Source organism: Castanea sativa, chromosome 6 (genome assembly GCF_040712315.1).
Source record: "Castanea sativa cultivar Marrone di Chiusa Pesio chromosome 6, ASM4071231v1".
Classification (NCBI taxonomy): domain Eukaryota; kingdom Viridiplantae; phylum Streptophyta; class Magnoliopsida; order Fagales; family Fagaceae; genus Castanea; species Castanea sativa.
Window position 1 is genome coordinate 12,424,118 of NC_134018.1, and position 71,918 is coordinate 12,496,035.

At 36.0% G+C, this 71,918-nt stretch overlaps 5 protein-coding genes across 6 annotated transcripts; 2 read left to right on the top strand and 3 right to left on the bottom strand.

Moving 5' to 3' along the window:
* Positions 1–9,228: 9,228 nt before the first annotated feature.
* On the bottom strand, positions 9,229–9,777 carry LOC142639468 (uncharacterized). Its single transcript, XM_075813639.1, has one exon. It carries the CDS (start codon positions 9,775–9,777, stop codon positions 9,229–9,231), a length of 549 nt encoding a protein of 182 aa, XP_075669754.1.
* Positions 9,778–17,143: 7,366 nt separating this feature from the next.
* LOC142639469 (uncharacterized) lies at positions 17,144–20,028 on the top strand. Its single transcript, XM_075813640.1, has 4 exons — positions 17,144–17,418; positions 18,659–19,086; positions 19,315–19,744; positions 19,833–20,028. Exons 1-4 carry the CDS (start codon positions 17,144–17,146, stop codon positions 20,026–20,028), a joined length of 1,329 nt encoding a protein of 442 aa, XP_075669755.1.
* Positions 20,029–25,185: 5,157 nt separating this feature from the next.
* LOC142641641 (tRNA nucleotidyltransferase cca2-like) lies at positions 25,186–49,787 on the top strand. Its single transcript, XM_075816117.1, has 14 exons — positions 25,186–25,583; positions 26,366–26,483; positions 27,645–27,700; positions 27,862–27,911; positions 28,015–28,113; positions 28,920–29,029; positions 29,162–29,289; positions 39,029–39,095; positions 39,273–39,356; positions 40,366–40,428; positions 40,560–40,704; positions 48,051–48,218; positions 48,828–48,925; positions 49,093–49,787. The coding sequence occupies exons 1-14, from the start codon at positions 25,285–25,287 to the stop codon at positions 49,195–49,197; spliced, it is 1,590 nt and encodes a 529-aa protein (XP_075672232.1). The 5' UTR covers positions 25,186–25,284; the 3' UTR covers positions 49,198–49,787.
* Positions 49,788–57,970: 8,183 nt separating this feature from the next.
* On the bottom strand, positions 57,971–59,231 carry LOC142641367 (MYB-like transcription factor ETC1). Of its 2 annotated transcripts, none has more exons than XM_075815789.1 (3): positions 58,937–59,231; positions 58,320–58,401; positions 57,971–58,225 (listed from the first exon to the last, which is right to left on the bottom strand). In XM_075815789.1, the coding sequence occupies exons 1-3, from the start codon at positions 59,004–59,006 to the stop codon at positions 58,138–58,140; spliced, it is 240 nt and encodes a 79-aa protein (XP_075671904.1). In that variant the 5' UTR covers positions 59,007–59,231; the 3' UTR covers positions 57,971–58,137. The 2 variants fall into 2 exon arrangements, with proteins under 2 accessions (XP_075671904.1, XP_075671903.1); XM_075815788.1 differs by having other exon boundaries at positions 58,320–58,404; positions 58,937–59,211.
* Positions 59,232–64,454: 5,223 nt separating this feature from the next.
* Positions 64,455–67,105, bottom strand: LOC142639164 (protein translation factor SUI1 homolog 1). Its single transcript, XM_075813282.1, has 5 exons — positions 66,916–67,105; positions 66,019–66,105; positions 65,236–65,441; positions 65,087–65,140; positions 64,455–64,716 (listed from the first exon to the last, which is right to left on the bottom strand). Exons 2-5 carry the CDS (start codon positions 66,053–66,055, stop codon positions 64,672–64,674), a joined length of 342 nt encoding a protein of 113 aa, XP_075669397.1. The 5' UTR covers positions 66,056–66,105; positions 66,916–67,105; the 3' UTR covers positions 64,455–64,671.
* Between the last annotated feature and the right edge of the window lie 4,813 nt (positions 67,106–71,918).

A 71,918-nucleotide genomic window follows, 5' to 3' on the forward strand; every position in this document is an offset into this window, starting at 1 on the left:
ATTTCAAAAATGATCATATCTTATCCAATTGTGATGATAATAGTTTTAAATGTGAAGGTTTCTGAAAGAAGTTGGAGTATTTTTTTTTTTTCAAATAAAGTTTTAAACGTGATCCTAACTTTTGAATTTGGCATGAGAAAAAAAAAGTTGCAGGGATGAAGATTAGTGATAATTGTTAAATAGATGAGAAACTGAATTAAAACTCAGATAGATGAGAAGTTTCAAACGGTTTAAATTTTTGAAGTAGATATCCCCCAAATTTTAGTCGTGATAAACTTAAAGAGATTTGAATTTTTGTAGTGAGAGAGTAGAAGTTTATCTAAACTCAAAGATTTTAAAAATTGGTAATATGACTTATTTTCCCCTTAATAATTACAATTTGTTAACTTTTTAACTCTTACGTTTGTTTGTAAGGGTAATTTAGTTTGTAAGCAGTATAAATTAGTGGTATAGATTTGTTTGAGATTAAAATTTAAAAAGATAAATAAAAAAAGGGTAAACTACGTATTTGGTCCCTATCCTATACACCATATATCAATTTGATCTCTAACCTTTTAATTGTGTCAATTTGGTCCCTAACCTTTCTTTTCCATGTCAATTTAATCCTTACAATTATCTTTTGGATGAAAATTAATGACATGTCTAATTGCCAAAATAAAAAATTAGCTTATGTTGATGTGATAATAAACTAAAATTTTATTTTAGCTATTTGCTATGTAAACAATTTTCATCTAATATATAATGGCAAAGACTAAATTGACACGACATTAAAAGGTTAAGGACCAAATTGACACAATTGAAAAGTTAAGGACCAAATTGAAATATGGTGTAAAGGCTAAGGACTAAATATGTAGTTTACCCCATAAAAAAAACGTGCTTGATTATTATTTTTTTGATAGAACCATTCTTTTTATACATAGGAATTGGATAGAACCATTCTTGATAAAAGAATTTGCATCAGAGTATTTGAAGTCAAATAGGAAACAAACTTATCAAATAGAAAACAGATGGATTTGAATTCTAACATGTAGTGAGATGAATGTGATTATAGGGACTTGAATGGTTTGAATAATGTCAAATTAAAGTATATGTTATTTCAAAATTTGTATGAGAATATTTTTGTATGCTAAAAAGTGAAAACGATACTGAAAAAACCTCTTATTAGTAGTATAGAAATAGATAAGATTTCAAAATTTCCAATTACATTTAAAACCCTAGAGAACCCTAACCTACTCGAGTAAAGTTACATTAAAAATTTTAGAGAATTTTGACTTATTTATTTTTTAATTACTTGGACTCTTATTCTAGGATTTTTTTTTTAATTGAGAAAATTTATACTCGGAGTTGACCCTGCAAAGAAATCTGAAACAAATTTAAAATAACATTAATAAAAATTTTTTTTTAAGAAAAAAAATAAAACTTGATTATTACTATTTTTAATAGAATCATTACCTTATATATAAAAAAATAATAATAAAAGTGGATTAGATTTAGGAGTTTGTGTTTGTGTTGGAGTCGTTTACTTTTGACCCCTATCTATGAAAGATGGATACTTAAGCCCAAAAAAAAAATAAAAGAGAGAGCTTCTAGTTTCTAGTTTGTATCCTTGATGTGGCGTTTGGTACGGGGGAATCCACATTCTTTCTTGGCATTTCTGTAGGAATGTGATTCTAGAATCACATTCCCAAGAACGTAGCCTATTCCAACGTTTGGTTTCGTTGGGAATATCTTAAGATTCCTAGGAATGCGAGATGATAACGCCGCTTGGTTTATTCCCAGGAATCTTAAATGAATTATTTATTTTTCCTATTCTATCCTTAGATTTGAATGTGAACTACCCAGTTCTTAAAAAAAAAAAAAAAATCTTCCTCTAAATAAATAATGAAAAACCAAATATAAACTATTAATTATGAAAAATTCATTAAAATTATAGTCTAATATTTCAAAATGACAAGTACAATACAAAAATAACTATTTAAATTCTCAAATGCTTTTATTCTTAATAATAATTTTAAAAGAGTTTAATCCATAATAATTTGTTTTATATTTTATGTTAATTGCTTAAATGATAATGAAAAAGGGTTAAAATTGTCAATTTATAAAAAATACAATTTCCTTTAAGCTTGGGAATATGGATTCCCACTTGTTTTAAAGGGAATCCACATTCCTACTGAGAGGGGAATCCAGATTTCCCTGGCATCTGATTTCTTAGCGTGATTTGCAACCAAACATAGGAATCTTTAAACATTCCTAGGAATCCTAAAATATTACCCCATACCAAACGCCACATGATAGCTTTAGGTTTTGAGAGGACTCTATCTATCTTGTACGCATGCAGAGGCAGGAAGGACGAATGGAGGACTTACTCCGAAGAATGGAGGACTTACTCCGTGAGCCAAGAAAGATTGATTTGTCTCAGTACCTATTCTTCAGGGAGTCCTTGAAGTTTGGACACAGTTTCTTCAAAGGCTTGAGACCCTCAGGGCGAGGTGTGAATGAGATTATTATGAAGGTGGGGTTGTCTCTGGTGGAAAGCTCTAAGATGGAGGAGTTGGATGAGAGATGGAAGATGCAGTGGATGGAAGAGGCTGAGCTTTTCTTGGAGCGGAACAATTTGATGAGAGAGCAGACAAAGCTTATCCTGGATGCCATTAATAATAATAATAATAATATTGCAGATTTTGATCAAAATAATGGAGAACAAGAACAAGAGTTAGACTTGTCTTCTAAATATCCATACTTGAAACAGGGCTTGCAGTTAGGATTCAACAATAGCTTGGACTCTTCAAGACCAGCTGTTTGCGAGACTATGGTGAAGAGGGATTTGGCTTTGATGGAAAGCTCAAAGATTGAGCAGTTGAATAACAAATGGAAGAAGATTTGTGAATGTGTGCTCTTTAGTCAGCGGCTTGAATTGCTCGTTGAGCAGACCAGACTTTTGACCAACCTTGTGGACAATATGGTTGGTTCATGATCGCTCACCGATGAGTTGCGGGTTTAAGAGTCATATGTCATGTTTTTTTTTTCTCTTTCATTAGTGATTAAATATTAGTTGAGCCAGTGATAGGATTTTTGATTGGCATAGTTGGTTAGTTGTGTTTTTACTTTTCGTTGATTTCGGTATTTTTTTATTATATATTTTATATTCAGAGCGTGACTATCAAAACTTTAATCTGTCTTTATTATTATGGATGAATAGTGTTTCAATTGAACTTCCAAATGTTTTTGTAGTTTTGTATGCTTATATATAAAAGGATCCAATTAAATATTCCATTGCACGGATACCAAATGTGTGGCTCTATCAAGAATTACTCCTTGTATCACAATTACCAGAAGAGAGTATAAGGTAGACACAAAGCAAACTTACACCCACTTCAATCCTGAACTTAACAAAAGGTTTCAGGTGTTTTTGTAGTACCTTTTTCCTTATCAGCTTCTTTGTATTAGCTTGAGTTTGACTCCCATCGGATATTCAAGCCACACCAAACTCTAAAATCTTTCTACCTATCACACCATACAGTAAAACATTTTGCAATTCTTAGGCATATCTAAATCTTGGTTCTTAAGATAGAGCATTCCTCAAGCAATCCCAACGATAATATGAAAGTGCATTTTCCAGAACAATAATGCCGTTCTAGATTGATCTGCCTTTGATTACCAGAATGCTAATGTTAATATGCACAAATACAACTAGAGTTATGTGTGAGTGAATCAAATGAGTCATTTTCACTACTAACATACATCATCAAAACACATGATGTATTGAAGAAATCCCATATAAGCAGAGGCACTGCACTAGTAGTAAATGGTGAAGGAGCAATACCAAAATAAGTCCAGGCTTTTGTTTTTAACGTATCACTAGAAATCAACAACCAAGATTGGTAGTTAACACAATATTACAAGGTTTCTGTGCTGAAGTTTGGCCACAAGAAAACTTCTTTTTCTTTTGTTCTTTTGTTCTTTTTTCCTTTCTTCTTTTAATTCTTTCAACGCCTTGTCCTAAAATGGCATACCATCTTGTCCACTAGATTATCGACCCTAAGATTTACAGAATAATAAAATTAACAATGATCCCTAAACATGTCTCTTTCATAGTCATGCATGCAATCAAATGCTATTGGCAACTATGAATAAACAATAGAGGGAATTCTGAAGTCCAAGAATCAAATGCTAAAAACCAGCCCAAATTAGATAGCACTTGGTAGAATAATGATGGTGTAACTGCCTACACAACTTAGATAGCACTTGGCAGAGTAATAATGATATGCACTTATGTCCTCCCATACACGTAGTGTCATCATATAAAGAGCATTTATGGTGGATGGAACAACTGGAGAAACAAACTCGTGACATTCAAGTAAAAAAATTTGATAGACAAAAATTGAAGATAGAAGATCCGGCGTAAAGAGCATGAGGGCCAGCAAAAAAAAAAACAAAGAGATTGACCGGGGTGGGAGAGAGGGGGACCAACAGAGCAGGAGACAAAAAAAAAAAAATGAAGGGGGTACAATATGTCGAAAGATTGGACAGATTGAGGTAGGGGGAAGAGGATGTTGAAAAACGAGAAAGATTAGGGGGGTTGTTGGAAAATATGGCTAAATAAACAAGTTTTGATTCAACAATACAAATCCTAAAAATTTAGCAATGACAAAAATAAATAGATAAAGTTAGAAAAATCTCACAAACTATAGAATCACACAAAATGCGTTGTCTTTAAAGGTTAATTCGTGCCACCCGGAGTAGAACTCGGTGTGAATGACTCTCTTGGCCGAACAACCCCCCAAGATTAGACTATAGTAATTTCTTCAAGTTGATCACACACTCAATCAAGAAGAACTAGGACCAACCTTACTTGCCTTTCCTTTTCTTAAAAAAATAATGAAGCTGAAATTTTTGTGCAGCAAAGAAAAAAAAAAGAGAGCAAAACAGAGGGATACGGCTGGAGAAGAAGAGAGAAATTATCAGTGTTGAATAGTATGATTTTTTAGGGTTTTAAGCTAATGATGTGGCTGTTGGGCTGTGCACCAACGCCTACTATGCATGCCAACGGGTTGCACATTAAATGCCCCAACGGGCTGCAAATTAAATGCCCCAACGGGCAGAATCAAATTGGGCTAAGGCAAAAGGGAAGAAAAGGAATGAGGCCCAAGAGAGATAGAGACAAGTCTAAGTTCAACCCAAGCCGAACTCTAACCCTTAGCCCATTTCTTTCAATCTACCACTTAAGGTGCAATGGTTTATAAACCTATATGAGAGCTCATCTCTAACCAATGTGGAACACAAGCATAGTTTAAGAGTTTGAAACACACTTACTCCAACAATCCCCCACATGTTACAAACACTAAACTAGGAAAGGCTATAAACTCAAGAAGACATGCATCAATATGGTACCATTAGGTTTTAACCATACTTAGGATAAATAAGTAGGAACAACTAGAAAATGGTAGAGTTAGACTCTTTAACCAAGCTATTAGATAACCAAACTTACCACCCACGTACCTTTCTTTACTAAGGTTGTTCCATAAGCGGGTTGGCGCCTTATACAAGCCATACGCCATTGGGTTTCATGAGAGCTCTAGAGACCTACCCAAGTCTCATAGGAAGCGGCACAACTTCCACTCCCACATATGTGGCATCTATCAAGAGTGTGTGCAGTACACTCCATCCCAACAGGTAGGGACTATGGATCCATTAAGAGCTAGAGCTCAACCTCCAACAATCTGCAACTTAGCACTGTCTCACACCATAGGGATGGACTCATCACTAATCTCCTCAATGAGATAGCGGAACACATAAAACTGACAGTCCCCATATGGACCAAAAATGACCTCTACCCATTTAACCCCTTACGTGGAATCACCCATCATAGAGGTTAGGCATTGGTCATAGTGTCACAATTTGGGTATCAGTCCTATCCCCATCGATGTCTCACTCATCAGCCTTCTTGCTAGTGGCTTGGTCAAAGGATCAGCCAAATTCCTTTCTGACCTCACAAAGTCCAAGGACATTACACCATTATCAATGAGCTACCTCACAATATTGTGCCTCCATCGGATATGTCGACTTTTCCCATTATAGATTTTGTTCTTAGCACGTGCTATGGCAGCCTGACAATCACAATGCATGCAAATAGAGGCAATAGAGTTAGTATACAATGGTATATCAATTAACAAACTCCTAAGCCACTCGGCTTCGGACCCAGCCTTTTCTAAGGCTACTAACTCTGATTCCATGGTGGATCTCGCTATACAAGTCTGCTTGGATGATTTCCAAAAGACAGCCCCTCCAGCTAATGTGAACACATCCACTAGTGGACTTTACCTCATCTGTATCAGAAATCCAATTAGCATCACAGTATCCTTCTAATATAGAAGGATAACCACAATATGACAAACCATAATCAAAAGTGCCCTTTAAATATCTTAACAGTCTAGATATTGCATTCCAATGTTCAATACTAGGATTATGAGTATATCTACTCAATCTACCAACAGCATATGCAATATCAGGGCGAGTATAGTTTATCAAAAACATCAAACTACCAATGATTTGTGCATATTTATCTTGTGAAACACTATCACCACGATTTTTAAACAAGTGAACCTTTGAGTCAAAAGGAGTAGACATAGGTGACATATCAAAGTGTTTAAACTTTTTAAGAATTTTCTCTACATAATGAGATTGTGATAGTGTAATGCAATCATTATCCCTAAGAATCTTGATGCCCAAAATTATATTTGCCTCACCCAAATATTTCATATCAAAATTAGAGGCAAGTAAATGTTTAGCATCATGCACAACATCAAGGCTAGTTCCAAATATAAGTAAGTCATCAACATATAAACATATAATAACACCTTCATTATTAATAAACTTGCTATATATGCATTTATTGGCACCATTGATCACATACCCATGTGTAAGCATAACATTATCAAATTTTTCATGTCATTGTTTAGGTGCTTATTTTAAACCATATAAAGATTTAACCAACTTACAAACTTTATGTTCTTGTCCAAGAACTACAAAACCCTCGGGTTGCTCCATATAAATTTCTTCTTCTAAATCACCATTTAGAAAAGCAGTTTTAACATCCATTTGATATACTACAAGTTTGTAAAAAGAAGCAATGGCAAATAAAATTCTAATAGATGCAATTCTAGTAACCGGAGAATAAGTATCAAAATAATCCACATTATGTTTTTGCTTATAGCCCTTGGCCACTAAGCGAGCTTTAAACTTATCAATTGTACCATCCGGTTTTAATTTCCTTTTAAACACTCATTTGCAACCAATAGGTTTAACCTTGGGTGAAAGCTCAACTAATTCTCAAATATGATTAGACATAATAAATTCTAATTCATTATTAATTGCTTCCAACCAAAAAGGTGCATTTACGGATTTAATTGCATCATAGTAATTTACAGGTTCATCTTCAACAACATAGGCAAGGAAATCGTTACCGTAATCCTTTTCCTTCCTAGCTCGCTTGCTCCTTCTTATTTCTTGCACATCATCAACAAAGTCATTAGAAATTTCAATAGAATCATGCAATACTTTTTCCTTATTTTTCAAAGGAAACACATGCTCAGAATATGGCATTTTCAGATTCAATAATAGTGTATGATTCTAATATATCACTTTTGATGACAAGAAATCTATAGCATGAACTATTGCAAGCATAACTAATAAACACACAATCACATGTTCTAGAACCAAGCTTTCTCCTTTTAGGCTCGGGTAGCATGACCTTGGCCAAGCACCCCCACACTTTGAGGTATTTCAAGTTAGGCTTACACCCTTCCCAAAGTTCATAAGGAGTTTTACCGGTTTTCTTATGAGGTACCTTATTTTGAATATGACAAGCCAAAAGAATGGCCTCCCCCCACATGTTGGAAGATAGCCCAAAACTAACAATCATAGCATTCATCATCTCTTTAAGAGTTCTATTTTTCCTTTCGGCTATTCCATTAGATTCCGATGAATAAGGTGGAGTTACTTCATGTATTATGCCATTTTGTTCGCAAAATTCCTTAAAAGGATTAGACTCATATTCACCACCTCTATCAGTTTTAAGTCTTTTAATTCTTTTATTCTTTTGGTTCTCAACTTCACTTTTATACTTTATAAACATCTCCAAAGCTTCATCTTTGTTCTTAGTAAATAAAGTTTAGTGAACCTAGAGTGGTCATCAACAAAGATCACATAAAATCTTTTACCACCTCTAGTCATTGTGTGTTTTAAATCACCCAAGTCACTATGTACCAATCCAAGAAGCTCGGTTTCTCTTGTTATGGATTTACAAGGTTTCTTGGTGATTTTAGTTTCGGCACAAATTTCACATTTGTCCATATTAGCTTCATTTAGTAAATTAATAATTTCACATTCTTTCATTTTCTTTATATAGCCAAAATTAACATGTCCAAGTCTACCATGCCAAATATCAATGGAATCAACTAAGTAAGCACAAGAAGATGAACCACTTTCATTAATAACTTGATCAACATTAAGTACAAAAAGATCTTCATCATCATAGCTCTTACCAACAAAGAATTCATTCTTTCTTAAGGTAACTATGCCACCATCAAATAAGACTTTAATACCAGCCTTACCAAGTAAATGTACTGAAATGAGATTGTGTCGAAAGTGAGGTACATGAAGGAAATTATTGAGTGAAAGAGTTTTACCGGAAGTTAGCTTCAAGAGTACCTTCCCTTTGCCATTCACCGGCACAGACCTATTGTCCCCAACATAGACACATTCGGTTCCTTCTGCCATAGGAGTGTAAGAACTAAACTCCTCTTTGAATGCACCAATGTGTCTTGTACAAGCCAAGTCAACTACCTATACCTTCACTTTTGTCACCAAGTGTGCCTCACACACCACGACCGCAATGATCTCTTCGGTTTGCACCACATTTGTCTTATTTGATGTAGAGCCTTTGTTGTTGTTCTTATTGTTGTTGAAGTTCCCCCTCGCCCTACATGTTACCGTATAATGACCTACCTTGCCACAAATAAAACAATTACCCTTTTTCTTTTGAATTTGAGGATTTGGGCCATTTTTATTATGAAATTTTCATTTTCCTTTGAAATCATGTTTCTTATTATGTTGTGGAGGTCTAGAGGGTCCTCCATCTACAATATTAGCCTTGGAAGTAAATTCCTTAGCTCTAGAAACCTTTTTTGACATCCTATTTGTTTCTTCAATTTGAATATCAACAATAGTTTATTGAAGATTCAAATAGGTTCTATGGTGGCTATACCGGTGTTTATACTCTTTCCAACAATCCGGCAACTTAAACACAAGGCCATGAGCCACAAACCTCTCGGGTAAGACATCATCCTCTTTAGCTAAGTCGGATACTAATTTTTGAAAATCTTCAATTTGACTAGAAACACTTTTTTCCTCAACCATTTGAAATAACATAAATTTAGCCGTAGCAAACTTTTTAGCACCCTCATCCTCAAACCCATAACGACCATTAAGTTCATCCCATAAATCTTTAGCACAAGTAAAATGACAATAATTATCAAACAACTTGTTAGATAAGCCACACTTAATAGTATGAACACATAATTTATTTGTTTTTTCCCACTTTGCTATATTTTTAAGATCATCTTCGGGTTTAGGCTCATAAAGAACCCGATCAATTTCGATAAATTCCAAGATGGGCAAAACCCTTTCTTTCCAACGCTTAAAATTATTTCCATCAAAAGCCTCAAGTTTTGTAATTTCCAAAATGACCTTAAGAGAATCAACAACTTGTTTCTTCATTTTTAAAACACACTAATCAACCTTTAAAATTGTTGAAAAATATGGCTAAATAAACAAGTTTTGATTCAACAATAGAAACCCTAAAAATTTAGCAATGACAAAAATAAATAGATAGAGTTAGAAAAATCTCACAAACTATAAAATCACGCAAAATGTGTTGTCTTTAAAGATTGATTCGTGCCACCCGGAGTAGAACTCGGTGTGAATGGCTCTCTTGGCCGAACAACCCCCCAAGATTAGACTATAGCAATTTCTTCAAGTTGGTCACATACTCAATCAAGAAGAACTAGGAACAACCTTACTTGCCTTTCCTTTTCTTAAAAAAATAATGAAATTGAAATTTCTGTGCTGAAATTTGTGTGCAGCAAAGAAAAAAAAAGGAGCAAAACAGAGGGATATGGCTAGAGAAGAAAAGAGAAATTATCAGTGTTGAATAGTATGATTTTTTAGGGTTTTAAGCTAATTATGTGAGGGCTGTTGGGCTGTGCACCAACGACTACTGTACATGCCAATGGGCTGCATATTAAATGCCCTAACAAGCTGCAAATTAAATGCCCCAACGGGCAGAATCAGATTAGGCTAAGGCAAAAGGGAAGAAAAGGAATGAGGCCCAAGAGAGATAGAGACAAGTCTAAGTTCAACCCAAGCCGAACTCTAACCCTTAGCCCATTTCTTTCAATCTACCACTTAAGGTGCAATGGTTTATAAACCTATATGAGAGCTCATCTCTAACCAATGTGGGACACAAGCATAGTTTAAGAGTTTGAAACACACTTACTCCAACAGAGGTGGGGGGGACAAAAAAAGAGGGCATCAAGGTAGATTCGGGGGTGAATATTGATGCCAGTAATAAGAGAAATCAGAGAAGGAAGTGATAATTGGCATTGAGAGATCGGGGGGTGGGGAAAAGGTTGCCGATGATGAGACCTGGGGGGCTGGGGGTGCAAGAGTGGTTTAAGAAGACAAGGCTCAAGAGCTTTGTCTTCTTCACACAAGTTCCATGCCAGAAATAGCTTATGAAACTCTCTTAGTAAAGTACAAAAAGGAGTAAAGGACAGTCTGGGAACACTATTAAGAGCAGATGAGTACCTTTTCTCTATAATATTGGATTGTCAAAATGATCACCACATTGAAGCTACACATCAAATTTCATTGAGACCCACTCTATGCATACTCAAATAACATGTGACCACTGCATTGCCTTTGCATGTAACCTTAGAGGCAAACTTCATTCACATTAGCTCTTATTTATTTAGGCCAAAGACATAAATTCTATATTACGCATAAGATAGATTGACAGTCCATTGATAAGGTTCTAGTGTTTTTGTATTACATTCTCCAAACCACCTTCTTTGTATTAGCTAGAGTTTGACTTGCTTTGGATATTCTAGAATCTAGCCACACCAAGACCTGAAATCTTTCAACCCATCTCACCATATGATAAATCATTTCCCATTCCTATGGATATTCAGGATCTTGAGCCTTGGTGGAGGTAAAGCATTCCTCTAGCAATCCCAATTATAAGATACAAGTTCTTTCTCTAAACCAGCAATACCGTTCTAGTTTGATCTACCTTTGATAACAGAATTCTAATTTTAAGATGCACAAATACAAACTTAGTTATGCTTGACCGCTTGAGTCTATCAAGAGAGTCATTTACGCTAATGACATACAATATACAAAAATATGATGTATTAATTAGGGCCCAGACTCCTGGTCCCTAGACTAGACCACCAGGTATGGTTGGACCCAAATAGCTCCAGTCTCAACTGATAATTAAGATGGCTTTCCATTTTAGGGCCCAGTCCAGTTAACAATCTGTCGGTGTAGAAAGCCGATGCCATCTCTCTCTGCCTAAACAAATCAAAAAGCAAATTATAAATACTCCTTTGTTTAAATCAAAAACCAAAAGAACTCCCTCCCTCTCTCTCTGCCTGAATTCTCTCTCTCTCTCTCTCTCACAAACAGAAACATCAAGAATTATCTCTCTCTCCCTCTCTCTCTCCCTAAACAAACATAAACATCAAGATTTACCTCCCTCTCTCTCTCTCCCTAAACAAACAAACATCAAGAACTATACCTCTAGTCTTGTCTCTCCCTCTTCTTATGGAGCCTAACAACCATTGGAGTTCAACGATCTGTTGGAAAAATAGCATGGAGTGAATAAGAAATTGATATTTTCTATGTTCACTTGAAAATATTATTATCAGTGGTAAAAATCCTATGTCTCACATAGGAAAGGAAATATATAATATATGAGTTTATATATATGCTCATGAGTTGGACATTGGGTTGAGCTTTTGGTACATGTGGACTGAACCTACTTGTTCAAATAATAATATTTTATTATTTTAATTTGTTGAGTCAATTAGTCTGTGCACAGCAGTTATTACTGAAACAAAGTGTTTATTCAGTAACGTATAATTAAACTCTCCCAGTGAGAATATTTTGTGCATTTCATTTTGTGTCAAAGAGAAAGAAAGAGACATTGAGTAGTTCGCAGAGCACGACCTTGTGTGCACTTCGTTTTTATGCTATAGATTATTTTATCTTGGGAGACAAATTTCCGTGAGTCTCAAAGCACCACAGTGATTATGTGAGAGGCGAAATCTGTTTTAAGGAGATTGTGTCAAACACAAGACTTGATTTGAATTGTTCATCCTTCACGCATTTGGTTGGTGAGTTTTAATTATTTGCAGATATCTCTCTCTCTCTCTCTCTCTCTCTCTCTCTCTCTCTATATATATATATATATATATATATATTCAGTATTTATTTATTGCTTTTGCTTATCACATCTATTTGTGTTTTTGCTTAATCTTAGATGTGTATTGTTCATTTTGCTTTATCGCAAAAGTAAATTGTTGAAATAAAGCCAACAGTCTTAAAGCAGATTTTCTTGATTTCGTAATTTACCTTTTATGAATTATGTAAAAGGATTTTTTACGGTAATTGTGTTTAAGAATTATCCATTTAAATTCTTAGAGTTACAGATGGTTAGGCAACTTTGCGATTAGTTTTGTGTACTTGTGCATACAGAATCTTTGCGATTCAATCACCGACTAAACTTAGAGATATTGATAATCTTTCAATGCCGTGTAGAAACTAAAAAGGTATCAATTCTATTTTGAGGATTGACATTTATTAAACTTTGTTTTACTTGATCTTTCCTTCTTCCTTTTATATTATTATATTAGGATATTTCTCTTCTTTAATCTTTGTTTGACTAAGCAATATATTTGCAGGATTGTGTTTCTTAGATACTCTATATGTAGAATTCTTTCTCTATTTAAATATCTTTTGTATAATATACTATTTGATGTTAAGCTTGTTTGTCTTATTTGCTTGGCTGGGCAATGTTTAGAGTCTATAGTTTAGTGTATGTGTACTGTGCTGCTCTTTTTCTGCAATTCTGTATATTGTATATTATATATGCTATGATCTTTCTTATTCACATGGCTCTAAACCTTTGTTACTCCGTTGGCTATGTATTGTGTAGTCTTCTAAGTGCTTGTCAGTTGTTGATTTGTCTTTTGTACAGATTCATGTTCTCTTAAATTTTGATTGTATTGCTTTGGTACCTGTGTAGAATACTTTTACTATCAAAATTCTTTGTATATTCTGACATTGCATAAAGGCTAGATGGCTTTTTATATTGTATATGAGTTTTTACTTTAAAGTGATACTTGAATGCAGTGCCATGTCTATATATTTTGGTTGTTGTGTAATATAAAACAATGCTTCAATTGGATTTTGAGAATTCAATCTGATAGAGTTTTATTTTGACAGAAATGTCAAATGAAATTGTGTCTGTTGCTGCCCCTATTACTATTCCTGTTAATCATGGAGAAAAACCAGAGAAATTCAATGGTACTAAATTTAAGAGATGGCAATAAAAAATGTTATTCTATCTCACAACCCTAAATTTGACAAAATTCTTGTATGAGAATGCTCTAAAACTCAAGGAAAATGAGACAAATAGGCAAGTGGTTATTGCTGTGGAAGCATGGAAACATGCTGACTTCCTGTGCAAAAACTATATTTTGAATGGATTGAAAAACACATTGTATAATGTGTATAGTTCAATCAAGACAGCAAAAGAATTGTGGGATTCCTTAAATAAGAAATACAAGACAAAAGATGCTGGAACTAAAAAGTTCATTGTGGGCAAACTTCTGGATTACAAAATGGTGGATTCCAAAACTGTACTTAGTCAAGTGCAAGAGCTTCAGGTAATCTTACATGAAATATATGCTGAGGGTATGTCTGTAAGTGAATCATTTTAAGTGGCTACTATCATTCAGAAACTGCATCCATCTTGGAAAGATTTCAAAAATTACCTGAAGCATAAGCGCAAGGAGATGCGGCTTGAAAACTTGATTGTAAGATTGAGAATTGAGGAAGACAATCACTCTTCATAAAATCACTACATGGAATCTAAAGCAAACATTGTGAAGCATAATAAAAATAAGAGAAAGTACTCTGGTGAAAGTTTAAGTCAAGGAACTAGTGGGAGTAACTTTACAAAGTTCAATGGAAAATGCTATGTGTGTGGCGAGATGGGGCATTGTGCTAAGGACTGCCATAAGCGTAAAAATCAAGGGACCAAGAAAGTCTTTCAAGCCAACGTTACTGAAGTGGAAAATCTTTCTAAAGATGTGGATGATATAGACCTTTCTGCAGTGATTTCTAAAGTGAATTTGGTAGGAGGAGATACCAAGGAATGGTGGATGGACACTGGTTCTACTCGCCATGTATGTTTAGATCAGAATTTGTTTTCTTCATACCATCCTATGGACAATGGAAAAGAAATATTCATGGGGAATTCCTCAACCTCTAAGGTTGTAGGAAAAGGAAAGGCAATATTGAAGATGATTTCAGGCAAGAAACTTACTTTGAATGATGTGCTGCATGTGCCAGATATTCATAAGAATCTTGTTTCTTGCTCACTTTTGAGTAAAAATGGTTTCAAATTGGTCATTGAATCTGACAAGTTTGTACTCACAAAGAATGACATGTACGTGGGAAAGGGTTATATGAGCAATGGGCTATTCAAAATTAATATAGAGTAAATCTGGATTATTGCAAGTGTGGATTTGGTTTGTAATAATTTAAGTGTAATGTTGTAGTTGTGTGATATAAAGATGACTTATATTATATTATATATATATATATATATATATATATATCTTCAGTTGACTTATATATGTGTTTAATGTAAATATCTAGACTAGTTTATTACTTTTTGGCTTCTCTATATTTATGTATAAGACTCTTTCAACTTTCCTCTTGTTTGCTTTTTAGAGAAAGTAGTTTGGCATATTACAGATGGAAAAGTTGTGTTGGCATATGAATTGACAAATTAGACTTTTAAGATTATTTATTATGCTTAAACCATGTGAACTTGTTCAGTGTCAAAGTAAGACATAAGAGGAAAAACATTCCCACGTGTGAAAGGTGTTGGATATATCAAAAGGAAGAGTTCATTTGCTAATATTATATTTTCTAACCTCAAAGAAAACGTGTAAGACACTATGGATTATGGAAAGGTCAAATAACTTTTTTATAATTCTTTAAATGTGGGGGTGTCTTCTTTAAAAAAAAAAGGTGGCTTATTTAAAGAGGTTTAATTGAGATACAAAAAAATGACATGAGAAATATGCTACCTATTTCTAAATGTGTAATTACCAATTAAGTGTCTTGGTAGTACACATAGTTATGGTAGGTCTTGACATATTCGTCAAAGACATATTACCATAAGGCAGTTGCTCTCAAATGAAAATTGTTCCAAATTATAAAATAGATCCATAATTAGTTGTTTGAGTGAAGAGTAAGTAAACTGCTCATCAAGGGGAATAGGATTAAAGCCTATAACCTAAAGTTTCCATGACAGTAACCCCACCTAGTTGACTGGAGATCCTAAGATCTAGGTTTTCAAAGGGACAACAAAATTGTGGAGACTAGTTTTTATCACTATGGAGATTACATCTCCTGCCTGTTCCTATGATGAAATAGTGATGCTTGTAAGCGATGTTTAGGGTAAGTTTTGCTTTTAATGATTCTTATATCTTGGAATTCCGAGTGGGGTATAGTGAGATACTCTTAATATGAATCACCTATATGAGTGTGAAGTGGGCCGCTTCCATGAGAGTTTTAAGACTGAATTCTCTAAAGCACTTTATAAATTTACTAGGATATGTTCAGGGCCGAAATGAAAACAATTATAAGAACGAAATATGTCCGAAAAGGAGCTGTGTGAATTCTATTATCTTAGTATACACAAACGGCTGAACAGTTCAAGACATCATGTTCACTGGTTAGCTAGTATATCCGATAGTATTTCACAAAGGAAAGTTCATGGCCAAAAGCTACTTCTCCTGATACGGTAACTTTTCTTCTACTCTCTCTGTGTCTGCATCATCATTTACTTTGTGTTTATCAATTTCTATTCATGTGGGGGATTGTTGGAAAAATAGCATAGAGTGAATACGAAATTGATGTTTTCTATGTTCACTTGAAGATGTTATTATAAGTGGTAAAAATCATGTGTCCCATATAGGAAAGAAAATAGATAATATATAGGTTTATATGCTCATGAGTTAGACATTAGGTTGGACTTTTAGCATATGTGGACTGGGTCTACTTGTCCAAATAATAATATTTTATTATTTTAATTTGTTGAGTCAGTTAGTCTGTGCACAACAGTTATTACTGAAATAGAGCGCCTGTTCAGTAACGGATAATTTTTACATAGTCCCTTATTTATATTAAAAAAAAAACTACTTTTCAGGAAAACTCTCACAGTGAGAATATTTTGTGCATTTCATTTTGTGTCAAAGAGAGAAAAAGAGATATTGAGTAGTTCGCAGAGCACGACCTTGTGTGCTTCGTTTTTGTGTTGTAGATCATTTTATCTTGGAAGCAAACGTCCGTGAGTCTCAAAGCACCACAGTGATTGTGTGAGGGACTAAATCTGCTTTAAGAAGATTGTGTTAAACACAAGACTTGATCTGAATTGTTAATCCTTCACGCATTTGGTCTGTGAGTTTTAATTATTATTAGATTTCTCTTTATATTTATATATATATATATATATATATATTCAGTATTTGTTTATTGTTTTTGTCTATCACATCTATTTGTGTTATTGCTTATTCTTAGATCTGTGTATTGTTCATTTTGCTTTATTGCAAAAGTAAATTGTTGAAATAAACCCAACACGATCCAATTAACAACTGAAGAATCCAAATTGTTTGCACGCCGAACAGAACTGATCAATGATCGACGTAACATACTTTTATCCATTCATCAAGATCACAAGTTGTCCGAAGAAGAAGTAAACCAATATCTAGAACTGTTGGATTCCATGGAATTGGCTTCTTTTAAAGAAGAAGGCTTGTCCAAGAATCTCTATTTCCTAGAAAAGTGGGTTCTGTCAGAGTTGAATGAAGCATGGAAGCAACTCAAAGAAGATGAAGAAGTCCATATGGTTCTTGGTGGGTTCATGATAACCCATCGTATGGCTATGGTGATAGTCATGGTGAGGCCAGTTTTGATCTATGAAGCACGGACACGGCGTTTGGACCATCGAACCCGCGTCCGACATGGGGACGTGCAAGCTACGCCACTGCCTGCGCATCTGTGCTGCGTCTTTTTTTTTTTCTCTCAGCGCAATACGCACCGATTCAGGCCAACGCGTGCAAAATCAGGCCGATTCTCGTTGATTCAGTCCTTATCGGGCGCAACCACCGATACCGACATGAACTAGCCGATGCAGCCAAAATTCAAAAAAAAAAAAATAACAGAAGGTGCGAAATGCACCATTTGGCTTGGCCAAAAAAAAACAAAAGGTGCAAAACGCTCCGTTTGGAAAAAATCACAAAACCCTATATCACTTCTCACTTCTCTTCAGCCTTCAACCCTTCACACTTCAGCTCTCGCCTCTCTACCTCTCTCCCACTCTCTGCCTCCCTGGTCTGAGGTCTTTGTGCTCGTGCTGTGCTCCACGCCTCAAGTCTCAACTCACTCTCACACTCTCAAGACTCAACTCACTCTCCATCTCAACTCACTCTCACTCTCTGTCTCCGCTGCTCTCTGTCTCCCCTCAAGTATCATAGCTCTCACACTCTTAGTTAATAGTTAATAGTTGATTTTTTATTTAGTTAATAGTTATTATTACTCTTTGTGATTTGTGATTGTGAATCTGTGGTGATCTGATTTATTTTTATTTTTATATAAGCTGTCTGTGTAATGTTGTGAGTCTTGTGACACTAGGGTTTCATTTTTTATTTAGTTAATAGTTATTATATATTTGAAAATTATTTGTAAGTTAAATTGAATCTGTTGAATTTGCAATGGATGAAGCTAATAGCACAAAAAGTTCACCTTCATCTAATGAAGAAGTGCCAAATGATGAAGCTCCTCTTTGGCAATATGTGACAAAAATAGAAAAACCACCTGATTCTACTGTTAAATCAGTTCGAAACACACACTTTAAATGCAACTATTGTGGTAAAGTTTATTTGGGATCCTATTATAGGGTTAAGGCTCATTTATTAAATATTATTAATAAAGGTATTAAAGTATGCCCTAATGTGACACTGAGCCATAGGTTGGAAATGCAGCAAATGTATGATTAGATTGAGAATGATAAGTTAGAGAGAGAATGGAGAAGACAAATTCCCTTACCCCCACCTCCCCCAGGTCGTGGGCCTATTGGGCCTATTCCCTCATTTCGGACATAGGAAGAGAGTGATAGTACAAATCCCTTTTATGGTAATAAGAGGAGGAAGGTGATTGTGAATCCTACGATAGAGAGAGCATTCTAGAATAATGTTAGACATGAATTGGATAGTAAAATTGGTAGAATGTTTTACATCAGTGGGCTTCCGTTCAACTTTGCAAGAAACCTATATTATCGTAGTTCCTATTCATATGCCGCTACTCATAGCATTCCAGGTTATGTTCCTCCTGGATACAATGCCTTGAGAACAACACTTTTGCAAAGAGAAAAGGCTCATGTTGATAGACTTTTGAAACCAATTAAGGACTTTTGGCTTGAAAATGGTGTAAGTATAGTTTCCGATGAATGGTCAAATCCACAAAGGAGGCCTCTTATTAATATTATGACTGTATCAGATAGGGGTCCAGTGTTTATAAAGGCAATTGATGGGTCAAGTGAGTTCAAAGACAAACATTATATTTCTGGGGTGTTAAGGGATGCTATAAAAGAGATTGCACATGACAAAGTTGTCCAAGTCATCAATGATAATGCTAATGTGATGAAGTCTGTTGGAGCTCTTATTGAGGGTAAGTATCCCAAAATATTTTGGACACCCTATGTTGTCCACACTCTCAATCTAACTTTGAAGAATATTTGTGCAACTAAAAACACTGAAAAGAATGAAGTTATATATGAGGAATGTAGTTGGATTACACGTATTGCTGCTGATGCATCCTTCATACGCGTTTTTATCATGAATCATTCAATGAGGTTGGCAATGTTTAATGAATTTTGTCCATTAAAACTACTCCAAGTTGCTGATACTAGATTTGCTTCAGTTGTTATAATGCTAAAAAGGTTGAAGTTGATAAAAAGATGCCTTCAAGCCATGGCTATTAGTGAGCAATGGGCTTCTTATAGGGAGGATGATGTTGGAAAAGCTCAAAAGGTGAAAGATATGATTTTAAGTGATTTTTGGTGGGATAGTGTTGATTATATCTTTGAATTCACAGCACCTATTTATGATATGCTACAAGTAGCTGACACAGATAAGCATTGTCTTCATTTTGTATATGAGATGTGGGATTCAATGATAGAAAAGGTGAAGGCAGCAATATATTGGCACGAAGGGTTGGAAGATGATGAGTATAGCTCATTTTGGGGTGTGGTGTATGATATACTCATTGATCGATTGAATAAAAATTGTACACCACTACATTACTTAGCTCATTCCTTAAATCCTAAGTAAGTACATTTATTTTCTATTTTCTTTAGTTCCCCCTTCTAGTAAAACACACGTTTCATCTATATTTGTTTTTTAATCTTTAACTAGGTATTACTCCATTGAATGGCTTTCAAAGAATCTAAAATGCATCCCTTCACATTGGGATCATGAAATTTCTATGGAAATGAGCAAGTTTTTGGATCGATACTTTGAAGATGTGAATGAATTAAAGGTGGTGAAGTTTGAGTTTGCTGCATTTTCAGGAGGGAGGTTTCCTTCATCAGATGTCTTGACAGATAGGTAGGTCTTACAACCTTTGATTTGGTGGCAATACCATGGCTCCACATTTCCAACTCTTCAAACCCTTACCGCTAAATTTCTTGGACAACCTTGTTCATCCTCATGTGCTGAGGGGAATTGGAGCACATACAAATTCATTAATTCCTTAAAAAGAAACAAAATGGCTCCTGTACGCGTTGAGGATTTGGTATATGTGCATTCTAATCTTCAACTCTTGTCAAGGCACAATGAGGAGTACGTATATAGAGAAACAAAGATGTGGGATATTGCAGGAGACTCTTGGAATGAGAGCGACATACATGGAGGAGTTGGAATTCTTAAGAATGCAGCCCTTACACTTGATGAGCCAAAGTTGGAGGCCATGGTTATTGGAAATGCTAGCACTAGTGTTAGTACTAGTGAAAGTGAAGTTCGAAGTGAAGCTATTGATCTTGATGATGATGATGTTGGTGTTTGATTGTCTTGTTGATTATTTTTTATATTGTTTTAGTTTCAAACTTGTGAGTTGTATTCTAATTTTCGAACATCATGGAATGTTTTAGTTTCAATCTTATGGGTTGTATTTAATTTATGAACATCATGTTTTAGTTATTATCTACTATTGCTCTTAAATTTGGTATATGTTTATATAATGTGAAAAAGTATGCTTAGCAATATATTAAAAATATAAATAAAAATATTTTTAATAATTTTTTAATGGCCGCACCCGCACCTGCACCCTACTTTTTCAAAAATTGCCGAGTCCCGCACCTGCACCCGAATCCTAAAACGCACCCGTGCTTCATAGGTTTTGATGCGCAAGGGCAAGGGGAAGGGCAAGGCCAATTGGAGATTCCAGTTGCGGTTGATGACAAGATTCAGAACCTCTTCACTAATCTGGATCCAGTGGTCGACGTACTGAAGGCCACTAAAAACTTCAAACTGGCAACTGATAAAATTCCATTTGAAAGCGCCAAAGATTTTGTTGATTTCAAGAAAAACTCAACCTTCAATCTTGAAGATCTTGAAGTACTGTTTGAGGGACTCAGCAAGCTATCAGAGCAGATGCTGGAGTCCATTAAGGCAACAAGAACCTCGTAACCACAAAATAGCCTCTTTGTTTTCATATTCTTTGGTAAACACTACATTGTTTTGTCAATCACTTCTTTTTTTTTCTTTTTTTTCTACTTGTTCTGTTCTAGACTGTAAATTGTTGTGTGCATGTCTTTGTCTTTGTCTTTGTTTTTTTCTTGCTTGGATATTCTTTAGTGATTCCATGAGATTTGTCAACTAAACTTACATTGTAAATGGACCATGGTTTTACTATCTTAAACAAAGGATGGATGCTATACAGAAATTAGTTCATTCAGTAACAAGAGTTCTTTTGCATGAGTTCAATTTAATGATCATCACTTATTTACTTTATTGTGGTGATTTTTTGTCATTATATTACTACTTGAGTTGCAATTTAATTATTACAAAAGGCCATATCATTCTGCTCTTGAGGCGAAGGCACATACGTAGCATTTGATAATAAAAAACCTTCAAATAGAACCCCTCGTTCGGCCAAAGATCACCCTCTGCCATTGCAGGAATCAGGCTTCTAATTTGCAACAAAACAGTTTTCGATCCCCTTCATCGACCCTAATTTCCCCCAGAAGCTTGACTAGAACCACAGGACTCAAATTTGCCATTTTTTGAATAATACTAAAAACGAAACAAAATTGATGAATAAAAAATGGATTTAGTAACCCTATGTGAGCATATCAATGGACCACATTGACATATTGTCAAATGTCAATGCATTTCGTTTTCACTGGGGTCTCCAATATAAATGGACCACTTTGAAGTGGGATTTAGTAACCCTGTGTGAGCCCATCATACAAATGGTCCTAGATATATGCTACTAACTCAAGGTTAGGGTAGAAAAGAAATTGCCACCTGGTTTATAAGTCTAATATGAACTTTGAATTTCATGTGGAGGTTTATGAAGTCAATGATGCTAGAACTCATTGATGCCATATGAACTCTATTAGGATTTCTATCTAATACTCCTAGTACGGTGATTTCTCCTTTTTCTACTACACTTTGTTGCACATCTCAAACATTTCTCATGATGTTGATTAATCAATTTTTACGTATGTATTGTCTCTGAAATCCCAAGTTTTTTTTTTCAATATAATTCAACAATTACCATGGGAAATGGAGACCTTAAACCTTGAATGTCTCTATTGAAATATCAAGAGTTTCCAAATTATTGCCAATTTAGCTATAAGATTCTTGAAACTTAAAACAACAAGATTGGATAATTAAAGTCCCAATCAACCAAAAAAAATGTATAAGGATAAAGTTAAAAATCTAAATCTTGCATCAAAGTCCATATGAAATAATGTTGTTAAAGTATCAAAATCAATCCTAGTTAAGGCCTATGCGCAATCCAATTTGTTGTGCAAGCAAAATAATCATAAATTTTAAGTAAGCATGCTTTAAAATACAACTAATCTAGGTTTTGTGGTTTCTAAAAATACACTAAAACTTGGTTTAGTGGAGTTTATCGGTGTGCCTTTAGTGTTTGAGCCTCAATCCCTCTCCCTTGTGTGTGTGTGGGTGTTTGCTTCTCAACAACAACAATAAAAAACATTAAAAAAAATTTAGGTTTAGCCTTTAGCAAATATACTGACAAATATCCTATATATTGGATTCATTATAATACATGGTTCATATGATAATAAAAATGTAGACGTCAAAGACTTTTCACTAGGTCAAATGATGTTGAAATCCTGCTTTTGCTATCCTCTTATCAACAACTTTAACACCTTGAAGAAAGTGGTGAAGAAAAGTTCCCAAAACAGTCTCACATTATTATAAAAGAGTTGTCGAAGATAATAATGTTCATTTAAGATTTAACTCCTACAATTCCACAAAGGTAGAAACTACTCAAACCCTAGAGTTCAAATTAGAAAAAAAACTAGAAGACATATAGAATAACCAAATTGAAATTGTAGGGAGGCGGTTTTATCCTAAGCCCAAAAGATAAAAGGATAAGGCTCAAAGAGTCCAACACAATGAATTTGTAGAGAGTGAGCTTGAAATTAGACTTCAATGAGTTAGACAACAATCATACTGGATTAAAAATGGCAAGAAAAACAAAGATAAACAGGTTTTGTGCAAAGTAAATCTTCCTTGGCAATGTCCGAGGAGAATAGCTCTTGTATATATATTTCTCTTAAACTTGATTACAATTACAGCTCCTATTTCTACAGTGTCTTCTCTACCGATTCTCAAATGTCCCCTTGTAATGGGGTCTTTCTTCCTTATATTCTCTTGTTTTTCTTCAACTCCACCTTCCACGTGTAGATCAAGTTGCCTATCTTGATTTTTGTCCCATCAGCACTTCTTGAAATCTTTGGAAATAGCTGTAAGGCTGAATATCATTATTCAAGTATCACCTCCACATCAATGCAGCCAAAAAGTTAGCTACAAAGCATTTAATACTATGATAGCAACTTTTTCTTAGATATATCTTAGCTTCCCTTTGTCCTATTCCCTCCTGATGTTTATCCTTACCAGTAGAACTGCTCGGAGTATTGCCTTTGATGGCAAGTCAATTCTTCTGACCTTTACTCTGTCAAGCCGAGGAGGCACTTCTTCTCGGACGATCTTCCCAAACCCTTATGACCAGGATCATTGTGTATCTCTTTGCTAACGTTTATCTATCCTCAGACAAGGCCCACGACATAATATACATTCATGGGCCTTTCATCCCTACAGAAATTATTAAAAAAAAATTATGAATTTACAAAAGTAACTATCTAAGGTTGGGCTGATGATAATGATGACTTAGTAGCATCTACTAAAAGCATAGTTTGCTTACTCAAGAAAAGCTTATATTCAGTTTGCTGCAAAGTGCAAATCATCCATTTGTTCTCCAAATTCTCCTTAGATATATCATGCAACCCAACACTAAAAAAATCCTAATTAAATTGGCTAATCTATTTTCTATGAGTTTAAATTTCAATTTTTATATACCATGCTCATATAGATTGGCCAAAATGGCCAGATACCACTGTTTTTGAAAATATTTTATAATTTACCACTGTTTCTGAAATATGTAGGGATCTACCATTAATTGGGTACTCAAGTTTGAGGAACTCGAGTTTTTCCTAGTACTCGAGTTCATGGAACTTGAGTTCCATAAAAAATAACATGAAAAATTTAAAGGCTATTTTTTCAAAGAACTCAAGTTTCTAGAACTTGAGTTACACAGGAAATTCGAGTTTTACAAAATCGAGTTTTCAAAAAGGTGATATATTTTCCCAAACAGTGGTATATGACCATTTTAGCCCATATAGGTTAGAAAACTTGTATCAATTGATTATGATGTTTTGTCTTCTTACCACACTTAGGGTCAACATCATTCCTCTATTCTATCAACTCTTGATCATGAGAGGTACTAAACTCACACTCAATCTTTCTTTTAAAACGTTTCAAACTTTTGCAAAATTTCAAATAAAAAAGATATATTCTACGTAAGAAACATGCATGTTAGTAATAATATATTCATGAAATAATAACCAATATTATTCCCTATTGTGGTGACTATAACAAATCGATAATAACACAAGGACAAAGTTTAGCTATAAAATTGGTTGTAACTTAAGTTTACAATCGTATTCAATAAAATAAACATTAATGCATATTTTGTAAATCTAACCGTTGAATTGTATGTTTTTTATACTCTTAATACACATATCAAATTTTGTATCAATTAGATATTTTTACTCTATGAATTATACAAGATTATATTTTATGCATAATTTTATGTTAGAAAAATTAGCAATTTAAATAATTTATTAATGACATAGTTATTAATCATTAATTTTTTAAAACTTTTGCAAGCATTGAAGATATAAGAAAAACGTATAATCCAATAATAAATTTGTCAAAATTCATCTCTAATAAAAAAATATTGAACAAAATTATTACTTTAATTTACAACCAATTTTACGGTTAAATTTTATTCATAACTCAATCAATCGCTCTTGGTTTATATTTATCATTTTTGGAATAAGAATCGTCACCTTCACCATTCACCGTTCACCATTCACCATTCACCATTCACCCCCACGTTTAAAAGTGGTAAAAAATTGACTCCTTATCTCAAATCTTGACCATTTTTTTTGCTTTTTCACTCCCACTCACTCTCCTTAATACCCTGCACAAACTCCTAATCCCAAACGCAAGGGTTTTTGCCTTTGCATTGCAGAGCCAAGCGATAATAATGGCAAATACAAACTCTGCGTCTGCACCAGTGGTTGAAGAAGTAAAGGAGAGGATTGAACTGACACAGATTGAGCGGAACATCTTCGACAGGCTTCTCGCCACTCTTCGCCATTTTGGCCTCACCAATCGCCATCTCCGAGTCGCAGGTGGCTGGGTCCGCGACAAGCTTTTAGGGAAAGAGTGCTACGACATTGATATCGCTCTCGACAACATGTTGGGAAGTGAATTCGTCGACAAAGTCAGGGACTACTTGTTGTCTACAGGAGAACAAGTCCAAGGTGTCGCTGTTATTCCATGGTACTACTACAAATGTTAATTCAACACTCAAACTCTTTGTTTTTAATTTTTGAACTTGAACTCTTTTTTTTGGCTATATTTTGGGGTTTCGTGAAGTGGGTTTTGTGGAATTTCATTATTGGCATGTAAATATGGTGTTCAAACTCTGTTCTAAATGTTTGTACTTGATTGTTTTTTGGCTGTATTTTGGGGTTTCATGAAATGGGTTTTGTGGAATTTCATTTGTGGTATATAAATATGGTGTGAAGTTCATTCTTTTTTTTTTCTTTTTTTTGGGTGGAAGGTCTTGAAGATTCATTTTGCAACTTTTGAGGATATGGGGCACTGGAAACTTTTGAAATTGATATGTAAAATTAGACATCCCACCCTATTAACATTCATAAGCTATAGTGGGGGTGTTACAGGCAATGTAAAATTATGTCTTTTATGTTCTAATTTTCTCTTTGCTTTCTATAATTTCATATGGGTGCATGTTTCAATTTCATTCCTTCATTCATTCTCTCTTTGCTTTTGCACATTCAATTCTATGTTCTGCTGCATAGACTTCCTTTATGGATTTCTGTGATACTTGAATAATGTGAATCGAATTAGATAAGTGTCTGTTGTGCTGGTGTGTCCTGAATCCCACATTGGGTGTTTACCAAGCGTTTCTGGGGTATGGCATACTTGTGGCTAGCACTTTATTGGGTTGTGACAATAACCATATTCATTACCTTGCAAGTGTTAGCCTTTTTATTTATTTATTTTATTAAGTGTTTGGTTCCTTTGACTTTGATTTTCAGCAATCCTGAACAGTCTAAACATTTAGAAACAGCAAGGATGCGCCTTTTTGACATGTGGATTGATTTTGTAAACTTACGGTCTGAAGAGTACAGTGATAATAGCCGCATTCCTACAAAGGTATATAGTTTTCACACTTTTTCGTTATGATTTTCAATGATTATTTGAAATAAATCAAGAAATTGTTTGATATGTTATATTTCTGGTCATTTTTGTTAATTATGTAGCATTTAGTGTGTTTAAGAAAATGCTGTTCAAAGTTTGCAATAAAAGGTTTTAATGGGTTAATGATGAGGTTGATTTTGCTAATTTCTTTGCCATAACTGGGGCCTTATGTTGTGGGATACTTTCAGTGGTCATGTTGTGCTTTACTGATGTTCTATCATCTTGTTTTCGTAGTTCTATTTCTTTTAATTTTTGTTTGAAGATAGGCTCTGAATATGTTCTTACTCTTCTCGTTCTTAATGCTTGGTTGTTTTTGTTCTCATTTCTTCAGCTACATGTGATCTCATGTTGTTTAAGTACAAATCGTAGTTTTCATTCAAATATCAGGATAGAAGCTAAACCTTATAGAATCATATGTAGATGATTTTAGGCTTTCCTTGGGGGATGACTTGTGGTTGATATTTTCATTATGAAAGGGGAGAGAGCTGAGTGAATATATGTAAAATACTGCTTGTGTAAGGTGTTGCTTTATACTAAAATATTTTCAGCTGCAACATTGCGGCTTCTTTTTATTTTTTTATAAAAAAATTTCAATTGACACACTCTAGTAGATGATGTCTTTCTGAGAGAGAAAAGGGCCTCTGCTGCTCCTAAAACCTCGCCAAAAAAGTGTCCCCCCCCCCTCCCCCCCCAACTCTCTTCTTTTCCCATGTTGGGAGCATCTTTTAGCCTTCTAAAACTTTGATCATTTGAAAGAGCAGTTCAAATTCTTCATTGTGGGAGTTAATACTTTAAGGGTAAATCGGCTAGTGAGTTTTGCTGATTTCTTTATGACATGATGCTTGTGTAAAATATCCATATGCTCTGCTAGTGTTTCATGACTAATGTCTTCCTTCTCTCTCTCTGTGCGCGTGTGTTGTGCATACACGTGTTCATGTGCTCACATACATTTATCTGGAAAGAACTGTTGATTACATATAAAAGAACATAAGGAAAATTTTCCTATGATTTTTATTGCCCATTGATATGTAAGTGAACTAAAAGTAAACACTTTTTCCACTCTGGGACATCGAATTCCTCTTCTTTTATTTGATAAAGGTTACTTATGGCTTATAGCAAAAATTTGGCACAGCAGAAGAGGATGCATACAGAAGGGATTTAACCATCAACAGGTATCTTTCATGGGAAATGCATGTCGTCATGATGGGCTAATTATGGTGCTTAGGATGACCTTTTTTTCTGTCTCTCTGTGTGCATACAATTTGTAAGATGATTTGTTATCATTGATTTGAAATTTTTTTATCTTAATGATTAATTTCATTTGATTCCTCAGCCTGTTCTACAATATTAACACTGATTCAGTTGAAGATTTTACTAAAAGAGGTTAATATAGTTGTCATTTGCTTTTGCCTTTCTTTTCCTGGGCTACTCTGCCCACCATGTTAACTGTAACTTTGGTTTTATGGCCTTTGTTTTGTCATTGCAGGCATTGCAGATCTAAAATCTGGAAAGATAGTGACTCCTTTACCTCCGAAGACTACTTTTTTGGATGATCCATTACGAGTTCTTCGAGCCATCCGTTTTGGTATTTGTAATTTTATCTTTTATTATTGTCTTTGCCATTTATTTTTTGTGGCAAACTTTTATTGTTGTCTTTTTTTTTTTTTTTTAAATCTTTTAAAAATGTTTCTCTGTGAAGTTCCATTAGCTTTATGAATAAATATCCCATATTCCTAACTCTACCTAAGCTTAATATTAACAGTTCCAAACAGTCCTATACCTAAACCATTCAGCTCTCTCTATTGGAATAATTTTTCTGATTAATTGTGGGATATGTCTTTCCTTCTAGCCTTGGCCTACACACACTCTCTCTCTCTCTCTCTCTCATATTTTTATTTTTTAAATTTTTTATCCTTTCTCTTATGCTTGACTGATATTGCCTTTTGTTTTCCTCCTACGTTGTAGCACATTGATTTTGAACCAAATCATGTTTTGTTTGAAAGCCTTGAAGACATTTTTTCTTTTTTTCTTTCCTTTTCACTTTTGTACGTGATAAGAATATAAATGTGTGCTAACAAAAATTTGAAAAAGTATAATCTTTTTTGATAAATCTTGTAGTTGGCATGCTCATGTGGATAATGGCTCAATAGGGATTTGAGTAAGGTACATGGCAAGAAAGGCAAGAAAATGCCTCCCCTAAATTTACTTTAGCTCTTTGGTTGCCCAGTCTTAATGATGCACCTTGTCAATTACATAGGTGTAGATTTGGCCCCTCAACTCACCAATTTGTTTGTTTGTTTTTTTTTGTTATATATATATTATTTTAATTTTTAAACTTCTATATGCACACTTGCTTTTTGCAACACTATTGTCTCATTTGTGTTCATTTAGGTGCAAGATTTGGATTCCTATTAGATGAAGAGCTAAAGGAAGCTGCTTCCTGTGATGAAGTGAAAGATGCTCTTGCGGCTAAAATTAGCAGAGAGCGCATTGGAGTTGAAGTATGTGCATTATCTTGATACTTAAGTTTCTCTGAACATTGAGTGATATTTGAGAAACAACTCTTAACTTCTTTTATGATGAATGCACTGAATAATATTATTGATGACTTCGCCTGTTACCCCTTTTTGCAGATTGATCTCATGCTCTCTGGAAATCAACCAGTTAAAGCAATGACGTATATTTGTGATTTGATGTTATTTTGGATTGTCTTCACTCTTCCTCCCAAGTTTGAGCCTGCCAAGTCAGAAGGCTGTGATAGGTATTTGTTAATTTTATGGAATCATATTTTTCAGGTCTATTTTTGGTAATGTTTTTGGCAAAAAGTACATCTTGGATGAAGTAACATGTTACTACAATAATTGTCAATTTTTACTATAAAATTTCATTTAGCTTTTAATATGCTTGAAATTTTATAAATGATGGTTGTAAGTGTGAAATTTGAGTATCAATGGACCAAGTGAATAGTAGTCTGAAAACTACCCTTCACATGCATAACTGTGTTATACAAGTCCTATAGTTTTGTATAATTGATGTATTTCTTAATTGTTAATGCTTGTTGTTTCTGCATAACATCTTTAATGTCAATACTATAACACCTTTCCTTCATTCTCCTCCTCATTGGACAAGTTGAGACTTGCTAATAGGCGTCCAATATGCAGTCTTAAGCTTAACTTGTAGTGAACACACCTATGCTTTTTAACTCCATTAACGCAGCCAGCAAAAAGCTCTTGGAAAAGCAAGATCAAAGATGAAATTATTCCACAAAAAAAGGGTCTGTTTTGATGTGGGATCTAATCGGCTACCTTCATAGGCTGTTTTAGTGACTAAAAAGACTTACTTTTATGTTTCTTTGCATTAAGAAGTTTCTGGTCAGTTTAAAGTAAGCTTTCATAGCTGTTATTAATTCTTATTCTTTGCTTACAAAAAAAGGAATTTTCTTGAGACTTAATGTTTAAGGGGTGGTCTGGTGATTTTTAGACTTGCTGGAATGGGCTTTATAAGAGGCCCATGGTCTGGTGATTTTCCTACTTGGTTCAGAAATTATTTTATTACTTTAATATTAAGGAATTCTAGTCTTTTTTGAAAAAGGATTGTGGCAGCCTACATAAAGGCCTTCTTGTAATTATCAATTCATATTTCATAGAGAGATTGAGTCCAATAAATTCCTAGCAGCTTGTTTGTTTGTTTTTGTTTTTGTTTTTGTTTTGTTTTGTTTTTGTTTTTTGTTTTTTTTATAGCTTTGGCAGTTCTATTGTTTCTTCTTCGTGTGATTGCTTACGGTGTTTTCTTTTTTCCCTCATTCAATATATATATATATATATATATATATATATATATTTTTTAATTTTTTTACACCAAGCAGCCATCAAATTCTTTAAAGATAAAAGTACACTCATAGAGTCAAGGTTCTTCATTGGTGTCCAACTTTATCTCGAGCTTTGCATGATTGGTAACTTGAATTTGTTGAGATATATGTATATATATATATATATATTTTTTTATTTTTTGATAGGTAAGAAAAATTATATTCAAGAAAACTGCTAGATGCAAAATAGCATCAGCAAATCAGAAGAACAAAAAGGAAAGGAAAGCAAAAACATAAAAAACATAAATTACAAAGAAAGAGACTTCATAATGCTAAACCCAGCCCACTGCCAGAGCTCTAATCCTGATCTCGTAGCCCACGCTCTGGGGTCTAGGCTTCAGAAGCCGATGGAGGTCCAGGTTCCGATAGTGGGACAAGAGGGCTCGAGCTCAAGGGATGAAGAGTCGAGGTCGGTGACTGCTTGCAGTGATGACCCAGTGACCGGAAAAGCTGTAGAGGCTTCTTGCAGCGCCGATAAAGCTATTATAGACGCCGGCAAGGGTTCGCCTGGGTTCTCGAGCCCCGGTTCCGAGGTGCCTCATCGGCTTGGGATTTGGGATTTGGGTGTCACTGGGGACTTGATGGTTGGCTTGGATTTGGTAGGGAGTGGGCCGGTGATGAGAAATGGATTGTTTCCTCGTGTAGACTTGGGTAACGTGTTGGAGGTTGAGTTTGGGGAAGGGGAAACACATGTAGAAGAGGTTGTGGCAGTGGAGAGAACGATAATTGTGTGTTGGAATGTGAACCTCTGTCTCATTGGGTTCCTAATGATCTCAAGGTGGGATCGTTGACTCAGGATTCTGTAGAGGGAGCACAGATGACTGAGTTTGGTCCACCCTCGGATTGGGTATCCAAGTTGGTGAAAATTTTCTGTAAAATGGTGGGTTTCCCTATTGTGAGACATGAAGCTCAATGTTTGGCCCTTTTTCGCATCCTGGAACAGGAGTGTCTCAAGGTGAATGACGAAGAGGTGTCTAAAAGACCTGCTAATTCAGGGACAACGAGGCCTTAGGGAGCTTAAGGGGCTGATTTCTTATGTCAATTATGAGGGTGCCTCTGCTAGGAGTAAGAGCAGAGCTTCTTTGACTGACTTGGGGATTGCTAGTAGTTTTAAATGACAATACGACTACTTTCTTGGAATGTAAAGGGGCTTAATAATCCCCGGAAGAGAGAGGTGTGTAAGAACCTTCTAAAAGAGTGGAAGTGCGATTTTGCGTGTCTTCAAGAAACGAAAGTTTCGTCTATCGATGGGGCATTTGTTCGGAGTTTATGGGGTAGTCCGTTCACTGATTGGGCTGTTTTGGATGCTGTGCAGTCTTCAGGTGGAGTCTTGCTGATTTGGGATAAGAGGGTTTCTGAGAAGTTGGATGTTATTGTGGGTCAGTTTTCTGTCAGTGTATTATTGAGAGGAGTGGTGGATGATTTTGTTTGGGCTTGTACAGGTGTGTATGGACCTAATGACAATGGTCAGCAGTCTAATTTGTGGGGGGAGTTGTCTCAGGTGCGCGCCAGGTGGCCCATGGCATGGTGTCTAGTAGGTGATTTTAATATTATCAGATACCCAAGTGAGAGACTTGGCTGTGAGTCTTTCAGCCCTGCTATGTTCGCATTCTCAGATTTCATAGAGAATAAGTCTTTAGTTGATTTACCTTTAGAGGGGGCTTCTTTCACTTGGTTTAGAGATTCCTGCCTTCCCTCTATGTCAAGAATTGACAGGGCCTTGGTTTCTCTTGATTGGGAGGAGCACTTTGAGAACGTATCCCAACGGGTGCTTCCTCGTGTTCTTTCAGACCACTACCCTCTTCTGTTGGAAGCTGGTGTTGTTCGGCGTGGTCGAAGTGCCTTTAAATTTGAGAACACGTGGTTAAAGGATGAGGGCTTTGTTGATAGAGTTAAGCAGTGGTGGGATGGTTACAGTTTTGAGGGCTCTCCAAGTTTCATCTTGGCTCAAAAATTGAAGGCTCTGAAAGCAGACTTAAAATAGTGGAACAGGGAGGAGTTTGGTGATTTGGCTTTTTGTAAGAAGAACAAGCTGACTGAGCTAATGGGGTTAGATGTGAGAGAGGAGCTAGTGGGTCTTTCAAATGAGGATCAAATTCGGCGCCTTCAACTCAAAGGAGAAATAGAACAATTGGCTTCTTTTGATGAGACTTCCTGGAGGCAAAAGTCTAGAGCCTTATTTGTGAAAGAGGGAGATAATAATACTCGGTTTTTTCATAGATTAGCAAACTCCCATAGAAATGCTAATCAAATTAAAAGGATTGAGGTAAATGGTATTCTTTATGAGGATGAGCTTGATGTACGCTCTCAAATAGTCCTCTTTTATCAAGAGTTGTATAAGGAAACTGAGGTGGGGCGTCCTTCTATGGATGGGTTAGATTTTGCTCGTATTGAAGAGGATGACCGGGTGTCCTTAGAGAAGGAGTTCACGAAGGAGGAAGTCTTCCAGGTACTAAAGGAGATGGAGGGGGATAAAGCCCCTGGTCCTGACGGCTTCACCATGGCCTTTTTTCAGAAATGTTGGAGTGTCGTGGAAAGGGATGTAATGGATTTTTTGAAGATTTCCATCGCCACTCTATGTTTGAACGGTCTTTGAATGCTTCGTTCCTCACTTTAATTCCTAAGAAGTGTAGTGCCGTTAACATTAAAGACTTTCGCCCCATCAGTTTGGTGGGTAGTGTTTATAAGCTGCTTTCCAAGGTGTTGGCTAATAGGATGAGGATGGTTTTGGATAATCTCATATCTGAGACTCAAAATTCGTTTGTTGGTGGAAGGCAGATTCTGGATTCAGTGCTTGTTGCAAATGAATGCTTGGATAGTAGGTTGAAGAGCAGAATTCCAGGTGTGGTTTGCAAGCTGGATATTGAGAAAGCTTATGATCATGTGAACTGGGAGGCCCTGTTTTATTTGTTGGGCTGGATGGGTTTTGGGGTGAAATGGAGGGGATGGATTAAGGCTTGCGTTTCGTCTGTCCGTTTCTCAGTCCTAGTAAATGGTTCCCCTGAAGGTTTTTTTGGTAGCTCTCGTGTGTTGAGACAAGGGGATCCTCTATCTCTGTTGTTGTTTCTATTGATAATGGAGGTTTTAAGTAGACTTTTGAAGAAGACAGAGGAGTGTAATCTTATTCGGGGATTCCAGGTGGGCGTTGTGAACTCTGCTGGGGTGAGTATTTCCCATCTGTTATTTGCGTTTGACACCATCTTATTTTGTGAGGCCTCTAGGGAGCAGCTCCTGTCAATAAGGTTGGTGTTGTCTTGTTTTTAGGCGTTTACGGGTTTGAAGGTCAATGTTGGGAAAAGCGAGATTGTCCCCGTTGGGGAGGTGAATAATCTAGATGCTTTGGCTAATGTGCTTCATTGTAGAGTAGGCAGTTTGCCTATGAAATATTTGGGGATGCCGTTGGGTTCTTCTTTTAAATCTCCCTTGATTTGGAATCCTATTTTGGAAAAGATGGAGAAGAGGCTCTCTGGGTGGAAGCGTCTCTATTTATCTAAGGGTGGTAGTCTCATGTTACTAAAGAGTACTCTCTCGAGTCTCCCGACATACTTTCTATCTCTCTTTACTATTCCTAAAGCAGTGGCGACTAGATTGGAAAGTATTCAGAGGAATTTCCTTTGGGGGTCTTTTGAGGGGGGTTTCAAATATCCTTTGGTGGCATGGGATAAGGTGTGTTTACCCGTTGAGATGGGTGGATTGGGGTTAAGAAAGGTGGTGCCGTTTAATCAGGCTTTATTAGGGAAGTGGCTATGGAGATATGGACATGAAGATACCCACTTGTGGCTTCGTGTTATCTCCTCAAAATATGGCGAGGGTCAAGGGGGGTGGAGGACTAGTGTTTGCAGGAGGTCTCATGGGTGCGACCTTTGGAGAAGCATTAACGAAGGTTGGGAGAACTTTTCTAAGCATCTATCTTTTGTAGTGGGGGAAGGCACTCGTATCCGCTTTTGGCATGACAGGTGGATTGGTGACGCTACTCTAAAAGTTTTCTATCTTGAGCTCCATGTGTGTTCAGCGGTCAAGGATGCATGTATCTCTGAGGTTTTGTGGATTCCAGAAGGGGATACTGTTAGAGTGTGGAATTTAACGTTTTATAGAGCTTTTGAAGATTGGGAGTTGGCTACTTCGTATTCTCTTCTCCGGCTTATCCAATCTCGTATTCCACAGGGTAGTAGGAGAGATACCCTTTACTGGCGGCTTAAAGGGGATGGTAAGTTTAACACTCGGTCTTACTACCTCGCGATCCGAGGTGCTTCGAATTCTTGGCTTCCTTGGAAGGGGGTTTGGAAACCAAAGATCCCAAAGCGCGTAGCGTTCTTTTTGTGGTCTGCTGCTCATGGTCGGATCCTCACCTTGGACAACCTTATGCTTAAGGGTCGGCCTTTGGTTAATAGGTGTTGTTTGTGTTGCAAGGATGGGGAGTCGGTTAACCACCTTCTTCTGCATTGTCCTGTTACCCATTCCCTATGGTCTTGTATGCTTCAGGCCTTTGGGATTCTTTGGGTTATGCCAGGATCGGTGGCGGATTTGATATCTTGCTGGCATCAGTGGCATGGAAAGTATAAGTCGAACATATGGAGCTTGGTTCCAGGGTGCTTAATGTGGATTGTGTGGTTGGAACGAAATCGTCGTTCTTTTGAGGACAAAGAGAAGACTTTGGTTGAGTTAAATCTTTTATGTCAGCGTAGTCTCTTAGAGTGGTCTCGTTGTTGGGGCTTTATTAATTGCTCTTCTCTCTCTGAGTTTTTGTCTTCCCTTAGCTTAGTTTCCTAGTAGCTTTTTTCTTGTTGTTCATCATCATGAACTTCTTGTATGTCTTTTTTTCTATCATTTATAATAGCTTTCTGATTACCTATCAAAAAAAAAAAACAAAGAAAGAGAGCTAAGGAAAAGAGAAAGAGAGTCACTAGATGTGAGTCCCCAAGCCCTAGCCCAATCAAATAGGGAACCAAAAAATAGAGCAAGCATTTGGTCCTCGGATCTATCCAAATCCTCAAACGTCCGCCGATTGCGTTCCTTCCAAATGCACCACATCAAACACAATGGAACTAAGTTCCAACTGTAAGAAGAATGCTTCCCCAACCAATTCCACCAACTAAAAAGAAAATTTGACACCGTACATGAGGGAACCCAAGAAATCCCAAAAATCCTAAAGACAAAACACCACAGCCAATGAGCCTTTCCACAATGTAACAACAAATGATCCACTGTCTCACCACAGCAACGACACATAATGCACCAGTCGACGAAGTCAAAACCTCTAAGTCGCAGGTTATCTCTTGTGAGGATCCTATCCCATGTAGCTGTCCAGACAAAGAAAGATACACGACGGGGTGCCTTAGCCTTCCAAATGCCTTTCCAAGGAAAAACAGCAGCAGAAGAACCATGTAACTTATGATAATATGAACAAATTGTAAAATCCCCATCTTTTTTCAACTTCCATTTCACACGATCACCATCAGTCCCTGAAGGTAAATTGGATGCCAAGAGACGAAGGAACTCGTCCACCACATTTGCCTCCCAATCGTTAGGACCACGATTGAAGCGAACGTCCCAAATTCTTTTTTTTTGATAAGTAAGAATAATATATATACGAAGGTTACTCTATGCCTGAAAAACACATAGCAACCCAGAAATACAAGAAAAAGAAAACAAAGAGAAACAAGAGAGAAAACCAAACAACAAAGAAATTACAATAGGAGAAGGGAACAAAGAAAAGAGGTGAGGGAATCACTAGACGTGAGTCCCCACGCCCGAGACCAATCAAATAGAGTTCCACAAAAAGAAGCAAGCAACTGATCACTAGAGCTATCCAAGTCCTCAAAAGTCCTCCGGGAGAGGCATGGTTTGGATTGGTTAGGCTTTATCCATGAACTGGATGTTTGATGTGAGATCTTACTATCAAGAATAGATTTCTTTTGGAGAGCAATTAGGAAGACAAAATCTCTAAAGAAGGTTGAAGTCTTTGTTTGGACAGTTGTTCATGGTAAAATCTTGATGGTGGATAACCTTTGTAGGCAAAACATAATCATGGTTGGTTGGTGTTGTATGTGCAAAAAGTTGCTGGGAGACAATTAATCATCTTTTCTTGCATTGTGCTATAGCTAATGAGATTTGGCTGCTGCCAATGAACTCTAGCTTAAATTGATTTACTTTTCTTATAATAATGGGATGTAACATACCAATAAAAAACAGAGCTTGGATCTCTAGGTTTTTGCCTTACTGAAGTTTATTGGGTAATGCCAAATTCAGTGATGTATCTTTTAGGCTAGGTAATGTTAAGAAACATTTTATGTGTGGTATGCTATTCCATTATGTTTGACATGGTGTTTTTGGAGGGGGAGAACTTCTATGATGCTTGAAGGAGTTAGACCACATTGTTTGGGACTTCTATTCTTAAGATCCTTGTCTGAATGGTTAAGGGGTATTGGAGATCTCGCTTGTAATTCTTTTAGTTTTTTTAATAAAAAATTAATTAATACACACGCACACACACACACACACACTTTGTAACTTCATATGTTCGTTTTTTGGTTGTGCACTTGTATAACCCCTCTTGTACTATGGCTTTGCCCTTCTTTCGTGATTGGTATGTTACACACACACACACACACACACACACACACACACACACATACTTGTCATTCTTGAATCCATGGTCTTATACTCCACCTTGTTCTTACAAGAGGAGGTGTAATTTGAGCTAGGGTTTCATCATTCTTTCATCATTTAAAATTTTTTTTACTTATTGAAAAGAGATTCACTCTTTTTATGACTTTTTATTTTTTTTATTTATTTAAATTTTTATAAGTACTGTTCTTACAGTCTTGCCACCACTAAGTCCTTTAAACACCAAACTAAATCCAAGAATCTTTCAGGAACTTATCAAGAAACCTAATATAGTGCTGAATTTCTTAAGGATCCTGCATCATATAGGTCTCAAAGCCTATTACACAATTCTATCCCATGTCATCCATCCTACTTTACCTAACGGGTGTAGTGCTAGTAGTATGACGAGCTTTGATATACTTCCTTAGCCCAATTTGTAGGAAAGATTTGGAATTAGCACCCTTCGTCAAATCCAATGTTCAAGGTTAGAAAGAAGCTTTCAATGATTACCTAAAAAATTCACGATGTATTTTCCAAGCTTTGAGGTAGCCCTCTCCTGTCACTTTTCCTTGGAAGGGTATTTGGGGAGTGAAGGGGGGCCCTCAGAGAGTGTCCTTTCTTATTTGGATGGCAGTGTGGGGGAAGATCCTTGTGACAATCTTAGGAAGGGAGAATATACTATCGTGGTTTGCTGTTGTATGTGTCGGTATAGTGGGGAGGGGGTGAATCACCTTTTGATTCATTGCAAGGTGGCTTATCAATTGTGGTGTTTTGTATTGATGTCTTTTGGCATCTCCTGGGTATTTCCAAGGAGTGTGAAAGATATTTTGTTTGGTTGGCAGAGTTGTTTTGGAAAAAATTTGTTGGATATTTGCAATATGGTTCCCCTTAGTTTGATGTGGACCCTTTGGTGAGAACGGAGTAGGAGAACGTTTTTGGACTTGGAGAGTTCTAGGTACTAGCTTCTAGCTCATTTTGTTGGGACTTTGTTTGATTGGTCTCTAGCTCGGGGAGGCATGAATAGATATTCTGTTCCTATGTTTATTGAGTCATTTTGTATGAAGTAGTCTCTTTTCAATAAAACTTCCTTATCAAAAAAAAAGTTTATGAATCAAAAAGTTCCTCAAATAATGTTATTGAGTACAAACTCTATAGTTTTTCCATGCATATTAATATTAAGGATAAAATGATTACATTAATAGGAACAGGATTGGTTCTGAGTGGCCTTGTCAGTTATATAAAAAGCGCACCTAGTTGCTAAAGAAGTGCCAGGTGCAGTGAGGCACAATTGGAGGAATATTTAGTGCTGAAGGTGCAAAGTTAAGGAGATCTTTCTAATAATATTATTAGTTTAGTTTCATTCTAGTCAATATTTTTGTTTTATGTATTTCATTTTTCACTCCTTTAAGATTGACTGGCTTGAGGAGAAAATTTATGAACTATAGGTGATTCAAGAATTGTTGACGAGTTACACGTAAAATCTTTTGATCCTTGTTCTTCTTTGGTTCAACCTCTGTTTCTTTCTCTTGATCTTGCAGCAATAATAGCTAGACAATAATGTTATTAATAAATGGGGTATCATTTTCCTTTTGTAATGGACAATGTTTCAACCATTAATGCGCCAAGATATTCCTTATCTTGGTTGGTTAACCAGTTTGGAGAAGCGTTTGACTCTTTTCTCTCCCCAAGCATTTTTGGGAATTTCATGTATTAAAAATGCACCAGACTCTGCTTCAGCTTGGACATGTACCTAGGCTGTTGGAGTCCCCAGTACCTTATAGTGTGCCTTTTGACTTCAAATATTTATGGCCTTTTTTTATGACATGTGAGGCATTTAATAAGAAGAAAAAAAAAACCCAAAATTCAGCATTTATATGTCTACTCAGGTTTGATCAACATGCCTTTTAAGAGGTACATGTAATCAGACGGAATTCCTTGCACATAATCAGCCTTTTGCTTTTCATGTGCTTTGTTTTCCACTTTTGTATGTTTTTCATTCTCAATTATTTCCATTTACCTTGTATAGGTTTTGCATTGGTTACTTAGATGCTACATGGAGCCTCATTCAATTGATTGGAGACTCTACTTTCAATGTAAGTGGCTAGTATATGAACATTATATATCTACTTAATTTTCTCACATTACTCTCATTTGTTGTTTGCAGTTATGTATCATTATCAATAGTGGCTCTAGTTCATCCTCTACTCTTCTATGTTTAGTTTCTTATGTTATTCTTGGAATTATCGTTTTGTGTAACATGTGAATCTTAGGATGAACAACGAAGGCTGTCCTTGTATGCTGCCTTGTTCCTCCCATTTAGGAAGACCATATATAAAGATAACAAGGCCAAAAAGGTACTATCTTTATCCCTTTTCTTATCCATTGTGTTTGTGGCTTCCATCTTACCGGTTGAATGGCATGTTGTACTAGCATTATCATTATTGCACATGTAGCAAAGTGCATTGTTCAACTGGTATTAGTAACTATGTTGTTTTGACAATACAGATTCATTGACTCTTCTTTCTTTTGGTGTTATCAATCCCTTCCCCCCAAAAGGGGAAAAAATATTTATATATATAAAATCCCAGGACTAGGTTTTTTGGGAGAACAGGACTGAATATGTTTTAAAGAAGTGTAATAAAAATCTTTGTAATGTTCGTCTTTGATTGGTTCGTCTTTGTAATGTTCCATGCTTGATCTTAAGCTTCTTTTTTTCCGAACCTTACTTGATTGGTTCTCTGTGTGGAGAAGCCATCCTTTTCTTTCTATTTTGGATTTTCTTGACTTTTGTAATGTTCGTCTTTGATTTGTTCCCCCTTGTATACTCCCTATGTACTTGGGTGACTTTCTCTTTTTAATATCAATGAAATTATCTTTATTACTTATCAAAAAAAAAAAAAAATCTTTGTTACCAAAACAAAGATTTTTCTCTCTCTTGGGTGAAATAGCCTAGCTGAAATGATTCTTGTTGTCTCCCGTACTGGGAGCTGAATAATGTAATCCACAAAGTGAGTGGTCATCTATTGTGCTGCCACTGCAGCAGCTGTTACTCTGCTTGAATCTTAAGTGGAAATGACCTGGTGGGTTCCTTCTATTGTTATATGTCTTGATTGGTTTTCTTGGTTTTAGGGAGAATGATACTGAAGAAAGGAGTAAGAGTTTAATCCTTGGTAACTTTTTTTAATATTTTAGTTCAAGGGCCAAAGTATAATATTTTGGAATTTTTTAGATTATTCCTTAATTATGCTTTTGAGTGACTGATAATAATTGCTGTACTTGATATATATGCTTGTTCCTGAATGTAGCTTTCCAAGTTTTTTAGATTATTCCCTAATTATGCTAGAGTTCGTTCTTGAACTACAGATACCTGTTGTCAATTACATTTTCCGGGAGTCTCTTAAGCGAAAAGCCAGTGATGCTGAGACAGTAAGCTTAAGCCTACTCTCTCTAACATTAGATATTTTGGTTTAAATTACAAGTTCTAATGTAAATTATTTCAGTATTTCTTTAATTTGCAGATATATAATAGTTTGGTCACAATTTTTCCTTTACTGTAGGTTTTAAATCTACACAGTGCATTGGACAAATTCTTATCTTTGATTCCTTTCCTAGTGTCTGATGGGAACATCCAACCCATTGAAGTTAATTGGGGAACAGGATTGGATGATGTCCCTCTTACTTCAAAACTTCGGGTACTGACAGGTATTGTTTCTATATACTGCATTGTATATCCTTTTTTCAATATCTGCAGAATCAAGATTCCGTTTCTAATTGTTGTGGGCAAAACCTTAATTAAAGTCTATTGAAGTTCTGTTTTGTTTAGTGCATCCACTATTAGCCTTTAAACAGTTTAGTAAAATTGTATCTCCATTCAGGTAATAATTCATAAAGACAACTTGCATGCCTGCGTGTGTTCAAAGAAACCCAGCAGAATTACTTTGTACGGTCAAGGGAATGGTATAGTGGAAAATTTGTAGCATAAACACACACACACATATATATATATATATAGAGAGAGAGAGAGAGAGCCCCATCCCCAAAAAGAAAAGGAAAGATAGGAAATGGAATAGAATTAGAAATATTAACTCATGAGTAATTGAACTTTGATGCACTGATCTTTCCATTTGTAGTATTGCTTGATTAGTTTGGATTCTGGAACCATAGAAAACTTGTAAATGAAGATAGTTAATAGTAATAGGAGGATTGCTTTGCAATCTTTACCTAAATTAATAGAGGATAGAACTCTACTGATTATGGGTGGTTCCACTTTTTTCTTCATTGAATCCAAAACTTTTGAGTTTTCCATTGTGGAGGGGGGTTCTTTTTTCTCTTTACGGATTTTTGAGAGAGGACATTCCTCAATGCGCTCTGTGTTTCTGGGGAAGGAGAGTGCACATCGATTCATGATCCTTTTGGAGGATTTACATTCTAAGAAATCACCTGATCAATATGCAAGAACTTTTAGAGAAGGTAACTTGGTGTACATCCTTCAACTGGGGTCAAATGCACATGGTAAGTTTCTAATGGTATCAGAACTTCTTCATGGTCGCCGGAAGGGTACTATAGTGATACCAGAAGGAAGATTGGGATGTGGTTGGCACTATTTCGGTATTAATCTGAGGAAAATATTGAGACCAGACTCTCTGGTCAGCCAGGGATCTTCTCGGAGAACTCAGGGTGCTACAGAGGTGGAGGCGCCGGTGGAGGGTGACAGCTCCCTTATGCAAGGTGGTGAGACAAACAAAGGGAAACCAAACACTGTTGTCTCATCCTATGCATCAGTGGTGGTGGGGCAGCGGAATAATACCACCGTCAGAGGGGTTGAAGGGAAGAAGAAAGCTGCGTTGGGAGGGGTGAAGATTTGGTCAGAAAGCAGTCGCAATTTCAGCAAGAATAGTGTCCTAGGACAGAGGGAGCAGGTTGGAAAGAAGATTGTGTCAGATTCAAGATGTGCTTACCGTGATTCTTGCAAGGCTAGTTCTCTCGGGCAGAGGGAGCTTCTAGGGGTGAAGATTTTGTCAACGGTAAAGGATATTGATAGTGATGGGAAGAAATCTGAGTTATCGTTGGACCTCTTTATGCGATTGGAACGTGGGTTAGATGGGAGTTGGGCTATTGTGTGGTCTGAGGTAAATGAAGTGGGCCCAAACTCATTTAAACCCTCAAAGCCCATTAAGCATATTCCCTCCAGCCCCAATGTTCCAGCCAAGCCCAGTAGAGAGTGGAGGCCACGTAAAAATCCAAAAATGTTGAACCCAGCCCACTGCCAGAGCTCTGATGTAGTTTCGGGATCCAGACTTAAGATGCTGATGGAGGATCTGGTTCCGAGAGTGGGTCTAGTGGGCTCGTGTTCAAGGGAGGAAGAGACGTGGTCGGCGACGGCGTGTGGCGAAGACCCAATGACCGGAATAGTTGGTGAGGCCCCTTGCGGCGCCGATAAAGCTATTATCGACGCCGGCAAGGAGCTGACTAGGCTTTCGAGCCCAGATACTGGATCGCCTCATCGGTTCGGGTTTTTGGAGCTGGGTGTCACCGGCGACTTGGTGGTTGGCTCGGACTTGGTTAGGAATGGGCCGGTGAGTAATGGTCTGATGTCTTTTGTAGACTTGGGTAACATGTTGGAGGTTCAGCTTGGGGAAGGGGAAACAATTGTGGAAGAGGTGGATTCAGTTGGGTATTTTCAGGCAGATTCTGGGCTCTCCATTCTTCCTAGGGAGTCCAATGGGGGGGTGGTCAGTGGTGGTGGCAGTGGAGAGAACGATAATTGTGTGTTGGACTGTGAACCTCTGTCTCTTTGGGTTCCTTTTGATCCAAACGTGGGTACTTTGACTCAGGATTTTGTAGAGGGAGCACAGAGGAATGTATCTGGTCCACACTTGGATTGGGTATCCAAGCTGATGAAAAAATTCTGTAAATTGGTGGGGTTCCCTATTGTGAAACATGAAGCTCAATGTTTGACCCTTTTTAGCATACTTGAACAGGACTGCCTCAAGGTGAAGGACGAAGAGGTGGCTAAGAGACCTGCTAAGTCAGGGACACGAGGCCTTAGGGAGCTTAAGGGGCTGATTTCAGATGTCAATTATGAGGGGGCCATTGCTAGGAGTAAGAGCAGAGACTCTTTGACTGACTTGGGGGGTGCTAGTAGTTTTAAATGACGACACGATTGCTTTCTTGGAATGTAAGGGGGCTTAATAATCCCCGGAAGAGAGAGGTGTGTAAGAACCTTCTAAAAGAGTGGAAGTGCGATTTTGTGTGTATTCAAGAAACAAAAGTTTCGTCTATTGATGGGGTCTTTGTTCGGAGTTTATGGGGTAGTCCGTTCACTGATTGGGCTGCTTTGGATGCTGTGCAGTCTTCAGGTGGGGTCTTGCTGATTTGGGATAAGAGGGTTTTTGAGAAGTTGGATATTAGTGTGGGTCAATTCTCTATCAGTGTTTTATTGAGAGGAGTGGTGGATGATTTTGTGTGGGCTTGTTCAGGTGTGTATGGACCTAATGACAATGGGCAACGGCCTAATTTGTGGGGGGAGTTGTCTCAGGTGCGCGCTAGGTGGCCTGTGGCGTGGTGTCTGGTAGGTGATTTTAATATTATCAGATACCCAAGTGAGAGACTTGGCTGTGAGACTTTCAGCCCCGCTATGCACGCATTCTCAGATTTCATAGAGAATAATTCCTTAGTTGATTTACCTTTAGAGGGGGCTTCGTTCACTTGGTTTAGAGATTCCGGTCTTCCCTCTATGTCAAGAATCGACAGGGCCTTGGTCTCTCCTGATTGGGAGGAGCACTTCGAGAATGTATCCCAACGGGTACTTCCCCGTATTCTTTCAGACCACTGCCCTCTTCTGCTGGAAGCTGGTGTTGTTCGGCGTGGACGAAGTGCCTTTAAATTTGAGAACATGTGGTTAAAGGATGAGGGCTTTGTTGATAGAGTTAAGCAGTGGTGGGGTAGCTACAGTTTTGAGGGCTCTCCAAGCTTCATCTTGGCCCAAAATTTGAAGGCTCTAAAAGCAGATTTAAAAAAGTGGAACAGAGAGGAGTTTGGTGATTTGGCTTTTAGAAAGAAGAACATGCTGACTGAGCTGATGGGGTTAGACCTGAGAGAGGAGCTAGTGGGTCTTTCTAGTGAGGATCAGATTCGGCGTCTCCAACTCAAAGGGGACATAGAGCACTTGGCTACTCTTGAGGAGACTTCCTGGAGGCAAAAGTCGAGGGCCTTATTCGTGAAAGAGGGAGATAATAATACTCGGTTTTTCCATAGATTAGCAAACTCCCATAGAAATGCTAATCAAATTAAAAGGATGGAGGTGAACGGTATCCTTTATGAGGATGAGAATGATGTACGCTCTCAAATAGTCCTCTTTTACCAAGAGTTGTATAAGGAAACTGAGGTGGGGCGTCCTTCTATGGATGGGTTAGAATTTGCCCGTATTGAAGAGGAGGATCGGGTGTCTCTAGAGAAGGAGTTTACAAAGGAGGAAGTCTTCCAGGTTCTAAAGGAGTTGGAGGGGGATAAAGCCCCGGGTCCTGACGGCTTTACCATGGCCTTTTTTCAGAATTGTTGGAGTGTCGTGGAAAGGGATGTAATGGATTTTTTTGAAGATTTTCATCGGCATTCTTCGTTTGAAAGGTCTTTAAATGCTTCGTTCCTCACTTTAATTCCTAAGAAGTGCAGTGCCGTTAACATTAAAGACTTTCGCCCCATTAGTTTGGTGGGTAGTGTTTATAAGCTGTTGTCTAAGGTGCTGGCTAATAGGATGAGGAGGGTTTTGGATAATCTCATTTCTGAGACTCAGAATTCGTTTGTTGGCGGAAGGCGGTCCCGGATTACGTGCTTATTGCTAATGAATGTTTGGATAGCGGAGGTTGAAGAGCAGAATTCCGGGTGTGGTTTGCAAGCTGGATATTGAGAAAGCTTATGATCACGTAAACTGGGAGGCCCTGTTTTATTTGTTGGGCCGGATGGGTTTTGGGGAGAAATGGAGGGGGTGGATTAAAGCTTGCGTTACGTCTGTTCGATTCTCAGTCCTTGTAAATGGTTCCCCTGAGGGTTTTTTTGGTAGCTCTCGTGGGTTGAGACAAGGGGATCCGCTATCTCCGTTGTTATTTCTTTTGATAATGGAGGTTTTAAGTAGGCTTTTGCAGAAGACAGAGGAGTGTTATCTTATTCGGGGTTTCCAGGTGGGAGCTGTGAATTCTGCTGGGGTGAGTATTTCCCATCTGTTATTTGCGGATGACACCATCATATTTTGTGAGGCCTCTAGGGAGAAGCTACTGTCAATTAGGCTGGTGTTGTCTTGTTTTCAGGCGTTTACGGGTTTGAAGGTCAATGTGGGGAAAAGCGAGATTGTCCCCGTGGGGGAGGTGAATAATCTTGATGCTTTGGCTAATGTGCTTCAATGTAGAGTAGGTAAATTGCCTATGAAGTATTTGGGGATGCCATTGGGTTCTTCTTTTAAGTCCCCCTTGATCTGGAATCCTATTTTGGAAAAGATGGAGAAGAGGCTCTCTGGGTGGAAGCGTCTCTACTTATCTAAGGGTGGGAGGCTCATGTTAATTAAGAGTACTCTCTCATGTCTCCCGACTTACTTTCTATCCCTCTTTACTATTCCTAAAGCTGTGGCGGCTAGATTGGAATATATTCAGAGGAAGTTCCTTTGGGGGTCTTCGGAGGGGGGCTTCAAATATCCTTTGGTGGCCTGGGATAAGGTGTGTCTTCCCGTCAAGAAGGGTGGATTGGGGTTAAGAAAGGTGGTGTCGTTTAATCAGGCTTTATTAGGGAAGTGGTTGTGGAGATATGGCCACGAAGATACCCACCTGTGGCGTCGTGTTATTTCTTCTAAATATGGCGAGGGGCTAGGGGGGTGGAGGACTAGGGCTTGCAGGAGGTCCCATGGGTGCGGCCTTTGGAGAAGCATTAACGAAGGTTGGGAGAACTTTTCTAAGCATCTTTCATTTGTAGTGGGGGAAGGCACTCGTATCCGTTTTTGGCATGACAGGTGGGTTGGTGACGCTACTCTAAAAGTTCTCTATCCTGAGCTTTATGAGTGTTCATCGGTCAAGGATGCCTGTATCTCAGAAGTTTTGTGGATTCCAGAAGGGAATGCTTGTTAGAGTGTGGAATATAACGTTTTATAGAGCTTTTGAGGATTGGGAGTTGGCGGCTTCGTATTCTCTTCTCGGCTTATCAAGCTCGTATCCCTCAGGGTAGTAGGAGAGACATCCTTTATTGGAGGCTTAAAGGGGATGGTATGTTTGATGCTCGGTCTTATTACCTCGCGATCCGGGGTGCTTCGGATTCTTGGCTTCCTTGGAAGGGGGTTTGGAAACCTAAGATCCCTAAGCGGGTGGCGTTCTTTACGTGATGCCTTTGCTCATAGCCGGATTCTCACCCTGGATAACCTCATGCTTAAGGGTAGGCCTTTGGTTAATAGGTGTTGTTTGTGTTGCATGGATGGGGAGTCGGTTAACCACCTTCTCTGCCTTGTCCCGGTTACCCACTCCCTATGGTTTTGGATGCTTCAGGCCTTTGGGATTCCTTGGGTTATGCCAGGATCGGTGGCGGATTTGATCTCTTGCTGGCATCAGTGGCATGGAAAGGATAAGTCGGACATATGGAATTTGATTCCAGGGTGCTTAATGTGGACTGTGTGGTTGGAGCGGAATCGCCGTTCCTTTGAGGACAAAGAGAAGACCTTGATTGAGCTAAATCTTTTATGCCAGCGTAGTCTATTAGAGTGGTCTCGGTGTTGGGGGTTTACTAATTGCTCTTCTCTCTCAGTGTTTATGTCCTCTCTTAGCTTTGTTCCCTAGTAGCTTTTCTCATTCTCTTGTTGTTCATCATCATGAACTTCTTGTATGACTTTCTTTTTCTCATTTATATAAGCTTTCTGATTACTTATCAAAAAAAAAAAGTAATAGGAGAACAATATGAGAGAGAGACCCATAAGAGAATGAAAATGAAGGGAGGAAATAAATGTAATAAATAAGTTTAGAACAATTACAATTCTACTGTGTTTTAAATGTAACATAACGTTTAGGTAATAATTTATTGTTTTCCATCCCATTTATTAGTTTTTTTTTCTTCTTTAAATTTGTTGTGACTTATGTGATGAGTTTTTTTTTTTTTTTAAATTACTATTATTATTATTATTATTATTATGATTATTATTTGAAATTTGAAAAAATGGGCACCAAAGAGCCCTATTCCAATAATAGTTGAATAAATGATCTGGGACTAACAATCTTAACTGAGGTTTGGGACATAATGAAATAAATGATTTTAAAAATCTTCATATAATTTAAAGTTTCAAAAACTTATAAATTTTTTTTAATCTCTTCTTTCAATATCCAAATAAATCTGTATTTTTTTATAAGTAAATATTTCATTGAGCACAACCCATGTACTGTGTACAATAGGTACACCAATAGTAAGCACTAAAAGTACAGGCATCAAGCATCTCAGCTTGGCAAAAGAGAACAGATTGGAAACATTTATCCACTGAAATAAAGATTTGAAGAATAAAAGCTTCAGATCAAGTACAAATATTTCACATCCTTCAAAAATTCCTAGCATTCCTCTCTCTCCAATTTTTGACATTGCCACATCTACCAAACCTGCCTTGCCAACTTGCTAGAAACTCCACAACTTGCAAATTAAAATTTGTGGGGGTATTTTGAATTATTATAGTTCCAACTGCTAATAATTCCATTAAAGAATTAAGTTAAATGTGTAAAAAAAAGGTTATACATCTTTGTGTTCAAGGCATATATGTGTGGGACATGCATCTGGCTATGACAATGAAAGTGAATATTTTTTTCAATTTGGTTTTGGACCAATCATTTTGATAATCAAAATAAAAGTTGTGAATTCTGACTAGACACTGAATCAATCTAGATCCAGAAGTGGGCCTTTTTTATAATTTGGTTAAATAACACTCCTTTATTGGTTTCTAATATGTTTTGTTACCTAATCATGTAATCTAACTTGTTATTGTAATTTTTAAGTTGCATAACTTTCTTATGGCTAACATTTTGTTCTTACCTATACAGGATTACTTCTACGAGAAATCAAAGATTTTTGGCGAGTGACCTTGTTGTTGTCTACATTGTTATATCCCACTGAAGTTGATTGTACTGAAGATTTTCCAAAGCAGCACTTTCAATTGGACAAGCAAAGAGATCTATTTGAGGCAGTTGAAAGTGCCATTGCTAAATTAGGTATGGACAATGTCTCTTTCACTATTTTCTTGAACTTTCATTTTAAACTTAGGGGGCCTTCAAAGAATTGCATGCTAAATATGCTCTAGACTTCCATATTTATTGGTGGCGAGCGACATTTTCTCGAACTTTCATTTTAAACTTAGGAGGCCTTCGAAGGATTGCATGCTAAATATGCTTTGGAATTCCATATTTATTGGTGGCAAGTGACATCTGTGGTCTAATATCTGTCTGAGTAGCATGCCATAACTGATTGTTACTTTATGAAACCTCACGCTTTCAAAGCATAGAAGTCTATTGCCTTCAATTTTTCATATCTGAAAATCTGCATGATTTGCAGTGTTCAATCGTGGATTATCTGGTCACTGCCTTTTAATTCTCTGATTTTGTGAATTCCATCCATGCATAATTATGTATAGGAGCGGCCCAGTATTGAAATATATTAATTGACAACAAAACTAGAAGGTGGCAAAAATCATTATATTCTTTGGCCTAGTTATGTTTTCCTTGTTGGGAAACATCAGTTAATCCTAATGCTCATCAAGTCTTGGGAAGGATTCGTGCAAATCCTTTTTGCCGTTATTTGTTTATCTATTAAATTGAATGCAGGTCTTGAGAAAGTGTGGGATGTAAAACCGCTGGTCAATGGGAAGGACATTATGAGTGTCTTGCAGCTTAAAGCTGGAGGGCCACTTATTAGGGTTTGGGTAAGTGTTTCTTCTTTTTTTTGAGGGAAAAGAGGAGGGGGGGGGGGGGGGGTGTTTGTTTCTTTTGCCAAAAATTATTTTGGAACTTATAATTACTGAATCTGTGTGAGAGCTTTTATGTCTTATTATAATTGCTGGTGACACTAAATTCATTCATTAAATGGCAGCAACAAAAATTGCTTGCGTGGCAACTTGCCCATCCCTATGGAACTGCTGAGGAAAGTACTGATTGGATGAGGCAAAGCCATTCTAAGCGTGTAAAAACAGAGTAACTATCAACTCTCTGAGATGTACTCGTGGCAAATCTCATCTGGACTGATTGGTGAGAGCACTCTGGCTTGCACTGAAAGAAGCTTGACTGCTAGTTGCCAGAAATTGCTGAGACATGGTGTGGTTCCCTGAAGGATTTATGGGATTGGAGTTACTGTGGCTATTCAATTAGGGTGCACCAGCACTCCTGCCACATTTGAGATAAGAAAATGCTTCAAATATATAGTGCATCATGTTTCTCACAACATATGGTTCATACAATATAGATGCAAGAGAATTATTGGTCCAACTGATGATCTCTTCTGCCCGCTCAAAGAGAATGAATCTCCATGCTTATTGTTAATGTAAATAAAAAATTTCTCAATGTTATTGAATTTCTCCATAGGCAGCGAGTTAGCACCTGTCCTGGTAAATTCGCCTTTTTCCACAAGCATGGACAAATGACACTTTTGTACAAGCATTGGTGCAAAATGATAGTTGCCACCAAATTTGCTACTTTCTATTTTGTGCTCGTGATCAGAGTGTCACCCAGCTGTAAAATTTTCATCCATATTGGTTAAAAAAGCAATGCTATTTTTTATTTTTTGGTGACGAATTGCACTTTTTTAACCCTATTTATTTTGTCTCCCCAAAACTAACATTTTATTGATTGACATCCTAATTTGAGTGAATTATTTTAGTATGCACTATATTGTGTTAATTGAGAGTTAAATTGAAAAAAAATTGTGATCTTCGTTAATCATTAAAACCAATAATGGTATTTTTGTAATTGCTCAATTTCCGTCTGATTTTAACATCTAGGTTAGGTGGTGGGTGGGGGGGGCCCCATTGATATAATTTTTTCAATTGGGATGTTAATCTTGCAAAATGATAGTTTTGGGGGAAGGGGAGGGGGGACTTTAGATACTTCATAGAACTTACAAGAATGGTAGTGTTTCAGTGTATATGTAAATAGGAAGGAGGCTCTAATACCAATTACAAAAACAAGGTGAAAATGAAGAGAGAATGGAAGAAAGACTTTTATTATTCGTTGTCTACTACAAAAGAATGCTACTCTATATATATATATATATATATATATATAGAATGGAGTATAAAAAGACAACTTATAAGGAATCACCAGAACTTACTTAGGTGTCTTCAAGTACAAATATTTCTACAAGCTTCTCAAGCTTATCTTTAGAAGTCGGTGAAAGTTTAAGGAGGTACAGTATAATTCCTCCACTTTGGTTTTGTCTATTTTAAACCTTGGACTAATCTCAAATAGTATGGATATGGTAGTTTTGGAGTGGGAAGTTCTGGATCATAGGCAAGGAATGGACCTGGAGCTTTATTTGTAGCGACATGGAATATATGGAACAAAAATAATTATTCAAGAATTCAAAGGAAATGAAAGGGGCCAATTGTCATTGTAGAAGAACGAGAGAGAACTCCTAAATGAGTATAATCAGACCACCAACACTCTCATTTATTTATTTAGTAAAAAATAATAAGGAAGGGGAGAGGTAAGGTTCGAATCACAGATATAAGATACCACAAAAGATGTCATAACTATTGGATTATCACTTAAACTCCACCTCGAGGGCTCTTTTTAAGGACACTAATGGGTTCTGCTTCCAACCGATTTTTATAAGAGGAATATCGTTGAAGCTATTTTTAAATTTGAAGGACAATAGTGAAGTAGGAGTAGGTGCGAACTCCTAAATGAGTATAATTAAACTACTAAAGCTCGTATCTATTTATTTATAGAAAAATAATAATAAGAGAGAGGGAAAGTGAGATTCGAATTACAAATATAAGATACTACAAAAGATGTCATTACCATTAGATTATCATTTGAACTCCACTTCGAGGGCTCTTTTTAAGAACACTATTGGGTGTTGCCTCCAACCAATTTATATAAGATGAATATCAATGAGGTTATTTTTAAATTTTAAGGACACTAGTGAAGTAGGTGTAGGTGTGATAATTCGGAATGACAAGAGTGAGCTACTAGTTATGTTGAGTATAAGAGAGAAGATGTATTTGTCAATGTAGTCAAAGAAATTGAGGCAACAACAGTAATCCAATTATCCAAGCCATCTCTTTTCCGAAGAATGTCAATATACAAAATGTGATTATCAAAGGAGACTCGCTAACAACAATAAAAGCACTCACAGAGAATGAACCTGATTTCTCCATAGTTGGTGACATGCTTGAGGAAGCAAGGAATGCATTCAGAGCTTTATGCAATTGCATGGTCTATCCCATGTAGATAGGCAAGGGAACACAGCAGCCTATAAGCTAGCTAGGTATGCTCAAGATGTGGTAAGAGCTGAGGTATGTTTAGGGGATGCTCCATTTTTTTTTTTTTTTTGAAACATTACTTAACATCCGACGTAATACAAGATCATTAATAAAATCTTCCTTCATTCTTAAAAAAAATGATAATGACTTAATAAGGGTACAAAAATGTTGTAGGACACAATATGGGCCAATTTTTATGATTTGTTACTTTATGATTATTTTTGTGCTGCTACTTTTGAAATTTTAGTTTTATGTGATTTAATTTATTTCCTTGATTTTTCTAATGAAAGTGTGGTCATTATATATATGTGTGTGTGTGTGTGTCTAACTGTATATTATTATTATTATTACTAGTAAGTTGCCCATGCGATGCACGGATAATATTGTAATGTTTTATGTAAGACGGTTATGAAGAATTTTTTACATAAATTATAGCATAATTTTTAAATAAGTTTGTTAGTATTGAGTTCATCATAAAAAGCAATAATTATAAATTGCATACACATTAATCATAATTATTTAGTTTAAGTAATGAACAATAAAAGCACAACTTTGGAGGAATATTGTAAAGTAAAAGTTGATATATAATATGTCTTTTTCTTTCTCCTTAATTCTAAAACAAAATACACTTAAGGATTTCCCACATCAACATCCCAAATACCCATAGTCAATCACAGCTTTTAGAAAACCCTCAAGTCCACAACGTTTAACCTTAATATCAAAACCGTAATTGCAATTGTCGCTCAATATAAAATGCAAACCCCCTTCCTTAGTTGTAGCCAACTTATACGGGTTAATATTAGATAGAACAACAATATTGGAGCTAGGTAAATGTCATTGAAAGATTGAAAGTAAATAACATCTGGTCTGTGTGTATTTGACATGGGATGACATGAAGGGCTATGTATAGATGTATATAAAGGAGTTTGATAGGAATATTTTCAAGAAAATTTTCCAAGGTGCTACTTTCTATGTAAATATTTGGGTAAATGAATGCTTGAAATTCATATCTTCTTATATAAATTTCATAGGTTTCTCGTTATTCTAAATGAGAAATATAGGGGAATTTGAAAGCAAATATAGATTTAAAACCTAATAATTTTCAATTGTTACAATTATATGTCCAATTTGATTGATCAATTCCCTAAAGAACAAACAATAGACAAAGGTTAACAGCTTCAATTTTTATTCCTCAAACCTCCTCATCAGCCAAGGAAAGGATTTTTTTTTCCTATAGTGAAATCATAATTTCCATCACAATTGAAGGATAAAAGAAAACATACTTTAACCTTACGATCAAATGATAAAATTACAAACAAATATATATCTAAAAAATCAAAGAATTTAAATATATCATGAGTAACAAAACTTAGCTAGCAATGAAACAACAAAACTTCAAACAAAAAAAGATAACCTAGCGTGAATGATTTTGACACTGGTTTTCATCTCCTATTCCACTAAGCCATAGACACCCTTTTTCTATTTTTTCTCAAGTTACTAATAAAGTAGTTAAGAATGGTAGGAATGATCCACAGCATTGTACGTGTACTTGTGAAGAGCCACTATTAAAGCTAAACATGAACAATGGATTTTAGATTAATTGATGTACTTAGTAGGAGCATTTGGATGAGGATGATACCAAACATGATAAAGCAAATCCAAACATAAGAAACAAATGTCCAAATCATGCATGGAACGTATGTAAAGAAACATGAGGAGATAACAGTAGATTCGAGAACATTGGAAAAGGTGGCAAAAATGGAAAAAGAAAGAGTAATCTGACCTTTTGGAAATTGGAATCACAAACACACAAAGAGATCAAGCAAGGCTTAGCTTGAGTGTGAAAGATATATAAATATTTGAAAGCGAGGAGAGCATGATTGTGGTGGATTTGAGGGCTATTCAGCTTCTGCTCTCATTCCTTAAAGCTTGAGACAAAACCTCTTGCATGACCAAACGGAAGGAAAAGAGGAGACATAAATACCAGAATAGCAAGAGGTGAAAGCGTAATGTTGGGATTAGTGATAAATTTTGAGAATACAATGATTTATTGAGTAATAGTAAAAAGAATTTACTATGAACTATTGGGTAGGAGTTAAAAAACTTTAATGAAAAGAAGGTACAAATGCTAAACGCAAAGTTAGAGTGCCACATGGCAGGAGTTCATGCACTCCCGTATGAGGTTTCTGCTTTTATATATATATATATATATATATATATATATATATATATATATATATTGATTTTACAACCTAATGAAGCACTAGTCATATTTGTACAATGCTCCACATTTATGCAATACAATAGGTACCACTTGTAATCGCTTGTACAACTAAGATCAACTCTGTAAATGTTTGCTATGAGATTCAAGACATACCTGTGCAAAATACACTTATACAATTTAATATTATAATAAAATCCATAATATAAGGTATCACCATTTTCCCTTACTTCAATCTTAATCGTACTATTTAAGGCTCACACTATGTTGTAGTACCAAGGAAGTTAATACCGTACCGGAGGCTGTACCGGTTTGGTCACCGGTACGATATATTTCGGATACCGGTCAATACCGGTGTACCGTTTCGGGTTTACCGCTATTTTATATATATATATATATATATATATATACACACACACACACCAAAATATCTAGAACCATGTTTATAAACAGTTAATATTTCACTTGTATTATAGTAAATATAAAAGTTTATTATAAAACATTACCTCAATTCAGAACAAATTATTCATAATTTTAGACTTTAGTATCAAATAAAAGAAAAAAAAAACACAATATAAAAAATAGAAAACTTAGTTGTTCATTGCATACTAAGAAAACAAATAATACTAAGAAGTTAATGTAAATAAGTTACCATTATACATTTACAAAAATTCAAAAATTACAAAACTAAAAAAAAAAAAAAAAAAAAGATTTTTTCTGTACCGGCCGGTACGCCCGGTACCGGCCGGTATTGCCCGAAATTGGCCGGTATGGCCGGTACGCGGCCGGTACGGCCGGTATTTTTTCCGGTACAATATAAAAGTGTACCGGTACCGGTGCACTGGCCGGTACGGTATGTACCGGCCGGTACGGCCGGTACCGGTACGGTATCGGCCACACTGTGTAGTACCCTTACACAATATCTGATATATATGTTGGGTTTAATATTATTTGCGATGACCCTAGGAAGTAATAAACTCATTTATGTTTACCCTAAAATGGCTCATCATAATAAGAGTTTCTTGTAATCAGATTTATGGATTTGTATCTAACTAGAATGAGATTGAGATTTTCGTTTTATTTATTTATTTCTTTAATCAGTTGATATATATAAGATTTTGTTAGTGTTCTAATAAGGTGACAAAGTTGAAGACAATCACAATTATTAGCATTGATCGTGAAACGTAGACTCATCTGTGCTATATACCCCAAGAATGAATATAGAGATCTCTATAAAATGACATTCTAATCGATTTAAGACCAAGTGCCTATAAGAATCATGATAATAGTAGAAATAATCATGGAAAGATCAAGCCAACTTGTACGTCAGTCTATGCACTCATGCTTATGATGAGATTCCATACTTCGATGGAATGTTAGGTTGAAATACTATTCTTAATTGGTTGTTTAGTTTTGAAAGTTTCTCGATAATCTCGAAAGCTAATGTTGCAAATTGGTAGGATGAGTTGCAATACTATATATATAGAATTCAAGGGGGTAAGTAAATTCATTCATATATGCTACAACGAGGTCATTGACAAAGCAATTTTTTTTCCTTACATTAGGATCGAGAAATAGATAAAATGGCGACATTTTAATTTAACAATCATTACGAGTTTTATGTGCAATAGTTAAAAAAGAAGATATCAATATAAATGTTTTTGAAGATCCAAAACTACAAGTTGACGTTGAGGAAGAAACTCTAAAATAAGAATGTAGCGTCGAGAAATGAACCTATGACAGAATTTGAAGAATTTGAGTTATTTGACGTTGAAGATAGTTTTTATTTTTATTTTTATAAGAAGATAGTATTTTGATGGTAATTTTTGAAGTTTTTCGGCCTAAATGGTTGTAAGCTATATCAATATAGTGATAGAAACATCCACTAATTGTGAATTTTGTTTATTTATTTTTGGAATGGTTGTTAGTATATACCTTACGATATCTTTGTACAACACATTGAATTATGGGTGTATTGAGAATGCTCATGTATTATAATATATAAAGAATTGTTATATCTACAAAATTTTCACACAAAAATTTAATTGACAAGTTATTACAGGTTTTTTATTTAAATCCATTACTGAAATTACATTTTTGCTCACTGATAACAATAAGTAACAACCTGTAATATAAGATTTATTGTAAAAGTGTTATAAACATAAAATTTCTCTATAATATATATATATATATCATAATTGTGTATGTAATATGTATATCGATAGGATGCACAATCGTATTGAATCAATGTATTGACACATATCTTCCATTCATAAACATGTGAATTTATTGTGGGACAACATGAATTTAAGTGAGTGGATCAGATTTTATTGAGCACAACAAGACAAAATACGGGGCCAAAATGGGCTTTTGCCTTTTTTTTTTATAAAAAATCCAGTAAAATGTCCCACGTTTGAAACTAATTAAAAAAATACCCCTATTTTGAAACTCGATTTTTGGAATATCGAGTTATAGCGAACGTGAACTTAGAAATTTTTATTTTTTTTGAAACTCAAGTACTTCACATGGTACTCGAGTTAAAAATTTTTTTTTTAATTTTCCAGTTTGCTATAACTCGATTGTCCAAAAATCGAATTTTAAATTGAAACTCAATTTTTTTTTAAAATTGAGTTTCAGTACAAGGGCATTTTCCTAATTAGTTTCAGATATGAGTCGTTTTGCTAAAAAGTTTTGACGAAAGGCAAAAGGGGCAAATGCCCATTTTCTCTCAAAATATAGCTTTGTAATTAGTATTTTCCCCTCTTAATAATTAATTATTTTTCTTTGATTATATCATACATATGTCTACAACTCTTATTTTAACGGTTTTTATCCATGACAATCTTTAATTTTTTTTTTTGATAAGGACAATCTTTAATTTTGAGCAAGACAAGGTCCACGACAGAAATGAACATAACTTTTTTAAGTGTGATAAAAAAAAAAAAAATAGTAATGTGTCCATCCGAACTCCAGTCTCATACAAAATCAACTCTTCGCTTATGTAGTTATGTTACATGTGACAAAATCAATCTGATAGTAGATATTATAATATAATTCTAGTGGAAATATCTTATTAGAGATTTGGTATATATTATCATATAAGTTATGATAAAATAAATTATTAATTGAATATAAATTAAAATATAAATTACACCACTTTAGTTTGGCTTTATTTTCGTCAGACAAGTTTTATTTTGATCATTTTCATCCTTCCACATTTAGGGTCCGTTTGGATACAGCTGAAAATTGAAAACTAAAAACTGAAATCACTGTAGCAAAATAATTTTTAAATGTGTAAATAGTACTATGGGACCCACTTTTAATTAAAAAAATTGCTGAAAAGTATGTGAACAGTGCACGCACAGTACATGAACAGTGCACGCACAGTGCATGCACAATGACTTTTGTCTCCTAAAGGACAGATGCGGGCAGTGAAAAAAAAGAAAAAAAAAAAAAGAAACGCTGAACGCTGAACGCGTTCAGTGTTACCCAAACATACGCTTACTCTCACCCATAATGCTTTCATCCATAACTCTCATTAACCATTTAAAAATAATTATTTAATAATAATATAAAAACTATTTGCATTCATTTCCTCATATTGAATTTTTTTATCTTTAAACCACTACTTACGTGACTTGCAAATTCATTATGATTGCTTTCTCTTATAATTAAGAATGTCACCGTAGCTAATCCCAGAATGTGATTATCTTATTTAGCATTGAGTATCATTGATTACATAAAATGTTAAAGGTATTCTGAGTTTTGTTACATAAAACTTACAAATTAATGTAACAATAAGCGTAATTAGTGAACTTCAACCATATATGATTTGTACGTAACATATCAATTTAATTATAAGCACGTACAATGCAATAAAATTTATAGCACTCATAGTATATATTATTCTAAAAATAATTAGTACTAAATTTTTTATAACTTTTTAGGGCAGATTAAGAGAACCTTCCTTTCAAATACACTTATTTGATTCTCTCTACATATGTGTGAGGAATGGATGAGATACAAAAGAAGTGTATGTAGTAGCATTTCTTTTCAAGATTATAATCCAAACCCTACTTCAACCTATCTCTTCCATTATATGTCACTTAAGAAATAAAATTATTTTCTTCTAGCAAAGAAAACAGACCCAAAAATAAATAAAAAAGAGTTGATACTAATCATAGAATTTTATTTGTTAGCGCATGGTCTCTTTACCTTCTAAAGACAGGAAAGAGATACATTTAGACACGTTAAAGACAAGAAAGAGATACATCCAAACGCGTTATATGTTGCGTTTAATATATATGTTACAAGATGTTTATAATAATAATTAATAAATAAAAACCATATCTAACTCCAAAGTTCCAAATGACATCCAATTTTATTGATCACAATAAAACACCTTTTTTATCTATATAAATATCTTAAAGATATATCATTCGCTTGTGGAGTATCTTGAATTCCAATATTTCTCAATTTCCTCAGCAGTTCTTCCAGGGATTCTACCAGCAATTAGAGACCATCTGTGTAATTTAAGCCACATGCAATATTATTTAGTACAATAAAATAAGAAAAGAATAATAGAGAGAGAGAGAGAGAGAGAGAATGTGTGTGTACCTCTCACCAACAAGATTAAACATTCTTATAACTAGTGTCTCTTCATCATATGAGAATTGTAGCTCAGTCTCTTTATTGTTATCTTCTGCAGCAAATTAGTACAGTGGTCTAAATGAGAAAACACAGGCATATATGGGCATATATTTACTATTTAGTATCCGTGGAGAGAAAAGAACACAAAAAGAGGAACAAAACTATCAAACCGGTTAATATCTAGGTATTAAGCAAAAGCTCTTTTTAATTACAATTAAGTTTCATTTTTTTTTTTCAACCCTATTAAAACATCAAAAGAAATTTAGTAGTAATATTATTATTTCTCAAAAGAAGATTTATAATGGATACCAACGCAGAATGGCCATCAGTATTGAAATGGGTGCATAGAATTTTACTTTATGTTACATGAAAAGCATAAACTCCATAAGAGACAAGACAGAAAAAAAAGCAAAAGAATGATAAACTGAAGACATAATGACGAGTTTTAACTTTTTAAAATTTTTACAATTATGGGTTATATAATTTATACTCATAGCCTTATTGATATTAACTTTTAATTTATTAAAAAAAAAAACAAAAATGAAAAAGACAAGGACATTATTGACATTGAATAGAGGGGTCACCTTTAGAGTCCAAAGTAGTAGTAGTAGTATCATCAGTAGAAGTAGAAGTAGAGTGATCCAAGGAAGCCATATTTTATGCTGAACAGAAAGATAGATATTGAGAGAATTTAGGACTTTCGTTTTCAGTAAGAAGAAGCTGTGGGGGATATGTAGGTTTAGTAGTGGCTCTTAAATACTGAGCCCTAGAGAGAAAGTCCACAAGTGAAGAATGGAAGGTGAGAAAAAAAAGGAACATTGTAGGAGTAGAATGTTAGTTGGCAAGGGTCGCTGTGTTTGGTGACTGAAGTGATTTATTTAACAAACACTGTATTAGAGCATTCAGAACATACTCAATTCCTTAGGAAATATAGCTACGAGTTTTTTATAACTGTACATATAGTCCAAACTCCAAAAATATTATTTAATTAATGTGCTTTAGAGTTGAGACACCTATGTTAAGACATTAATTTGGATTAGACATGACTGTGTGTTTAGCTTGTGATCATAAAGTCCTTGTTTGTATTATTTAAAAACCAAAAGCAAGGCTAGAAAATAGGGGATAGGTTCTTGAGTTTTCTTCAACTTAGCTTATTCAGTCTTCCAATTGAAATAAAACTTGTATCAGACATAAATTCCATTCAAACCGTACACATGATCACCTAAGTTTCGTTTTTTTTGATGATGTTGTAATGTACTTTCAGATTTTGAAGAGGTTTCATTTCTTCTTGTAGTACTCATTACATTTGTTGGTCGATAATGAATTTCCTATCCATGTATATGTTATCCAATCATCGTCAAATAATTATCTTCAATATATAGAGTATACTTTCTTCCAGATTTTTTTTTTTTTTTTTTGTGCTTTTATTCTCATCATGATGTCGGTCTCAGTTATGCCCGCACAAAATTATTCTTAATTTTCCAGGCATGCAAAGAATTTGATACTCTCTCCACTATCAAATTTCCTTGAAACAATGAAATAGGTCAAAGATGGCATGAGCACTATGATGCTTTTGAGACCTTTAAACATCATTATGTCCCATGGTGGATGGTCAATATTCTCATAAAGTGTTTAACTTTACGCCACAATCTCTTTTGTCGCAGGAAAAAAAATGGGCCCGAGATGAAGCATGCGGTTAAAGCAAACCATAGAAATAAAAGATAAATTGAACAATCTTTGGCACGTTGTTTATTAACTAACATATATTCATATTAGCATCAGAATAATTTTTATTTGTTAGAGATATCAAGGGTGAAGAACCGGACACGTTGTAATTAGTTTAGATATAACCTATTATGAAAATAAAAAGTAATCCTATAAAGTAAACCTAATCCTATATTTGAAGAATAATGCAAACTAAATTAGAGTTAGTCTTTTCATCAGGTCAAATAATGCTAATCCCATCTCTCTCTCTCTCTCTCTCTCTCTCTCTCAATGTAAATGCAAATTATACTTATCATCACCATATATTAATATAGATTAAATCCTGTCACACCAAAAATTATCTTTTAAGCTATAAGACTCTTAACTCGTTACGGCATTTTGAAGTTTGAACAAATTTGACAACCAAAGAAGACTTGTGAATTATATTACTAAAAACCATTGACCAATTGATACTAGAACAAAACGTCAGGGATAAGGCATTTTTTTGGCTCTTAAAAAACTCCAAGTTGTTAGATTTGTTCTTATCTTAATCAAAGAATCTCTACTGTTGTGTAATAATATTCTTAGGATTTGAATCGATAACTGTAAAATTTTTGTTCTTTTCTTAATTAAGATATATCTACTATTGTGTAATAGTATCCTTAGAATTCAAATCAAAAACAATAAATCAAGTTATCACTATTGTTTCTGCTCCCAAAAAAAAAAAAAAAGTTATCACTACTGTTGTGTAATAGTACCTTTACTATTCAAATCAATAACAATAAAGCACACATACAGAGAACAAATTTTTTTACTTAGTTGCCATTATATTTAAATCGGGATAATATTAAAGAAAGTTTCACTAAGAAAATAAGAAATTTACAATAGTAATACAAACACTCTTTCAAAAAACTAAAACTTTTTAAACTCACAATACTTTATTCTTTTAATCACTACATGATACAGAACCACATCGACAAAAAAATCGAGAGATTATATATATATATACACACACATACTCACACAAAATTGGTGTAGGTTTGAGCTCCTATTGCAAACGTGAGTGTACAAAACTATTTTACTTGATGCACCCTCAAGCCGCCTCTTTATGCAAGAAGTCTCCGGTTATTTCTTACACAAATACTCTACATCCAACATGTAATTTACTTACTAGAAAAAAAAAATTATCACGTAATTGATCCCCAAGTTGCTGTGCCCAAATTGGTGACCAAAACCTACAAAGAGCGTATGTCTTTGTTGTATTGTATGTGTATTTGAACTATATTCAAAGTGCATTTATATAGACAAACAGACTAAGATGGATAGTGCAACATTATAACGATTGTTGTATTGTATGTGTATTTGAACTATATTCAAAGTGCATTTATATAGACAAACAAACTAAGATGGATAGTGCAACATTAGACAAACAGACTAAGATGGATAGTGCAACATTATAACGATAGTACGACAGTATAATATACTGATTTACTGAATTTACACAAGATATGGTCTAGGCCTTGGACCTATATGCTAATTAACCATTATAACAGTTCCCTCAAACTCGTGTTGTATTATGTGAGACCAACTTGAGTTTTGATAAAATTTCGCGGAAGCGTCCCAAATGGAAGGTGCTTGGTGAATATGTAACCTAGCTAACTAATCATGCATGGGGGGAAGTGGAGTTTACTTGCAGGGCTGCCTTGGAGCAAGTGGTGACACATGAAGTCCCAGAAAATTTCAATGTGGGATACGTTCATGAAGATGTCATTGTGTGCAATAAATTTGGATTACACTCTAATTGTCATAATAGATCTAGGATAGGAGACACCTAGATCTTGCAGAGGCCAGATAGCCACAAGAGCTCTTAGGTGGTGTAAATTAGCAAGTGTTCTATACTCACATTATGTGAGAGTTAAGCATGTCAGATACTTTCCAAGTTGTTTCATAGCCATCAAATTTCAAACTGACGGAAAGAGTAGAAGTATAGTGGAGCCAAGTAATGATATTGATGATTTATGCTATCCCAATCTTCGAGAGTTGAGGCAAAGTCATGATCATATCTGTGATCTGTCTCCTCCTCTTTCTTTGTGGGGGCCTTACATTTTTAAGTGACAAAAATCCAAAGCTTATATATAACCTTTGAGGAAACTATGCATAGCCCAAGCCCAAAGAGAGTGATTGTCATCATTGAGAACCATGTGGAAGGGGAGAGAGTCGAGAGACATCATTTTGTGCCATTTAGAGGTTTCAAATGCACAAAAGAACTAGGATTTTCAAAGTAGCTCAAAAACTTGGTAAAAAGACACGATCAAAGTCAATGGTCAAGGAAGTCAATGACTAACGTGGCATTTGACTTGGCCTTAGTGTTGACATGGCACTTGATATTGTGGTAGCTAATGTGGCCCTTCGATGACATGATAAGTAAATTCCATGGTAAAGTGTGGTCGTGACACCTAACACATGGTAGGACAAGTGAGGTTCAATTGATAGGCATGTGAGCTGAGGCACATCGAGACATATAAGTGCATGAGATGTCACGATGGTGTGTGCTGCTCACACGCCTAACAATAGAGGTCTCCCAATGCCTAAAGCAGCATGCGAAAGCATTTCTGGATGATTTTCTTGTGTGCCAATCCTTCGATCTAGGAGGTTGTTGTTCCAATCGATGAGTGTACATCTTGGATCCAACAGGGGCATCATTTTAAGGGCAACAGAGACAGCATTGAATGCTGCAGAGGAAGACGCCGAAAAAGAAGAGAGTATTTCTAGAGAGGCTCTAAATACCATTAAATAGCTGGATGTCTCTGTTGTATTGTATGTGCATCTAATTGTACAACTACATTCTAACACCTACATCTAATTGTACAACTAATACAATATATAGTACAATGATAGCACAAGAATGGAACAACGTTAAACAAGATATGATCTAGGCTTGATGTCTTGGGGTATATGCAAACCATTCTAACACCTACATCCTCGACATTAGTTTCTGTAATGTCAAGCTTCGCCCAGGCAAAAAATTGCAGCCTTCCATTGTTTTGCTCTAAGCATTCTCACCTTCTTAGAGTTGCAAAATTCTATTTGGGTCAGTAATGGGTAAGCCGTAAGCACCAAACCATTTTTAACCATTGAGAGTTTAGACCACATAGGTTATCAACCTTTTTTTTTTTTTGGTCTACTGGCTTTACGCAATAATAAAATACCCAAGGTTAAAATATAAAAACTTAAAAATTAAAAATAAAATTAAAAAGAAGAAGAAGAAAACGAGGAGGAGAAAAAAAGTAAAGAGGATCACCCTGAACCCCAAACTAGAAAGGTTCTAGTACAATAGTAATAGTAACTGTCTCTACCAACACCAAATAGCTTTCTTATCTTTCTTTTCTTTTTTTTTTGGAAAATGTTAACAAGCACCGCCCAATGCTTGTTAAAGTTTCATTTTTTGTGTTTCACTTTAAAAAAAATGAAAAAAATAGTTAAAACAATTATCAAAAGAGATTTAAAAAAATTGTCAAAAACTGAAAAACTGTTAAAAGTTGAAAAAGTTATCCAAATATTTACCCAAAATATGTTGTTAACGGGACCTTACAGTGCCCGTTAACACAACCCTTTCTTTTTTTATATGAACACTAACCTCCCCCAACAAGGATATCTAACTGTAAAAACTAAAAACATACAATCCCACAAATTTTTACACCAAGATCCGACAAAAAGTGGACTGAACCTACTATTTCTAAGTTCTAACCCATATATTTCTCAACCAAAAAATAATAAGCTCTAACCCGTATGATTCACAAAAATAAATAAATAAATAAATTCTAAACCATATCCCTTCCCAAGTCCTAGACTCCTAGAGCCTAAAATCCTCCTCCTAAATCCTACCCCTTCCCAATCCAAATTCCAGTCTTTCATATATATATTCAGAGTCTTTCATATATTAGTACACTGTTGCAAATTAAATATGATAGAATTGAAGTAATGTGGACAAGAGTCAAAGGACTGCCCGTAGGAATTTAACAACTAATAATTAGGGTACATTAAGCCTAAGCCTGATAGAGCAACTGCTCATCATTCTCACGCCTTTTACTAATCTGCCCTTTTGTGAAATACATATTTCATAAAGCTCACTAGCTTAAATTGCCATTGCAATATGACTATGAATTCTTGTATTGTACAAGAATTCCATGTGTATTAGTTGGGAGTACAAACTATATGGTAAAGCAGGGATTTACCTACGCCACAAATTCAAACACATTCAAACATGCAGATTCTGATATTCATGACCAAGGATATCTTAACTTCCAAAGATCACCTTGGACTCATCAGTTGAATCTAACCGAAGCCTCAATTATAGCCATGTAAAAAATAAACAACAATTAGCAACATGACCAAGACTTTAACATCCTATTTTGACAGTGCTTGTTATTAAGGATGGAACAAGTAGTAATAAGTTCCATAATCATCCCACATTACACAGCAACTAGAATACTAAAACACACCAGAAACAGAGTGTAGAGTATTGAACACACTAAAACCTTAAGATAACATGACAGAAAAACACTTGGATAGTGTCTGGAACATATAAGGGCATAAAGCTTTCAGTTGCTGCAGCTCAGAAACCATGAATTTTGATATTTTCTTTCTTCACAATTCCAGCCTGTTATCCACAATCAAGACAAAAGAAAGCAAAAATTAGGACTGAACCACACCAAATTTTCTACTGCAACAAGTAAATTAATTACTTCACTTTATGCACATTTCAAGTCCAGAAAACTGGATTTCTTTCCTTCCTATCCCACAAATTTATTGCACCTTTATTTTACCTCTGAAAATTGTCAGCATGCAATTCTTTATTTATCAAATGTCATCATATGGAGAAAATAAAAAGGAAAGCAAGCATTTCAATGGATTGTTACCATTTAAGCATGGCATCAATAACATATTCACCAGAAAAAAAGATCACCAATAGTCATACCATCAAACATTTAACTTTGTCCTGGCAAATCTAAGATGTGGTAAGTAGTTACCTGGACAAGGAAGGTGGAAACATTCTTCCTCTGATCACCTTGAAGTTGAATAACCTGTACACACAAGAATATCAGAATTTGAGGAGAACACAACAATTATTAGGTTTAGAAAAAGGCAAACAAGAGCAGAGCATGGCTCTAAAGCCTACCTGTCCTAGTTCGGGGTCCTGGACTACAGTACCATTGCAGCAAAATTCCTTCTTAAGGTCTTTGAGTATCTTGTTGTAGCTGTATTCTTTCTTCAAACCCTGCACAGTTGTCAGGCTCTTTCTACCGTTCCGCTGCTGTATACGAATGTGCACATACTCTTTTGTCCCAGCACCGGAGTCCTCAGCATTTGCGTCAGCAAACGGATCTATACCCAGCCCACAAGGACAACAAACTAATTAGAATTTCCATTGGAGGAAGAGGGAGAGAGAAAATCTATATTGGAGAGGCACAACTAACACAACCTCACTCCCACCACTCTACGTTCACAGCTAACAGAGTCAATTTTTTTTTTATCCTCATATTTATTTCAAACATCAGTCATAGCTTTACCATATGACAATGTCCCAGCCATCATGTTATAATCAGTGTATTATGGCTTTTTAAAAACAACTTGGCATTCAGAATCCTTAAAAGTGTTTTTTTTTTTTCATCATATGGCTGACTCCAACTAGCCTGTTGAGTATCCATAGCCGACCCAAAAATTTAGGGACTAAGGATTTTTTTTTTTTGTTACAAGAAAAAATAGAAAAACATATTTTGGAAATATTTTTTATTTATTTATTACATTTCAAAAGGGGAAGAGGGGATTTGAACCCTGAAACCTACAGGTCATTAGCTGCACTCAAAATCCTGTCTCAAGAAATTTTTTGCATGTGAAGACAAGGAAAATCATATGACATTTAAATAAGAGCAAAAATCAAACAGAAGAAAAGTAGACATACCAAAGGCAGTAGGAATTTGGGAGTCGAGTTCAGACATGAAACTTGGCTGATTAAATCGAACCAACTAACAACCAGAATTCTTCAGACCTGAATTATAGGGTGAAACCACATCAGAATGCCAAACAATGATGAATATATATAATAGTGCCTATTATCATCATATACAATTACAACTACACAGGTTATCTCTCATCAACCATACCACACTTCCAAGTAGAAGACTCAGGCAAAACAAAACAACAATCTATATGAAAAACAAAACAGGGTTACAAGGAGCAATTGGGCAAATTCAGAAACACAACACCTTTCAAATCAAAGTCCTATAAAATCGCTACACTAATAACAGCAGTCACAATCAAATTCAATTACACAAACATACAAATTGATAGATAAATGAAAACGAAGCAACAAAAATCCAAAACAAGACAAACCCAACAAAATAAAGCTTTGATCGTATGATGTTTAGCTCCTAACACAACAAAATCCAAAAGGGTAATACCAAAAAGAACATAGCACAAGCAACAAACTTTACCAAAAACAAAATAACTCATCCCAAATCGTACATAAACATTAAAAGACATGCTTGATCTACCTGCAGAGTTTCACAAAGTCTCTTAATAAAAGCGATAAAAGAATAAAACTTTAGGACCCATACACATAAATACATACCTTTTCAGTTAGATTCTAAGAAAAAATCAGACAAAAGACCAAAATAGAAAGTTAGATAGGAAAGGCACAAAATTTAAACACGAATCATGGAACAGAGAAACAAATATAATCATCCAAAGCCAAAATTCGAATTCCAAAATCGAAACAGATTAAAAAATGAAACCCTAAGTTAACCAAATATAAGATCGGATCGCGAAGAATTGTGAGAGGGAAAAGAAAGAAGAGTACCAGATCCGAAGGTTAGAGTTTCGAAATTGGGCGTCGGTGGTGAGAGACGGAAACCCTAAAATTCGGATTAAAAAAAAAAGACCTTTCTCTCTCTCTGTGCGTGTATCGCTCGCTCGCTCGCTCTTATCGAAGGCTGTTTGGTGAGAGAGAAAAGTGAATGGACATGAGAGGCTTTGACAAAATATATAGCGCTTATAATATTCTGAATTTTTATTTATTATTATTATTTTTTTAATACATTTATTTTTCTAAAAAAGGGTCTGTAAGGTCGGTGTCACGCATAATCACGCAATAAAAAGGGATGGGAGTGTGTTGGTTCGCAACTTCACCTCACATTTTGGAATAAATTTTAAAAATAATTAATTAAAGGATAGGGACTAGGAGTGGGTAACTTGGCCCGTTAGTCAACCCAACCAATTTGGGATGGGGGAGAAACAAAATTTTTTGGTGTTTCGAAATTGCGTGATTAGATTGATTGATTACAGTCGCTTTATTAGAAGATGGGCGGTGGTTGAATCAAAATTCACTCATGGAGTTGGTGTCTAATTCGGAAGACGCATGAGACCGAAAAATTATTAAGTATTATAAATGTGTATTCTCTCATCTCACATAAATGGTAGATCTCATCATGAATTTAATTAGTGAGACCTACCATTCATGTGAGAATAGGAAGTACGCATTTATGGTACTCCGGAAGTACACAATAATTTTTCCATGAGACCTACCTCTCACAGTGTCATAGGGTCAATTTTTTTTCACTCAAACTTTCTGTCTGTGATGGCCCTAGTCCTTGATTTAGTCTCAGCCAACGCCACACACACATTGCAATAATAATTAGAACAAATTATATAGGGACGTTTAAACGTACAGTTTACACAATATTTACAGGGAACCCACCCCCAACCTTTATTACTTAGTCTCAAATACAAAGGAAACCCCTTTACAAGCCTAGAGAATTACATAGAATTTTCCCAAGGCCAAATACACTTTGTTGTTGACACCCCCTTCAGCCTTAGGGTTAAATACACAGAATTAACTACTATAACAATTATTGCCTAGTAACAGCCTGGGTCTTGGACAATCTGCCACTTGTGTTCTGACTTAGGACACCTTCAACTGACGCTGTCTTGGCCTACTCTCCAAGTTTCCAGCCCCTACACAGCAGGTCTGATCATCAAGAAAGTTAGGAACTGCTTGGTAACTGTCACTGCACATGCACAGCCCATGTCTCAGCAGACCATAAGGCCTCTGCCCATCCTCCAACAGCCCACACAACATGTTCTCACACATTTTAAGAGGCTTGGCCCATGCTCAAGGCCTCCTATCAACACTACAGCTCACACAGCATGCCCACATGTAGCACACAAAGTAACTGTCATCAACACACTAGCACTTGTCCATGCATTCAGCCACCACCACTAGCCCAATCCTTGCACACAACATTTAATCATCACAACAACCCAGCCTTGCCTTGCACTCAAGCCACCAAGCTCACACACAAGAAACTAACAACTAAGCCACCTATGCCATACACCACCACATAGGGTCAGCACCATCTCTACCCACCATGGCTTTCCTCTGTCACAGCCTTGGGGCATCATGTGGAGCAAGGTGCCTCCACATGCTACCCCCTCATTCCAGCTCATCGATCCAACTCGAGTAGGGAGACTAGACAGATCCCCTTCAAAGAGCCCTTAGAAGCATCACTAGTCAGGCATGAGAAGGTATGAGTATGTTGAGAAAACATGAAGCCAAGTGATTGACTCAATGCTGCCTAAGTACCCTCATTCCTTATGCCATCATTAGTAACAAGTAAAGCTCATAACAAATCACCCCCACTAGAAGAAGCCGACATCCTCATCGATAGGGTATCTTCAAATACCTTCACTTCCTTTTCAAACTGCCATAAAATCAATGCCTTCTCCCAACTTGCTTCCGTTTTAACTGCCTCTTTCCACTTAACTAAGTAATAAGTTATCATGTTTCCACCCTTTTGATAACCTGTTACCTTCTTGTCAAGAATTCTGTCTAGTTCACAATCAAATTGTACCATAACAGTAAGTAGGGCATGCCTTACCTCATTCCTTGCAGGATCTTGGTCATCCTCATGATAAGGCTTTAGAAAGCTCACATGAACTGTAGGGTGAATCTGCAACCTTTCATGCAATTTCAACTTGTAAACAACATTACCAATTCTCTTCATAATTTCAAAGGGACCATCATACTTTGGAATTAAACCTTGGAGCACACTCTCACTTCTAAACTTTCTCCAAACCTATGGAGTTAACTGCAACAGCACTTTATCCCAACCTAGAACTCAAAAGACCTCCTCCCTTTATCAACATACTTCTTCATTCGCCCCTGTGCTTTTAACAAACTATCTTGTGCTTCTTGCATCAATTCTTGTTTAGCAATAACAAATATGTATGCTGCGGGATGCCTACTCCCTGAACGCTGCTTTGCAATCTCATGAGGTGTTAGGGGCTACTGTCCCATTGCCAACTCGAATGGACTCGTTCCCATTGAAGAAGACTTGTGCATATTATAAGCAAATTGTGCTAAATCCAACAAGTCCAACCAGTTTTTTTGACTTGCAGTCACATAGTGCCTCAAGTAATCTTCTAATACAACATTGATCTTCTCGGTCTAACCATCTGTTTGTGGGTGATTAGCGGTAAAGAACTTCAACTATGAACCCAGCAACCCAAACAAAACTATCCAAAACCGACCAGTGAAACGAAAGTCTCTATCACTCACAATATCTTCAGGCAACCCAAAGTACTTCACCATATTTCTGTAAAACAGATCAGCAGCTACCTCCGCTGTGCAAGTACTTGGTGCAGCCATAAACACTGCATACTTAAAAAATCGATCAACCATTACAAAAACTGAACCCATTCCCTTCACTTTAGGCATACCAGTAATGAAATCCATCGAAACAAAAATCCATGGACTTTCCGGTATAAGAAAAGGTTGTAGCAAACCAGCTTCCTTTTGAGTTAACCCCTTATCTTGTTGACAAACTAGACAAGTCTTAACATGTAACTCAATGTCTAACTCCATCTTAGGCCAATAGTAAGAACAGGAGAGTAAAGCATTCATTCTGTCCTTACCAGGATGTCCTGCCCATTGTGGATCATGAGTCTCTTTCAACAACTCCCTACGGATCTTCCTACTAGGAACAAACAACTTACCACCCTTTGCATATAGCAACCCATCTTCAAGCCAGTAGCGATGTACAAGGCCTGCAGTCACATCTTGCACCAATTTTAGGTAAGTGACATCAAGCTTTGAACTTTCCTTGATCCTTTACACAAAATCTTACTCAACTCTAGTCGAGACAGCAATATACTCTTGCACTTGTTTGCGGCTAAGTGCATCTGTTACTTGGTTATGTCTGCCAGGCTTGTGCTCCCACACAAAATCATATTCTTGCAACAACTCTTGCCATCTAGCTTGCTTAGGAGACAGCTAGCAAACAATACACTCTCCATGCTAGCAAACAATGAACCACAACAATCATTTCCTTCTCATGTGCTGAACATTTCTATTCCGCTTCATTCAACTTCCTACTTTCATAGGCAACTACCACTTGCTTTGTCAGAAGCATCAATATGGACTTCAAATTGCAACTCAAAATCTAGCAAACGCAATACCGGCTCACTCGACACAACAACTTTGAGCTTCTTAAAAGCTTCTTGGCATGCATCTGTCCACACCCATTTCTTGTCATTTTTTAGTAAATCTATAAGAGGAGCAACCTTTTTGGAATACTCTTGAATAAACTTCCTATAATAGTTAGTCAATCCAAAGAAGACCATAACTCAGCAACTTTACTTGGTGGAGGCCAATCAAGAATAGCCTGCACCTTCTTCTCATCCATTTTCACAAGACCTTTGTTGACCTTATGCCCTAGAAACAAAATCTCTTGTAGGGCAAACTCACACTTCTCGTTCTTGACATACAATTGATGTTCCCTCAATTTGGACAGCATCTTTCTAAGGTGTTCCAAGTGATCCTCCAAGGACTCACTATATATCACTATGTCATCTAAGTAAACCATAACAAAACAATCTACAGACTTATACAATACATCATTCATCAAATTGCAGAATGTAGGAGGGGCATTTGTTAAACCAAAAGGCATAACTAGAAATTCATAAGAACCATACCGAGTCACACAAGTTGTCTTTGGTTCATCCCCTTCAGCAATCCTTACTTGCCAATAACCTGATCTCAAGTCCAGCTTGGTGAAGTAAGTGGCTTTGCATAGTCTGTCAAACTAATCTAGAATCAAAGGAACCGGGTACTTGTTCTGTAAAGCTTAGGGACGAAAAATAAACTTTTGAAAGTTTAGGAACGAAAATGAACTTTTTTGAAAGTTTAGGGACAAAAATGATATTTTACCCTATTGTTTATTATTTGGTTTGTTTGGGATTGATGTGGGTTGATCTGGGTGGAGGCCGGTGACTATGTTACGATGGGTGGTGGATGATAGTTTCTGGGTCATAATTTGGTGGTGCCTTACATGATGGTTGGTCATGATCTAAGAGTGTGGTTGATTAGTTTTTTTTTTTTTTTAATCTAGCTTAAAGGGTGGGTTTTTTGTTGCTTTCTTTTCTTTTCTTTTTTTATTGTTGATCAAATGTGGTTGGTTTGATGTTGTTTTGCTATGTTGCCAATGGGTTTAATGGATGTGATGTGGTTGTGTTTGTATGAGTTGTGTCTTTGTGGAGGTGAATTGGTGATTGTGGAGAGACTTAAATTTGAGAAAGAATGAGGTTAAGTAATTATAATAATATTTGCGTGAGAGAAAATTATATAAAATTATAATAGTGATAAAGTATTGAAGTTGATGTAATTGTCTACAGATTAGCTAAATTAGTAAAAATGAGATTTTTAGAACAAATTTGGCTAAACTTGTATCGAGGCAGATGCTAATGCTCTTAAAGGTAGAGGGGCTAGCCAAAGAGGGAGGGGACCGGTTTGAATGGAGGGAGAGA

Excerpts from the sequence above, each read along its gene's own strand:
- LOC142639468 (XM_075813639.1), bottom strand. The coding sequence starts at position 9,777 with ATGAAGAAACAAGTTGTTGATTCTCTTAAGGTCATTTTGGAAATTACA.
- LOC142639469 (XM_075813640.1), top strand. The coding sequence starts at position 17,144 with ATGGAATTGGCTTCTTTTAAAGAAGAAGGCTTGTCCAAGAATCTCTAT. Across the intron at positions 17,419-18,658 it reads ACGCCACTGCCTGCGCATCT|TGGGCTTCCGTTCAACTTTG; the intron begins GTGCTGCGTCTT and ends GTTTTACATCAG. Across the intron at positions 19,745-19,832 it reads GCTCATTCCTTAAATCCTAA|GTATTACTCCATTGAATGGC; the intron begins GTAAGTACATTT and ends ATCTTTAACTAG.
- LOC142641367 (XM_075815788.1), bottom strand. The coding sequence starts at position 59,006 with ATGGCTTCCTTGGATCACTCTACTTCTACTTCTACTGATGATACTACT. Across the intron at positions 58,405-58,936 it reads TACTACTTTGGACTCTAAAG|AAGATAACAATAAAGAGACT; the intron begins GTGACCCCTCTA and ends AATTTGCTGCAG. Across the intron at positions 58,226-58,319 it reads TTTAATCTTGTTGGTGAGAG|ATGGTCTCTAATTGCTGGTA; the intron begins GTACACACACAT and ends TAAATTACACAG.
- LOC142641641 (XM_075816117.1), top strand. The coding sequence starts at position 25,285 with ATGGCAAATACAAACTCTGCGTCTGCACCAGTGGTTGAAGAAGTAAAG. Across the intron at positions 26,484-27,644 it reads ATAGCCGCATTCCTACAAAG|CAAAAATTTGGCACAGCAGA; the intron begins GTATATAGTTTT and ends TATGGCTTATAG. Across the intron at positions 48,219-48,827 it reads AAGTGCCATTGCTAAATTAG|GTCTTGAGAAAGTGTGGGAT; the intron begins GTATGGACAATG and ends AATTGAATGCAG.
- LOC142639164 (XM_075813282.1), bottom strand. The coding sequence starts at position 66,055 with ATGTCTGAACTCGACTCCCAAATTCCTACTGCCTTTG. Across the intron at positions 65,442-66,018 it reads CCAAATTCCTACTGCCTTTG|ATCCGTTTGCTGACGCAAAT; the intron begins GTATGTCTACTT and ends GGCTGGGTATAG. Across the intron at positions 64,717-65,086 it reads TTTCCACCTTCCTTGTCCAG|GCTGGAATTGTGAAGAAAGA; the intron begins GTAACTACTTAC and ends TGTGGATAACAG.